This window comes from Solea senegalensis, linkage group LG1 (genome assembly GCF_019176455.1).
Source record: "Solea senegalensis isolate Sse05_10M linkage group LG1, IFAPA_SoseM_1, whole genome shotgun sequence".
NCBI classification, from domain to species: domain Eukaryota; kingdom Metazoa; phylum Chordata; class Actinopteri; order Pleuronectiformes; family Soleidae; genus Solea; species Solea senegalensis.
In genome coordinates, this window is record NC_058021.1 from 33,542,254 (window position 1) to 33,603,201 (window position 60,948).

Genomic DNA, 60,948 nt, shown 5'->3' on the forward strand with positions numbered 1-60,948 from the left:
TCCTTACGTCCAGACTTGTACCGCCACTTGATGGTGAAATGGGTTACTACAGGACCCTAACACATGAGTTGCACTAAAGTGCACGCAGCATATGAGCAGAAGTATACACAGGCTTTAGCTTGATTAAACTGTGCATGTAAGGGTACTAAGTGAACATCGCTAGTAATGATGACTCCACGTTTGTCATGCTTGGGCCAAGTCTACATACATCAAGCAATGCACAACATTAAACAGTAGGTGGCGTAGTCACAAACAAGGGTAATATTTACCTAAATATCACAAACTTTAAAAGGATTTATGGGAACCCCATTCATATCACAATGATGTCCGTCCCCGTGACCACCTGCTGCTTTTAACACATCCCTGCTCCACATGGACGATGCTACCATCAGTATGCAGCACACCCGCCTCACCCCCCTGCCCTGTCGCTTCTCACAAAGGATCCCTCGGGGCATTAGTGATGAACCTCTACCCACATGGGACCTGTTGGTCCCCCTGACACCTGTCTCCCTCAGGTTGACCCCAGTCACGCTACGGATCACGCTACGATGCCTCCGAGTCTGAAATCTGCCGCTGTGGCTCAGACGTTGACAGGCAGCTTCCACCGGCCGAACGCGGTGCAGGCAGTGGGGGCTTTGGTTTGGAAGAAAAAACAAAAAAAACAAAACACAAAAGGAAGCCTTCCAGGCACAGAATTAAAAAATATCGCCTCTAAGATCATTTTTATGCGAACAAGTCTGGTCACATTCACGGTCTGGTTGATTATTGATTGTCAAGTCCTTTAGCTGAGAGATACACTTAATGGGGGAAAAAAAGAAAAGGGTTTTCAGAATTGACTTGGAAAAGGCCATGACTGCACAGAGGGAGGGAAAAAAAACACAAGCAGAATTCTACTTCAGAACAAATCAATATCCATCACCATCTACACTGTATGACGTTGAAATCTTTATTTTCTCTTAAAGGACAATTTGGTTTTGTGTAATGTTCCTTTAGTGAATGGCTGCAAATCTACAGTCTGTATTCTTCACAAAACATGAAGACCCCCCCGCCCCCCCCGCGGAAATTCACTTACTACAGTACCAAAAAAGCTCCATAAAATATAGAATATTGGACCAGAAGTACCAAAAATGTTAGGTAAAGGTAAGAGAATGCAAAATAGTAATGGGACAAGCAATGAAATGAGAATATAGATAGTTTTATACAAACATATAGTAGTGAGAATGACCTGAATCTGCCGATATTTGGATGTTTAAGGGGTTGAAATCAGTTATACAATACAAAAATGGGAATATTTACATTTTTGTCCGGTATTGAGTCGGACAATCCCAACATACTCGAGTGTAGTATCCTTTAGTGTCCTTCTGTCCTTCCACATCTTTCACAGCTGCAACTTTTCTGCTGAGGAAACAAAACTGTTGACTTGTTCCACATAGCGAGCCATGAAAGTGACTGTGTGTTTTACATCCTTACTGCACATAGTAATTTACCAGACCGCGGCAGCAGCAGTGTTGGTGGTGGTGGCGGCAGCAGCCGCAAGGACCGCACAACAACTTGAAAGTTAGGACGAGTTGCTGTGCTTTTTCCTTTTTGACCAGTGATGCGTAGATTTAAGATTCAGGTAATCACCTCTGAAGGTTCCTCTGGAGGCAGGAATAACTCTCACAGCTCTCTCAGCGCTTTGAGGTTGACAAGTTGCTTGGTAAGCAACAGACACGGAGCAAAATGGCAATGAGTGAGTTTTCTCCATCAGTTAAAGTGATATTTCCTTTTTTTTTTGTAAGTGAGTTACTGACTGGTATAGTGTTCTATTGACTGGGTGAAATGGATTCATAAAACTACACCTGCTTAAGTAAGTACATCACTCTCTGCACCAAACTCCATAGATAAAATCAGCGTTTTTGGCTCACAGAGCTGTTGGTTATACTGCTATCTTTTTCTCTGACGTTTTTGACACTTGGGTGAATCCAAACAAAGGATTTCAAACACCGAAATCACAAAATAACACATTTGAATGTATTGATGACAGGCACAAGTGGATCAAGTGGTGCTGTGATGTAAAATTGATGATTTTCTCTGTGGAGATGGCGCAGCGGTGAGTGAACAATTTACAAAGCAACAAAAAAAGGCTGGATCACTGGATTTTATTAGTTGAGCTTTTCATTAAACTGAAACCTGATCTAATTCCCCCTGTTGCAGTAAGTCACCGTTAATTGCCCTCCTGAACAAAGGATTTTAATAAATGTGATTCGAGATCATTGTTGTTGCAGGTATTTGGATCAGAATCTCTATAGATTTTTCCTTTAGAGATGTTTGTGCAATTAAAATCTGCCTTTAGACTTTAAATATGGAAAAATACGTACATACTTCACTTTAAAAGGCCCTGCTTTGTATTATGTTCACTTTTTTTACTGTTTCTCGTTGGAAATACAGTAGAAAATCGACCTGCTCATGGCTGTGGTCAGTGTAGAGATATTTATTACAGATATCTGACACTGATATGGAGATTTTTTAGCACACAGTTTCAAGTAATTAACAGGAAATTAAGTTGTGTTTTGACTTCATGCGTCTCCCATATCTTTCGTCAGCCTCCAGATAACGATTGTCCTATGCATTTTTGTGAGGGAACTTTTCCCCCACGGGTCATTCATCAACGTCCTTGTCCTCTCGTGTACAGCGCGTCACGTCTCCTCTCTCCCTTTCCACCGCCACTGCAGCCTGGGATGTGATCTTGCCACGAGGACTCCCGTGTAAAGGCCATGGCGTTTGCTTGTCTCGCAACGCGCAGTCCTCTGGTGAAAAATGACACTCAATTTGTTTCCCATCATGCCACCTGGCCAGTCACGTAAGATCAACAGACTCGTGCCCAGTGAACCCCGACGCGGCAACATGGAGCCCCCACTCATGACTCACTCCACGTTTGGTAAACTTTGTAGAACCTCTGCATTTTTTTTTTTAAAAGTATGAACTCATATCAGTGTTTTTTAACGTGTAGCAAAAAACCCAACTTGTTTTCAAAGGCTTACAAATGTAAGGATTTGCTCTATTTGCAATGAAGCCTACTGGAGAGAACCTCTCTGATGTACTTTCACACTTTCAAGTGCCGCAGCTAAAACATACAGAATCTTAACCAGGTGATTCCTTTACTTTCATTTTCATTTTTTAACAATAAAATAAAAGGGAGCGTCACGCTTAGGGATATGTGGAAATAGGAGGTCTTAGGATATTAGATGCTATAATGAGTGTAAAGTAAGGCTGCACGGTAAATCGTTAAATTGCACTCTTCAGTGGAGGCGGAAGCCCGTCTGCAGTTGAGCGTTTACAAGGCAGTGGTTCGCATCGGCTCGCCGCTCGCTACCGCCAGCGTTTAGCAATGAGAATCGTGATCTCAATTCTTAGCAAGTGATTCACATTTTTTCCAGAGTTGTGCAGCCAGAAAATATAGAAAACCAGAAAATATAGGAAACTATATCTGCAGAAATAAAAGAAGCAAACTTTTCTTATAGTTATAAAAAAAAAGCATTATATGTTGGAGAACATATGAAAAGATACAACTGTGGAGTAAAGAATTTTGGATTTAAGAGTGAAGACAATCCTGAAAATGTTTCTTGAAAACACACAGAAAAAAAGCTCTGCCACTTTATTTGAAATGGCTAAAGATTTGTGGAAATGAAGTAGAGAAGAAAAACAGAAGAGAAGAGTGGACTCCTGCTGTGAGGCTGCAGTATCGCTGATAGAGAAAGGGGGCGACAGAGAGCATGACTGTCGCTAAACCAGCTCTCCGTTTGTGTACAGTTAACAGTCGTTAAACTGAGAACAAAATGGTGTTTATCAAACAAGTGGTTTGATATCTTCAGCACATCCATTGGTATTTTTATTTGAAATCCAAAATGAGCCAAGGGTTTTGTCTTCTGTAACGTTGTGCGTGAAATTCCACCAAATGTCTTCCCTTCTCTTTTCTTCCTAACGCCGTCATTTCTGCCACTTTCCTCCGCTTTCCTCCACGTTGGCGTCCAGGTAGATCAAACTAACCTCCTTCTCAATCTGACTGGATCTCTTCTTCTTATTCGTCTTCTCTTCTGATTGGTTAGCCCCGCCTTAATTTTCGCCATCTAGTTTTTGTTGAATCAACTTTTATATTCTGTACAAACACTTGCGTCACAACAACGTTAGTGGACAAACCAAATTTTAGGACTGTTTGTGGTTAGAAGAGATATTTTTATCACTGTACTGGGACCCTTACACTTGAACAATTGCTAAATCTCTTAAAACCTGGACTGGAAACGTAATTAATACTGTCCTATTTCATGTGGACAAAGACAAAAAGGTCTATTGGACACATGTATGTATGAGTATGAGTGTATGAGTTACAACTAATTGACAACTTGCAGGAGGTGGCCTTAGACTTTTTTATCACAGTCCTGCACGTAATGGATTTATTCTGCTTTTGATGGATTCACAAATGAAAAGGCAGACGGTAGAAGAGGGAGTGAGGAAGACGGGGGAATGAGGTGGAAGCTCCCACAGATGCAGGAAATGTCTTCTTGTTGGCCTTTAGGGAGGGGAAATTGGAGGCGACGACATGACAGTTTGGAGAGCCACGGGAGGGGGGGGAGATCTGTCTTCCACAGAGACCCCGTCTGAGAAAAGAAGATATGGTGGGGAGACGCTTTTATAGATGCACGGACAAAACGGGGCCACTCATAAACCCAAAAATTCCCCAAATGCAACTCCCTCCCTCACTTAATAAAAAAAAACCTTCACAGTGGGGACAAAAAAACTGTGAAGTTTAAGTTGCTTAGGGAGTAGAGGAAAATAGCTTTCTGTGCCACATGCTTTACTGAACATCTGTTTTTTTTCTCCCCAGTTTTGCACCATCAAAAGAACTTTTTTAAAGTTCTCCTTTCAAATTGTCGGGTGTTGAAAGTTTCATTTTGAAGGTTACTTCAGGTTAAAATTAAACTGCATTCTAAATTGTGGTTCCTTCAGGTTAAGTGGTTAAGGAAAAGATCATGTTTTTTTCTCTCTTCCATCTAATGTGGTTAAGTACTGCTTTGAGAAGTCCGTAATAACACACTGAAAGAAACGCCATTTCAAAACTGTAAGATCTTCATAGAACCACAACAATCCACAACAAATCACGAGTAACCTCCACTTACCGTAGCAAAAGGTGGATTTTCAAACAAAAATAGTATGGATGTTGCCTACTTCACTATTATTACTATAGAAAAAGGTTAGAAAAAGTTCTAACCAAGACTGCTAGCAATTAATCGTCAACTTTTTGGAATCAAAACGTTTTATTTTTTAAAAATAAAAACAAGTTCTCTGATCTACCGTCTGTGAATATGTGAAATGTGAATATGTTTTTGGTTTTCTTTGCTCGTCTATGACAATAAACCAAAATAAAACAACTTTATAGTTTTTGAGGACTTGAGAACAGTTGAAATTGTGGAAAGACACTTTGAGACACTACCGTACTCTTCTTCTGTATGTGTACTCCTGCTACGGACTTTCTAATTCAAAGGCTTTTCTAATGTTCCTTGTAATGTGTGGCTTCTATTTTATTCACGTACAATAAGGTAGCAGCCAAACAAACACTGTGGAACTCCAAAACATGTCTAAAAATGTTACTTCATATTTAGTTTTGCCATTTTCGCGCAGTTTTACTTTAATTTATGACATTGACAACAAAAATGTAAAATAAAAAAAATCTGTTTTTAAGGGTTACATATATACATATATATATATATATATATACATATATATATATATATATATATATATATATATATATATATATATATATATATATATATATATATATACATCCGCAGTCACCCTCACGGCATCAAAGTTCAAACCTAAACAACTTGTCTCACCTTCATTTTCCCCATCATTTCTTTTGCCGAGAAGAAGCGAGTTTTCCGTCGCCGGGTAGAAATAGTCATATAAGCCACGGGTGATGTCACTTTATCTGCAGGCGTCTGGCTCTTAATATAAAAACAAAGACGATATCCAACATTTATATGAGCACTTTAAATATGATATTGATTCTGCAGTATATATATCCAAGTGCCTGCCTATTTATTGCTTCTTGGGGGAAAAAAAGTCCCGTAGACTTGTTATGCTACAGATTAGAACGGATTGCTTTTAATATTACCTCCGGCGACCGGTCAACTTCCATTTGACGGGACATTTAAGCAAGAAGAGGCGAATTTTAAAGCACCGTGGTGCTGTACAGAGACAACACAGAGGCAAAGATTTAAAAGACGCTGATATGAAAGGGAAAATGTGTAATCAATAAATTGTTGAAGGAGCATTAAAGGGAATAATAGACGTTGTAGAAAGAGGTAAAAGGTGAAGATGGATGAGATTAAAGCCTTAAAATGCAAAGAGCAGGGTTCCCACGGGTCCTTGATATCCTGCTGCATGTGGTCGAGTTTGAAACCCTCTAGTCCAGCTGTCCCCGACATTTTTTTGCACCACGGTCTGGTTTCATGTAAGACGTTATTTTCATGGATCTATTAAGTCTAGCTTTCTTTTTCTTGGCAGTTGTAGGCTCTTCTTCAGGCTCATTATTGGGCTATTTGTCCTTTTGCAAAGTAGCTCTCCAAAGATGTTGAATTTATTTTTTGGTATAACATGACTGAAACGGGTACAGACGGATGTTATTGTAACAGAATTATTCATTCATTCATTTTCTACTTCTTCAGTCCTGTATTTTTTAGTAAATATACATCTCTGATAGTCAATAAGATCTAAATCAATTATTTATTCTTTCTGTGTGGCCTGACAATCGGTCCTTGGCCCAGTGGTTGAGGACCACTGCTCCAGTCTAAATACTCTGTCCTTCACTAAATGCCAGGATTCTTCAGTATGAAGCCACACATCTTTGTGATTTATTAACTCAAACAATGTGAGCATCAGGAAATGTCTGATGGCACATTAAGGCTTTTTTTTTCTCATTACTATGTTAAAATGTGTAATGTGCATTTTATTTAAAGGTCAGGTCGCCATACAAATAGACAAGTTTAAAAATCAATAAGGAGTAAAACATAACATGTCAAAATAATAAAACATAATAAATCTTATTAAAACAGCTTTAAAGTGCAAAGGTGAGGTCATTTCAGTCCCAGGTAGAAACTAAAGCGATTGTTTGTGTCGCGACTTTGTTCATTTTGTGACACAAGCACCGTATTATATTTATGTTCACCATCAACCAAAAGCATTGTTGCACTCTTTGTTGTGGAAACGAGAGTGCAGAGAAGAAACCGCCATTATGAGGAAATAACTTTTTATGTTAAGCCATGCTATTCCACAAAAGTCTCTCTATGCAAAATCTGTCAATGCATATCACAGAAAAAAATAAAAATGAATTTCTGTCCAGGATAGAAAATGGCACAATTTACCAAGAGATAAAGTTACGACGGAGTTTTAAGTCGTAGAATAAAGAGAATAAAGTTGTAATATTATATTACTATATTATATTATATACATATGTATGAGATTTATTTATTTTAATTTTCAAATTTAATTACTCGCAGCTGATTGTCTTTGCTTGATAAATAATTACTTTTTTCCTCGTAATATTATGTCTTTATTCTCATAATATTACAAATTTATTATTCTCGTAATATTATGACTTTATTATTCTCGTAATATTACAACTTTATTCTTCTCGTAATATTACGACTTTATTAATCTCGTAATATTACGACTTTATTCTCATAATATTACGACTTTATTATTCTCGTAATATTACGACTTTATTCTCATAATATTACGACTTTATTATTCTCATAATATAACAACTTTATTCTCATAATATTCTGACTTTATTATTCTCACAATATTACAACTTTATTTTCGTAATATTATGACTTTATTCTCATAAAAGTACGACTTAATTATTCTCATAATATTACAGCCTTATTATTCTTGTAATATTACAACTTTATTCTTGGAATATTACAACTTTATTCGCATAATATTACTATTTTTTTCTCAGAGGATTAAATAACTTTATTGATTTCAATTTGGCCCTAATACTCATTAAAGTAGATTGGAGAGATTAGATTAGATTACAGATGTCATTGAAAATTACAGAATTTGTACAATGAAATACATTTTGTCACCCAAATCCAAAGTGCAAATTAGTCTTTACGTTTATAGTCTGTAATAAATGAATAAAAAGAATAGTGCCGGTAAAGTACCTCAAGTATTCATTGTTGAACGTTGATAGTACAATTTAATCAAATTAAACTTGCCTGGTGAAGATGTGAGCGCTGAAACTTGGCAGCAAAAAAAAGTGTCAAAATTTGGACAGTGTGCTTTGTTTGTTTTTTTATTTATTTATTTATTTATTTATTTGTATTTATTTAGTTCTCTCTCAGCCCAGCGTGTCTCCTCCTGAGGCTAATCTGTGTGATGTTAAAGTTGAGTCACCACAGTCGGGCTTTGGCTGGTGAACACAGTTAAATTAACTCCAGTGAGTTTTCTGCTGGCCTCAGAAATACAAACACAATGTTTGTGTGTGTGTGTTCTCTTCTCTCTCCTCTGAAAGAAAACAACAGCGCCGCATTTATTTTTTTCCTTGTTAGTGACCTTCATACGTCCTTGGTTTCACGAAGACTGTTTGCCCCTCTTGTGCTACTTCTTCTCCTCTTGGCAAAAAAAAACATTTTCTCTGGTGTTCAGAATTAAAACGTGTCACGACAGCTGTTGCAGAACATCAATAAACTGTCAAGCGATGATAGAAAATAATAATAACAAAAAAAATAGAAAGAGGAGAAGAGGAGTGGGGCTTTAAGTGGGGGAATGAAAGAAATTGGCAGCGACTGGTAGAAAAGCAACAAATGTGTGGTGTGTGTGTGTGTGTCTGGCAGGATTTTATTTTATTTTTTTTGGGGGCAGAGAGCGTCGCGTGAAGTGGCTCTTGCAAAAACGATATTCTGTGTATGCGTCGCCGCAGACAAGTGGATAAACAATGGCGCACTTTTCAATTTGTGTCGAATCAGCCCCGCCGACATTGATTGCGACGCGTGTTTCATAAAAAAAATGTAATTGCCTCTTTTGATTCTGATCATTGATCTGAATCTGAGCGATTGTCTGCAGAGGGAGGGAGGGAGGGAGGGAGGAGGAGGGGAAAATAATTGTATTATCAGTGTCTGAAAATGTCGGCTTGATTTCCGTATCAATGTATATACAATATATATATATATATATATCACCTTGTTTGAAAAGTAGAACGTGGCCATGTTTACTGTCTCTAATTCCCACCCTTTTTCCCTTCGTCATTGTCACAATAGAATGGAATTAAAGTGTAATTTCATAGCATTTAATGTGACTTAAAATGTCCTCATAGAGGCTGGAGTGTGGGTTTTTTTTTATGTGGGAGGAGGGGAGTCGCCGACCTCCGTGACACGTCCTACATTTCTTAAATTGTGTGTGTGTGTGTGTGTGTGTGGAGGCAGCCAGGCGACATATCCATCCTTGACCAGTCTATGGAGACATTAGCTCACACTAATATTTGTAGTAACATTTTGACATGTTTTGGGGGAAGCGGTATACAGCATTTTCTCATTTTGTGGATGCATGGTATGGTAAAGGGCAGATAATTTGACCTCGGGAGAAAAGCGAGCAACATTTATTTTCCCCCACAGCTTAATAATGATACACATGCAGTTAAATATACATATTTATACATATAGAAAACAATTTATTGAGTGCTGTTGCAGCTGCTGTGTGTTTGCTTCCTTGATTCCATCATGAAGCGCAATACCAGAAGCAGATTGGAAAAAAAATATACACAACCACACAAATTTAAGAGTTCCAGTAAAAAAAAAAGAAGAAGCTACAAACTGTTTGACAAAAAATAAAAAAAAAGACAGTGAATTGTCAGAAATCAGAGGTATTTTTTGTCCTTTATACAAAAAAGTACAACAAAATAATATGCAGTCCCATTCAAGGTTATTATGGTCTTTCGTTTATTTTGTTCCTTTCATGAAAGTGTTCAAGAGCACAATACAGTACAATGTTACACAGATCCATAATTACTTTTCATGATTGGAAAGGAGCCGTGAGAAGAATATAATTATTTATGTCTACCCCAAAACATTTTTGTTAACTGAAATGAAAATAAAAGCTAGAGTTTAAAAATTGACTAACAAAATTACTAACTTTCTAAATCATCCTTTTACGTTTTTCTCTGCCTTGCAAATTTTGAAAGGTTGTATTTGAGAATCAATACCTTATTATTGATTAGTACCTGGCAAATACTCCATATTACAAAAAACTAACACTAAAACTAATTAGAACTAACTCTTTTTTTTTAAAAAAAAAAACAAAAAGTCAAAATATAAATAAATAAAAACTAAAACTAAACTATTAGAACCATGGTCCTATTCGGTGCAAACAGAGCAATCTAAGTCTTACCTAAACTTTACTTAAACTATGTAAAAGGAAAGGAAAATGATGTACAATCACTAACGACAATAACGTGAAGAGGAAATTATTGTTTGGTCTGGTGATAATGTTGACATTGTCTTTAATTTCCAACTTTTTTTTGACTATTGTTGGTGTATGGCAGCTCACACATGTGTATGGCAGCTCACACACGTGGGTTTGCCAAGGAGGTTTGTCCTTTAGACAAGTCTTTGTCTAAAGTCTCATACCATCATTAGCTGTGTTGTTTAAGCAGTGCATGTACACAGTAATGACCACACAGTAATAATTATTCTGGGACACATTGAGAAGATACAGGAAACATGCACGCATGTATTTTTTCCCGTATGACCTGACCTTACACTTGATTAATGACACAACCCCAACTTACACCTGGAGTGGAACCATAAGTAATGTAAAAACAGGTAATGTTGTGCACGGACGTTTTAGAGTGACGGACTGGAAGTCTCGGAGAGTCCGAGATTGTTCATACTGAATAATCTGATATAATAATTTAAATTTTTTATCTTTTAACTTCAATTTTTTTTTCATAATTTTGACTTTTTAATCTCATAATTTTGACTTTTTAATCTCATAATTATGCCTTTTTATCTCATAATTTATCTCATGACTTTTTATCAAGGCTAAGTTTTACCTCTTCTGGCAGAAATGGGCTTCCATAGCCTTAAGACTTTTGTGGAGTATTTTACGTCATACATAACAAGAGTTATTCTGCTTTTTAAATGAAAACGTGCTAAACCCGTTGCTAAACAGCCAGAATCTGCAGCGAAACTCTGCTCTTCAGGAATGTTCATTTGTCAATAAAATATGGCTGTTCATGCCTTAATGGATTCCTCAGCTGCTGCTTTTTCAGGGATATTCTTTGAAGAAGAAGACTGCAGCCCTGAAGGCCTTTTTTATGCACTTTCACTAAGAAACCCCCCCCCCCGTAGATATTTTGAAACAGGTGATGAGAGTGCACCTTCGACTGACTCTCGTTAAAGCCTCAATTATTCACGCTGCCCCGGATTAACTCGGAGAGTTCTGTCGCATATCAAACAAAAAGCATTTTTTTGACACAGCCCCAGACGAAGTGTCACCATCTTCCATGCGGCTTGGATCTGAGCCTGAGACAGGGGGGGAAAAAGCAAACAACAACGTCTTTGAATGAAAAAAAGGATGTACAGCCTTTCATTAGTTCCCCGGCACACAGAGACACGCGCGCTCATTAATCAGCCACAATACCAGTTTGATTCTTTGTGTATCTGTTTGTATAATCCTAATGAGTTATGCAAATAAAATAAAGTTTGAATTAATTTTAATGAGTGCGTAACAAAAGAGCCGCAGCCAATTAATGAAATTCCTTCTCTTTGAAAAAATGACCCCTTCCCCCTCACCATTCCCCACCCCCTTTGTGTTGGAATATAAAACAGAGGCATTAGAATATTCATTATTAGGATGAAAAATGTAAATATGTAACACTGAGCGTGATGTGACCATATGTTCCTCTGGTTGAAATGTATAGTTTAAGCTCCAAAGCACAATTCATTCTGATGCCTGTGGGGACTAAAGGGAGCATAAAGGCTTTATATTGTTATTATTATTCTAATAATATTTGCTCCTTATCTGTCACCAGTAATTTCCATTTTGAATTTTAAGTGCATTCTCTGTAGCATTTTAGCCACAACGGCACACGATGATGCATGTCATACGTCTTGAGAGTTGCCTTACCGCGTCACGTAAAAGTCATTAAAGCGACACACAAGCTCGGGATAAGGATCCCCACCCCCCCTAATGAATGCGAGGACACAGACAAGAGGGGAACCATTAACACTGTGAATAAGAGTCTTATAACAAAGGTGAGACCGGTGTCACGTTGTTAATAGCCACAATTATCCATCAACGAGCAAATGAGCCGTCGATGCTGCGTCGTGGCTCTCAATCACACAAATCAGCCGCCTGATTGTTGTGCCACTGCGGAACGAGCCGCCACCTTCAGACCCGCTCCGGGGCCACGTACCATTTCTCTCGTGCACCTGTTTGCCCCTCGTGCTCATTAAAGTCATATAAAAAAAAAAAAAACTCAACTTTTAATCATGTTCCTTAATTACCACACTTAGAGTGAAGGCTGTAGCATCAGTAATGTGGCCACGTTAAACAACCATATTAACAAGATGAAGGATCAAGTCAGTTGTGACATGAATGAAAGAAATGGACTTCCTTGGCCACTTTATTAGGTACACACAATGTGTTGTGCCTTTGTTGGATCATTCTCTATAGAATTCAGAGATGGTTGAAAATCCCAGTAAATCATCAGTTCATTTTACTTTTCTTGAGGAACCAGCAGTTTTATTTGTGTATGGGCACGTCTTTCTTTAGGTTATCTGTTCAATTCACCCTAAGTAATCATTTCTTATCATAAACAACGTGGCGTCCACCCGTTCTCGTGAGAGTATAGTGTGTGTCCAAGTGTTTTTTTACGTTAAGTTACATATTCACTGATTTCTTGTCACATTTGTGTTCTGGAGAACGGCGAAAATAACAGTATACAATTATAAACGTATAAAAGTCTATGCAGATGATGTGATTTTCGTGGGGAAAACCAAAGCTACTTTGACACATAGGTATTCTGATTTTCATAACATTCCCGTGACTTTGTTAACGAAGTGTTTCTCGGGCTCTTATTTGTCGTTAAACTTGTTTATATTTGACACAATCACAATGAGGTTTTTCAAAACCACTGCACTAATCAAACATGGCACTAATTTGATTAAAATGAGTTTGTGCATTTGTTAGTCTGACATCATAATCAAGACATTTTAACGTTTAGATTAAGAACATTCACATCTTATATATATATATATATATATATATACTGTATATACAGCAATGTCAGAAAGATTGCCTGTATTTGTAAAGAATAAATCAATATACTTCAGATTGAATTTTCTGCATTGTAAAGATTAAACAGTGAGCAAAGTGTGTAAAGTGTGGCTCTGTCCTTCAGTGGATATGACAGCTCGACTTCATTTGACTTTAAAGAAATTAGACTTGTGCAAACACGCTGCAGGAGGCTCCGTTTAAGCCCATTTTACATGCTGCCGCGAGGCAGTTGCCTTTATACGTCCTACAAGTAGCTGCACATCGCACTGGAGCTACAGCAGGAGTGTGTGTGTGTGTGCGTGTGTGTGTGTGTGACTGAGAGCAAGTTAAGAAAAAAATTATCTACAGCATGACTGTACACAAATGTGTGGAGAAACAAAACAAATCAAATGACTTAAGAAGAACATCTATGTAATTAAAACTCACACACACAAACACTTCACTCCACAGTCACACAGCGATGACTCTAAAGCCACAACAGTGTGTGACTGAGAGACTAGCAGCTATTAGGTGCGTGCTAATAAATGTACAAAGTAGGTCTTAAACAGATCCTTAATTGACACACACTGACTGACTGAGAACATCGTTTGCCAAAAGAGTCAAATTCCAGAGCAGCATGTTCTCTGCTGCTGCTGTGGTTCTGACAGAGGCGGAGGGAAAGTCATTCAAAAGATGCAACATGTAATTTTATAAAAATGCACGGGTGTTTCAAAATACAGCTGTTTTTTCTTATAGCTGACCTCAGTGAGTGACCTGAGATTCACCTGACCACAGCACAGTGTAAAAATAACAGTCACACAACAGTGACAAGCCCCGGCGTGCGCGTACAGTGCTTTTGTTCTAACCTGGATAATCACAGTGGTGGATCCGCCGTTTCTCCAAGTCTGGGTTGTTCCTCCGGCTGTAGCGTATGGAAACGGTGGTCTGGGCTGGGGTTGGGGTCGTGGTTATTTCGGGGGCTTGGGGAAGAACGGGCGCTTGACCTGAGACTGGTGCGAGACCTGAAGTGAGAGGCAGGGCTAAGCTGCTTGGTCCCGGGCCGGGTGCGTGTCCTGGGGTGCTGACTGCCAACTTGGAGGCAATGGTGGCTGCGTATGACGGAGGAGGAGACATGGTGTGGAGCAGCTCCTTCTGCCTGTCCGGGCTGCCGGGCTCCGAGCTGGGCGGAGACGGCGGCAGGTACGGCACCTGCTGCTGGAGATAATGTGGGTGTGCCTGCGGGTGGGGGTGTGTGTAGGCCTCCCCACCCAGGCTGCAGTAGGCAGGCTTGGCTGTCTCCTGCTGCGATGAAGAGGAAGCTACCGACAGATCATGGAAAGGTGCGTGGACTGTGGAAGTGTGGTGTAGCTGCTGCTGCTGATGCTGCTGCTGATGATGATGCTGCTGAGCCTCCATACTGTTGGTGTGTGGATGGTCCAAGCCAGAGTTTAGGAGCTGAAACAGCGAGCCGCTGTTGTCATGGTGGTGGAGAGCGTGCGGCTCAAACTGTGATGTCATTTCCTGTTTGACAAACACTTCTGGCACTGATTCGCCACCTTGGCTGCCTCCAGTTTGGCTGAAAACACTGGTGAAGTCCGGTAACCCTGTTAGTGTCATGTTTATGGCAGACGTTTCCATAGCAAGAGCGCCGGGGCCGTGCCCAGATGTGCTACAGCTATTTGAAGGTGAAGTGTTGGGGCAGTGCGGCTGTAGGTTGGGGGAAAAACAGGGGGAGGTGGACTCTGTTTTGATTTGAGTGAGACCCGTGTGGTTCTGGTGCTGTAGAGGCCGCGGCTGCTGACACAATCCCATTCTCAGGTAGGCGACTTCAGGGAGGTAAAGATTCATGTTTAGTGTGTAGGGGGCGCCGGTGTGATCATCAGTGAAGAAGTGATCCACCACAGATGCACCGTCTCTGTGTGACTTCTGGTGGTTGTCTGCGGGAGGGTGAAGGGAGAGAGGCTGCGGGGAGAGATATCTGTCCATCTCACATTTTGCCTGTCGGTAAAAAGAGAAAACACACAAAAAGAAAGAGATCATTTCTCTGGTCGGATTTATCCAGGTCAGACTTCAGCAAGTGCTTCTCATGAGCCATCGTGAAACTATTTGGAGGTGCTATTTTGAGAAGACAAAGGTTTGATAGCACAGTCATGGCTAAAACATTCATCAAGTAGTCATCAATAGGCGCTTGCCACATTCCCTCTGTGCCTGCAAGGCTGAACTCAGAAACACATCAGCTGCTGAGGGCAACAGTTGAGGAGCAGGAGACGGTCTGGAGGAAATGCGGAATTAGAAATGTTGCACATCTGTGATTATGATGTAGAGATGGCACCATATGACTTTCACGCCTGATAATACTTTCCCTCTTTAAACAACGTATCTGTTCAAGAAAAAGCAAAACGTCAGGAGCAAAAAAATACTTAAAACTAGTCTCAATATTAAGATTAATAACATTTTGTACTTTTGTCCCTGATGTTTTGTCCCTGTGTATAAATGTGAAGCTGAATAAATAAAGACGATACTTAAGTCAAGTGTTGAAAACACATTTACCAAACACCCATCTTCCACAGAATTGAACAGATAACTGGTTTCGTGCCTACTTTTAATCTGTAATGGCATCTCAATTATTTTGAACTTTCAAATATTGCCCATGGCTTTTTTTTACAAAGTCTTTTAGAAACCAGTTTGCAGAGTTTTCTTTAGATTGTTGTGACAGATCAGTGTAAGCGTGATAAAGCATTTTTAAATGATATTTAGGGTATCAGAGTGTGCTTTGTTCTTCTTATGATAGGTCACACGGTGGTGTGGCGGGTCAGCATAGTCCACTCAGCACAAGAAGGTCACCAGTTTGAATCCTGATTTAATAGATTTCTGCGTGCGTGGGTTGTCCCTGGGTATTCCAAAGACATGCACGTTGGAGTTAAGGTATTTTCAGACTCTAAATTGATCACAGGTGTACCCCGCCTTTTGTCCTACATGTCAACAAGGGCCAGTTCCAGCTTAGCGCATGAAAATGAATGAATTAACTTTTCTTAACACTATAATAATTACAGAAATAGTGCTCAGATCCTGGCTCATGTAAGTGATCTCAGGTGTTTTTTCCACCCCTTCTGTTAAACTTTTATGCATCAATAGAAAAGTAATAAGAGCAACACAGTTACTGAACAAGATATGTATGACTATTGGATTGTTGCACTGAACCGGAGCAGAGGAGGTGAGTAAAAAACAGCTGTGAGTGAGAGACGAGCAACGTTTATGTCCTTTTGCCGGCAGCCTTTACTCCACTTAACTGTTATTTTACTTCACTATTTAGCATTTCTGAACATATTATAAGGTTGAATTAATTAATTTGATTTAGTATAAAAGTGGAAAACCACCTCACACACAAAAAGTAATGCTTATTTAGATTGATTTAATTCATTCTATATTTAAAAATTTGTTTGAAAATCAAATGTTTGTGTCCACCAGGTGTTGGAAAAATAGGGATTTTTGAGACTGGACACATAATGTGTTATTTACTTTAGTTGTGAATATGTGTCCAATTGAGGTAAGTAAGCCAGAGGAAGCCACAGGGGAATTATTCACTCAGCATGCAGTGTTTTTTCACTTTTTTTTCATTTTTTTCCAGCACCTGTTTGTTTTTGTCTGTGCAGGGAGGGTTCTTTTCTCCTTCTTTTGGTCAATTAATTAATTTACTTTTTTTTTTACAGTCACATCATCCTGGTGGTTGCAGGTCTGATTTGAGTGGTATAAAAGTTGGAGAGAGAAGCCCAGCACAGGATAAAACAGCAACATGAAAGGGAATGGGGAAACACCCATGCCTCCCTGCAGCAGCAGCAGCAGCAGCACAGTAGTATCTGGGGATGGGCTACTGCTGCTGCTACTACTACTGCTATTTCTAGGCTCCTTATCCCACCAGCTGTTGTGCACAGACTTGTGTTCCCCCCTCTGCTGCTGCACAAGTTTCCTGCTTTACTGCGGTCCGAAGTTGCCGGGACCTTTTAAAAGTGTCCGGCGCTGGAGTCAGTTGTTGTCAGGCTGGGATGGTGGTGAGAGGAGGAGGTGGTGGAGCAGCAGGAGGAGGAGGAGGAGGAAGAAGAGGGGGAACCAACACAACAACTGGTGAGCAACTGGCGGAGGAGCAGGGCAAACATGCGGTGCACGCAGGCGGAGCAGCCTGTTTTGCCTATCACCGCAAATAGCGCACAACAAAAGTGCTGATGATGAGAGACACGCGCAGCGAGGTGGATTCACAATTTTAGAGGCCATTGAAAATAAATATACACAAATAAATAAATGCACGCACATACAGGGAGGGCGTCTGCCACGCCCATTCAATGAAATACATCACTATAATGGTGTAAAGCCGCTCGGGCTTACCTGTGTGTAGTCATCCTGTCCGGCTTTCTCCGAGAGCTTGCAGTCCAAGCCGAACAACGCCGACTCCTCCAGAGGGAACACAACCGGGAGAGTCGCCTTCTGCAGCGGGTAGAAGGGATCCTCCTGCCCGCCGCCGCTGCTCATGGTGAGTGTCGCGGCCATGGAGCTCCGGAGCAACCACCGCAGAGGATCAGTGAGCGAGCGCGGAGGACGAATGGATGGATAATGGATGGATGCTAGAGAGGAAATGGAGGCGACGCGAGTGTGTGTGCGTGTGCGTGTGTGAGAGAGAGCGTGGACTTGTTAGTGATACATCCTCTTCCACTTGTTTCATCCCTCCACCGGACCACGGACACTTTTCTATCTGCTGCCTTTAGGGCGGGGCCACGCACAGTAAATACAGCTCAGGCTCCGCCCACCACACGTTCAAATAGGCTTTGATCATTCATTCACCGGCGGCCACCGCCCTGCGCTCCGTCTGCACGCATACACGACTCAAAGCACACACACACACACACACACGACTCTAAGCACACACACAAGAACACATACACACCCACTACAGTAGAATAAATACCGGCCTTTTAGTATTAAGAACTTGTTTGTTTTTATTCTTCCTCTAAAATATTTATAAATAAACATGGAATAAAGAGTATTTGACTTTTTTTGTTTGTAATTTTTTTAAATTTCGAGTTGGGGTTTTTGTTTGTTTATCTTTAACCTAACGTGGTAAAATAACATATTTAACAAAACAACAATGGCAGTCGAATTGCTTTAAAATGAAAAAAAGATGAATAAAAAAACAGAAATGAAAGACAATTAACAACACATCAGAGGTCACAATGTCGCCCATCAGGTTTTTGCAGTCCAACATTTTGTTTATACTTTCTATAGTGCACATGAATTAATAAAATTGATCTTTATAATGAAAAAATATGACTATCATTATCATTAGGACTAAAAGTGTGTGCACACATTGAACAGACAGGACTCGTTCAGCTTCTGTGTCATAAAGAAACAGTAAATCTTTGATGTCAAAGGCACCGAGACTCCATAATCACATCAGCTCTGTCTGACAGAGAAAACTCTGGACTCTCTTATGTAACTTAACATACACAAACCCCTGCACCTCTGTACTCTATATATACTCGTTTTTCTTCGTATAGCTGTGATCTCCTTTACTTTACATGTATACTTCATCTATTGTAGTTTATATTTATGAGCTTGTGGTATCCTTAACTAGAATCATGACTAGCAATACTCATTTTCTATCAGTTATAAATGAAAATGTTAAACACTTCCCCGTCATGCAAGGTCACCAAATGCAACGATATTACCAAGCGATAAATGTGAGTTTTTAGAAGGAATTTAAAAGAAAAACATTTTCTTGCATTAGATCATCGACCAGTTACCAGCTCATTTTGTGCTCCAAATCTAATCTGGTTATCTGTCTCAGTCCCAATCACAACTCTTAACAGTAGCATTCAGGATGACTTCTCTCTCTAACATTATATAATGTTGTTTTCCTTCGTTTATTTAAGGTCTAGTGTTGTTTACAAGTTGTTGAGTACAATAAAGTATCATCCATCTATCTTGTACATTTTAACACCAAAATATAAACAAGTACTAAAAAAACTTAAAATAAAACATACATTATATAGACCATTAATACTGCATTTAAGTTGAAATGTATGTGTTACAGTATATGTTGGGTATCTATACCTATATCTATATTATATCTATATATATTCATTATAAACAGTTAAAGCTACCATCAGACAAATGTCTATTTTGACACATATAACCGTTATAGGTCAGTTATTCCAAAGAATGGGTCGGGACCCACAGACAGGTGGTGGGGGATTTTTTTGGGGGATCCTTAGACAGAATGTTCCCCAACCTTTTAGTTCCATTTTTTTGTGTATGTTTGAAATAACATGCATAAAATGGAGTTGTATTTCATTTACCAAAAATGTCAACAAGTGCAACAGATATAGCAAATTTTCCCCAATCATAATTTATTTTGTGATTTGGGTCACAATAGTTTGCAGTCTTTAAAAAAAAATGGGTAAAAAATGGGCTTGTAAGAAGTTTGGGAAACACTGGTGTGGTTTTCTCATGTTGTTTTCATACATGAACTGTGTGGGTTTGCCACTTACGTATAACGACAGCAGCAGGACGTTGTCTGGTTGAGACGTGTTCACAACAGCAGGAGGATGTGGGGGCTTGAGCTTGGACGAAGCAGGACACTTGCACTTTCACTCGCTGTGGATTCTTCTGAGTTTTCCCTGCTGTGTTCTCACTCACGAGAAGCTGGCAGAAGAATCTCCAGAGCGACTTCAGCGGACATTTGTGTTCACACATTCAGTCTCTCTGGAGAATCCCAAGAGTTCCGCACGTGTCTGGAGGCAGCATATTTCTCGGAAAGGCATACGACAAAATAAGAATAGCCACAATCAACGCAGCAGAAGCAGTGATATTTAATATCCTAACAATTCAAATAAGTATTACCTCCCACCGAGATTGCGGAGTGCTCTTTTATTAAAACGATTTTAAAATAAGAGAACCCTTTTGTTTAGGACGCACAGTCACACATTTTCACACCTTGTGCTCTATTATGGAAAATACATTGAGCTATTGAAATTTAGAGATAAAGGGGGCCTGCAGATATCCAACACATTGTGCAATGTGTACATAAATCGATAAGACATACAAGTGACAGGCACGCTTTAAGTTCTGATGTGATGTTTGCTCTAGTTATCAAGTATAACAAGATAATCAGGCGGTGTATTGTGCCGTACTACAGGGTCGATTTAGAAAAGGCACTCCGATGGGGAAAAGTGACAAACGCAGCAGTCATCTGGCCATGTTTAATATGACACCGATAAGAACATGGTCTGAAATGATAAAAGGTATGCCTGCTATGTCTATATTTAAAGCCAAAGGAGCCTCAGCTTGGGCAAATCAAGGGCTAAGCTTCCTTCAAATGCTGTTTGTGGCCACCAGTATCTGCAAACCTGGAAAAGATGAAGAAATAATGATAGACAGACCTAATAAAACCGAGTGCTGCCAAGAAAGAGAAATTCTTGGGCAGTCAGTTAGTTAGGAATGTGTACCCCGTGGAAGGTACTACCTCTGGTTTTGGACCAGTACGTGGAGAATTTATCCTCTCTGAATAATCTGTTACCAAGGTGGAGAACAAAACATGGACAACAACAGGTTTCTGCGTTTTTGTATAAAAGTGTAATTCACAGGTTTTAAATACAAACATTTTTGACAAATTGAAAGACAGTTTGACCTGAGTGCTCGACAATTAACATCAGCAGTAAAATAAACGGCTGTTTATTTGTGCCTCTGCTTCGGCTTTTGGTACCAGTCCGGAACTTGTTTATTGGTCTGTAAATGAGTTGGGGAGACAAAGAGAAAGGGGTAAGAAAAGGTAAGGTCAGAAAAGTCTTCGATGTGTGACAACAAATGGCTGCTGACTCTTTTATGATCCAAAGGAAATATGGTATTCTACGGCATATCTTTACTCGGGTGATTACACTGAAAACATTGAATGAAAACCAAGTGTCAAAAGCAATTTGTCATTTCGAGAGAAACTTTAGTGCCCCTTTGTGTGAACGTCTGTCTGGACAGGTTCAGGTGGTGTGACTCATACAAGGGTGTTACCAATATTAGTCACTTACAAATACAATGGGTTTGGGTTTGTTTGGCGACTCCTCCACTGCGGCCTTGTTGATACGCTTGGTCTGCTGTTTTCCTGCACCAAAGGTCGTGACGCTAGGTTTGGCTGTGTCCAGCAGGTCCAGAGAGTCTCCCTCTCCGGACTGCATTCTGATCAGGACCTGCTTCATCACGGCTAACTCCTGCACAACAACACCGCACGTACAATCTGAGATAAGCACAACAATAACTCAAACTCAAAGAAAAATAAATGGGTGAAAGTTTGGTAAACATGGCAACACATGGCAACACATGGCAATATATATATATATATATATATATATATATATATATGTACATACATATGTATATGTATACATACATATGCATGCACGCACACACACGCACACACACACGACAGAGGTTATGGGCTATGACATGATAATTTTCCCAAATGTGAGTATTGGTTGTATGTGTGTAATTCTAATTGAATTTTTTAAAATCAAAAGAAAACATATACATCTGGTGAAATGTCTGTCCGATGCCACAGTTGAACTCTTCCAAGACCAACTGAGGGAAAATTTGCAATAAGCTCGACAAGCCCAAGGGTCCGCAGTGGTGGTAGCAGGGCAGAGTTGGAGGACTCCGGGCCATTTCACGGTTCTATTTATCACTCCTGAGGACATGAGCCCCGGCATGTCACACACGCACGAGCACACACACGCACCCTGGTGGCATCCCAAACAGCCAGGCTAAGGAACAGCTGTCTGTGACAGGGCACATACTTCATACAGCAAACGGCTGGTTTAAGAGGGGGGGGTGTAGACTCCCACGTGTGTGCACATACGGGCACACGCAATCTTGGAGGAAACAGTGTAACACAGTGCAATAAAAAGCCTGTTTGTTTAAAGGTTTAAAAAAAAAAAGAAAAAAAAGAAAAGAAATTGCAACAATGCATCATCGGCCTCAAGGCGGTCTCAACCCAGCTCTCTTTCCTGTTAGTGGGTGAAGAGTCCAACTACAAATTCACTCTGATTATTTGTCATTATACAAGTAAGTACACAAAATATTTGTTGAGAATAAAATGTTGTAAAATGTATTTTTCAGGTTGTGGATAAAACAAAACAAGACAGATAAATACTGTCTGCGAGTTAAAGGAAACTGCACGGCCATTTGAAAGATAAGGTAAGCTAAGACGAAGATAGGATAACCTACAGTAAGATGAAATGAGATAAGATCAGATAAGATTAAGGAAAAGTAGTAAGGCACATAAGTAAATATTTTTTTATACACAATGACAGAATATATGGTATATAGATATTGTAAAGATACAGAAACAGTTGTTTTATATTTCATACACCACTTCAATGGAAAATAGTCTTTGGTTGCAGCTACAATGAAAATATTGTTGTTGTATTTTACTAAAATGGAGAACAGGGAAAAAAGTGACTGAAGCTTCTCCCAGATTCACAGGTTAGTGTTACGTTTTGTAATATTTTTTTCCAAACTAAATCTTGATTAACACAGAGGTATTTCTTACTAATATAGTAACTGAATATAGCTTTTACAGCTCCATAACATCACAGTGGATAATATCACATGTTAAAAGTAGGGTCACACCAGTTCATTGATTATTAATCACTGAACTTAAATCACTTAAAACAAATAAATAATAACTGTGACTTGATTTTTTTTGTTGTTAGATGTGATTAATCTGTAGTTAATTTGCTACTCTTTGGTTTGTAGACAAATCAAGACATTTAAGGATGTTTTTATGATTTTATGTCCCAATTTACAGATCATCACGTGTACCTCTTGATGGTTAAGGAGTCGCTCCAGATCGGCGGCCATGTTGTTCTTCACCTGCTGCAGACCATTCCGCTCTTTCCTCAGAGAACTGTGGTTCACACCAAAAAGATACAATGTGGAGGGTGTGGGAGTTTACAGAAGAAATATTACTGTTCTTATTGCAGGTTATAATGACTACGTTGTGATATTCTGAGTGAGTCTAGGGTAACTCACTGAACAAGTCAGTCCTGTCATATGCCACCTGCTTATGTAATTCCGTAAGGCAGGGTTTTGTGAAGGTTGTATAATTAGTGTAATGTATATTCTGTACAGTAAATGCCAATTGGCTTTTAGAATGAGTTCTGCCTTAAATGAGGGTCAGGTCTGGGTCAACTCAGCAGGTATGAATGTGTGGCATTCACACATAGGTGTCATGTAAAGGCACACGACTTAGACGTGTGTGTAATATATCTTACATACACACCCTCTGTTACTGTTATGTCTTTTTGTTGTTTTTTTTAAGTTGTATTATACAGAAATAAACTAGTAATCAATGCATTGGAATTCTTGGTTTGTGTCTCTATCCGGTGGAAAAACAATCCATGTAGAAAACAAAATAAAAAATGGATAAACTGAAAATTATGGACAGAAAATGACCTGAAACTAATATTTGAAATATTTTCAAATGGTTTTTGAGTGTAATTGCTGTATTACATAAGAAACTCAGTGATATGCACTGTTAAACACAACCACAGAAGAAATTTCAATGTCACTGTCAATCATGTGACGCATGAGAAGATAGTGTCAGGAGTGTTTTGTTATTTTTCTTCTTATTTTTTCTTTTTTTGCACTCCTACTTGCCCCAGGTGAGCGCTCGCTAGTTGTGAAGCAGCAAGAGAAAACCTGCAGTCTGTGCGTTTGCATATTACCCAGGTCAAAATGCAGATTGGGGACTAGCGACGATTTAGGTCAGAGCCAGGTCGCTCTACTGTACATGCATGTGCTCATGTCAAAAACGATCACTTCTTGTGCATAAACAAATGCGTGCAGGTTTGCACAACGGCAGAATGAGTAAGGTGTGTGATAAGGAGAGAGAGAGAAAGAGAGAGAGAGAGGATTACAAAAGTAAACAGGGCTGAAAAAACAGCAATGGGTGGGGAGGTATGGCCTGCTGCCAGGATGATTAACTTACAAGATACAGTATATAACCACAAAACAAAAGACTTAATGGTCTTCAATCAAGTAAAAGCTTGTGCGTTGATATTCTTTTATGTTCATGTGCTGAATAGAGACATGTGAGAATGTGCACTTCTGTTCATGTACCTCACGTCGTCCTCAAGCGACGAGACGCGTTCCTTCAGCGCGCCGATCTGTGCCTCCTTTTGTCGGGCGGTCTCGATCAGGTAGCTATAGGGCTGCTGCGTCTGCTCCAACAGACGATTGGCTGCCGACAACTGACAAAAGAAAAAAAAATGCATTTGCATGGCTGAGTCATTATAGGAACTATAACTTCCCCTGCACCACCCCTCACTCCCTCCCCCCCTCCTCCTCCAACACACACATTTAATAACACATCTCATGACTACATAGTTATTCACAGAGAAAACAGACAAAGACAAAGGTATTCTCATATAAATACTTAAGGCTTATGGAGGATCACTTGTTAACCTGAAAAAAACATACTGAACATGACAAAGCAGAGAATCCACTTTCCTCCGCGAACTTCAATCTTTTGGGACAAAGTAAGGATGGCACGATACCACTTCTTTGTGTCAATACCAATATCACAAACTCCAGTATCTGCCGATACCGATACCAGTCCGATTCAGTCATTTTAGACTATGAAGCTGTTAACAACATGTTTGTGCTGTTGCATGTTCCACCTGCAGCCGTTATTCACCAACTGTGTCACAAATATTCTTCTTCCATAAAGGAAAGAAATAAACAGCCCACAACATGACTCAGATCAAATGCTTCAGCTCATTTTTCTTTACATTTTATGTGCATAGTGAAGCATGCAACAGTTTTTTTCTGCTCTTTGCAACACTGTAATATGACATGGTACAAGTGTTTGTCCACTCCTCAACAGTCCAAAACTGTTCAGAGACTTTAAGCCAACCCCTGGAGGAACTCTTTGCATGGACATGTTAAGGCTAGTTAATAATATTGTCTCCGACACTAATCGTGCCCTGAACGGAGAATACAGATTGGAGACACATGGTTGCAACATTTACTAGGATCAGACTGACTCACTCGTGTGCATCGGTGAATCCTAAAATTAAACACCAATCCCAAGCTCAAGGGGAAACCTAACTGTTTTGTTTGATGTGATTTGGTTGTCTATTTTGCCGATATCTGTCGTAATTGTTCTGCAAATCTAATTATACAAGTCAAATTTCAGATTTAAATGCCTAATAATAAAGTATATTAAACATTTAGTCAATTAAAAATAACAGCAGTGAGACGTCAACATGAAAGTCGCCAATTCTAATATATCTTAGATCGGTGCTGAACCTTGCGTTCATTTGGAGCCGCATTGACAAAGACACAATTTTGCAAGAGCCACTAACGAAAAGCATCCCTTTCCTAATGGTGATATATTTTTACAGGATGAAAAAACATGATGTATAATGCAATACCTAAAAAACATATGTAAGTAAATATGTATGCAAATCTGAAACCTAACATTAGTCTGTTATCACTTTAGTTATTTTGTAGTTTTTTTAATGTAAACAAATTAAGCTTACATTTTTTACAGTATGTTGTCATGTGTCGTGTTGACATTTTGACGTTTGCTTTTATGTTAATTTTTAATAATTAAATACATATATTACTGCATGGAAAATGCCACTTTTCAAGAACCTGGAGGGTTTCAGACACGTCTCCAAATTGCAAACATAAAAAGGAAGAAATAAAGAAGAAAATGCAACACAAATTCAAAAACTTAACAACCTCCTCCTTGCCTTTGATGACATAAAAGCCCATTTACAGTGTTGTAACGATCCCTTACAAGAGTGCATGTTCTGTACCTGTATCTTGGTTAAACGTCTGTGAAACAATAGATAATGTTTGGGTGTTACACATTAAACCACTTTTACAGCCAGCAGTGAGCAGAACTGGCTGGGAGGGTAAGGAGAATAGTTAGTCAGGGAACCGGTGTGGGTGGTTAAGTGGTTAACACCCTTGCCCGTGCCAGTGAATGGGATGTATAATTGTTCACCCTTTCCTTTCATACTCGATGAATCATGAGGTGTTCAACATGAGTAGCAGTCAGTCATAGATGACAGTTGAATGGCCTATGGCTCATTAGGTCAAAGTCTGCCCAGCCTTCTCTCTCCTGTCTGCTCTCAGTGAGACTACAACAACAATAACAATAATAATAATAATACTATTAAAAAAAACAAAAAACAAGCACTAAACACACAAGCTCACGAGCTGAGGTGTCATTCTTAGAAGTAAAACTCACGTTGGATGATTTTTACAATCTTAGCACGAGTGTTAGACACGTGATGAAACATAGACACACACCTAAAATTAAAGTCTTAGTTGTTGCACATGCACACAGCGTGCAAATGCAACAAAAGCCTCAGTGATCGTTGCAGTCGGTGTGTTGTTGGTGGGGCGAGTGAAGAGCATGGCCGTCACAGTTTTTTGGCTCTGCTGACAAGTATGACAAGTGTGAAGACTTAAGATTTTCACTTTTCACATGCTGGGTCTGAGTTCTTAAACAAACTGTCAGTTTACTGACACGAGTTAAAAAGGCGGAAACTCAGCGTTGCCATTGTTAAAGACCTTTAGAAAAGTTTAGAATAGATCGCAGTATGTGGCACTCAACCGCACAAGCTGCTGAATTAGAATAAAATTGTCATTTTGTGGCCAATGTCTTCCTTTCAGAGAAATAAAAAAGCAACTCTCAGTCGTGTCATGACTGAGTCTCTCTTTGAGAACAATTACGTGTACTTTTGCTACTGACTCAGAAGAGCAGCTGTGTGTGAGAAAAGAAACGGAGAACGATCAAAGACGAGCTCCAGAGCTTAGCTCTGTGATAATAACTGTTATGTCATTAGAGAGAAGCAAAAGCCAGAAGAAATAAATCATTGTAACCTTTGATCGCAGTCACTATGATTTGAATGGCTACCTTTTTTGCTTTTGGTTTTACATTCACACTTACATTCACGTTGGTATGGGTTAGTTTACCTCCTCGGATATCCGTCCCGACTGTGACTCGTGTCTCTCCAGCTCTCTCCTCAGTGTCGTGTTCTGCCGCTCGAGCTGTAACACCCTGCGGGCCAGGTGAACGCTGCATGACAGCCACACAAACACAGTCGTGAAAATTCCAAAACATGATAACACAAACAAGTTTACACTAGCGTGTAATTTCCATGATGTTTGTGTAGTCATAGCAGAGGTTTATGGCTGCACACGCAGTACATGCTTTGAATCAAAGATTTGTGTGCGGAAAATATTAGAGGATTCTTCAACATGTCGATTCCTAATGAGAGTATAAAAAGACAATGAGGGTGACAGTGGAGCCACAACAATTATTATAGGGCTGCAACTTGCGATTATTTTCATAATCGTTTCAGATTAATCGATTATTTACATAAGAGATTAATAATCGATTAATCTCTCAATTATTTTCTTGATGAATCAAATAGTTTTGTCCATAAAATACTGATCAGTGTTTCTCAAACCTAGAAAGGATGATGTTCTCAAATGTCTTGTTTTGTCCAAAATCTATTCTAAACTATAAATTATTTGTTATATGGAGCACAGAAATCAGAAAATATTCACATTTAAGCTGTTTGTTTTAATTCCTTAAAAACACTCATACCGTTTTATCGATTACTAAATCGATTAATTTATTAATCTATTAAAAATCGATTAATCGAATAATTGTTTCAGCCCTAAAACAATGACTGGTTTTTTTCACAAGTTTAGGGGCCAATCAACAAATCAATTCAGCCAGAAAATAATACACGGATAACATACAGCATGCCATAATAATACAATGTGAAAGGTAGAAGAGAAAGCACTCAAGAGAGTGCAAACGTCCACTAAGGCTGCTCAGTTATTGCACAAAGTAAACAAGTCTTGTTTTTGTTTTTCTTCAAAATCCAATCATTTCTTCCTTGGGCCATAATTTACATCAAGAATATTTGATAAAAATCCATCCTTTTATTTTATTTTGTGAGTTCTGCTGCTCACTGACACACAAACAAACAGACAAACACGGATAAAAACAAAACCTAAGGAGAGACAGCAGAAGAATTAAAGCCGACATGAATTTTGTTGAGAAAAATCCATGTGTAAAATATTAACACAACATGCTGTGTCTATAGCAAACCAATTCCAATTCTCTTTTTTTTTTTTTACAGACCCCGCAGACTATTATTAAGGCACACAGTTTTCCTACCTGCTCATTAAACATACAGTACATGGTGCAGGGCAGACGAAGAATGGGAGTGAAAGAGGCTCCATTCACCCTATCACAAGTTTTTGAAGCTGCTATTTTAAGTTATAAGTGTTGCATTAAAAATATACAAGAAACCATGCAAATTAAATGACTGAAAGGTTGATTTGTTTAGCTTACAAAAAATAAAACATTCTTCTTTTTATGACATCTCCCGTTGCATGATCTCATATTTGAAATAAATCATGTGCTGTACCTCTGCTTTAGTCTTCTTTTGGCCGTTGTGGGAACATTGGCTCCATAGCCATATGAGAACAAAACTCTCTCTGCCTCCTCTTCGTCCTCAACTGGAGACAAACAAACGTAAACAACAAGTCTTTATATAACTCCATGACCAATTTGATAACCATATTCTGTTCTTTCAGAATTTTTGAAGGGATCACCAAGTAAAAACTAGTCTAAAACTACACATTAACATTGTCATCTCATATGTTGCTCTCTGTTGAAACTGCAGAGAGCAACAAACAGAGGGGACTCCTCTTATTCCATTCTTTCCTAAGCACATCATCAACATGAAAGTTATAAACACTGCTGCAGAAACATGACAGCACAAGATGGTGGCATCTATAAAGCAAGCCAATGCTTAAAGTAGACAGGGCTTATTCTAAGGCTATGAAAATCAAACAAATGATTTTTAAAAATGATTATACATATATGCAAACATACTTATGGGTTGTATGTTCAATGTATGCCAATTACCCCACCTGAATATCACACACAAGACATTTTAGACTTTAAAAATGAAAGAAAAGTCCTGTTCCATCAAATTTCTCAAGGTCCCTTGATCACACTTTCAAAGCAACAAATGATTTTCCTTACATCTCGACTTGTATCACACACGTTTTTAAAGCCCTGGTGATGTCCATGACATGTGTACAGTATCTGTTTTCCTTGTTTGTTTGTTGTTCTATTGTAACGTCATGGGCTTGAGCAAGGTAGCATTACATGCTTACTCTCAGCAGCCTGCATTGTGACTTGATCTAACTCCTGCTCCAGTTTTTCGTATGTCTCCAGGCGAGAAGCCTGCTCGGCATTCCGAGCTTGCAGCTCCGCGACCCGCTTGTCTGATGACGTCTGCAGCCTGTAAAACTCCTGAGTGAGGAGCTGAGAGAGGGAGAGGGAGAGAGGGAGAGAGAGATACAAGAAGAAGAAGAGTAGCTTTTCAACTTGAACAAAATATTCTCCAGGGAAATAAAGTTACTGTCAGTTATTGCACTGTATTATTGTAGTACAGTTCTGTATAGGGCTGCAGCGATAATTTTAATAGTTGTTTAATTGGTTGAGTACTTCTTTTTTTTTATTAATAATAAGCTCTCTGATCATTCAGCTTCTCAAATGTGAATATTTCCTGGTATTCTTTGTTCTATAGAACGATCAAATCAGTGAAACTGAATAATTCTGGTTTGTGGGGAAAAAACATGACATTTGAAATAATTTCATTTCAAGGTTTGGGAAACATTAATTTATTTTGGACCTAATAACTGAGGATTAATCAAGAAAATATTCAATGAACATAATCGTTACTTGCGGTCCTAGTACCAGCACATTCTGTCTTTTCTAATGAAATGATGGATAAAAGATTATAATCTAATCTGTATCTGTATAGATCTGAAACAATTACTCAATTACAATTACTTAGCAAATTAATCAATAACTAAAGTAATCGTCAACTATTTTGATAATCGATTCATTGGTTTGAAGCTTTTTTCATGATTAAAACCAGATTTCTGGTTGTTTCAGCTTCTTAAATGTGAATATTTTCCACGTAATAAAGAAATAATTTAAACTGAATCATTTTGGTTCGTGACAAAACAAGACATTTGAGAACATCATAATTTCCAGGTTTGACAAACACTGATCAACGTTTTCTGATATTTTATGGACCAGGCGATTAATCGAGAAAATAATCAACAGATGAATCGATTATTTCATTCAAGTGTCATTTATCAACTAAAACCAAATTGTTGGTTTTTTTTTTTTACGATTTGTCCTCCAGAGTAACTGTTATGGTAAATATAGAAATGTTTTCCTACAAAGCATTTTGCGATTCACTGTTTCTCATTTTCCCACACTGACAAAGACAGAGAAGCTAAAAAAAGAAGAAGAAAAAGTCCATGAAAGGAAGAACTGGAACAAAATGAAAGCTGAGCAACAAACTAAGATGCCAACAGTTGAACTGTTCACTTGCTTGTAAGGAACGAAAAATGCGCAAGTGTGTGCAACGCATCACTGAATCACGTACATAGTGTTTGTCGCTCAGTTAAGCAGGACAGGGTTCAATAAAGGTGAGGAAATGGACCTGATCTTGGTTCATTAATACATCAATAATAATGTGTAGGTTTGGGACTAAGGACAGAGACAGTAATGGAGCCACAGTACAGAAAGAAAGAGCAAAAAAGACATAATTCTAAGCAAAACAAATCTTTAAAGGCTATGAGTTTTGATTTGGTTGCTTTCATTCATGTGATATTTGCAGCAAGTATTTTACTTACTGCCGATTCTGGCTTTCATAATGTTGGTGAAGAGTACAACAGAACATCAAGACTGAGATTTATGAAACATTCTAGAAACAACAACCCGTCAATGCAAGCATAAGAATGAGGAATGAACGAATGTGTAACACATGACACAGGACTTTAAGCCTGATTACAAACAGTTGACGGAGAATAGGTGACTATAATCATTAATACAATTTGTCCTTTAGGGCTACAAATACCTTTATTTTCATATACTTTCTTGTTGAATCAGTCCGTTGTTAGGGCCATAAAATGATCATCTGTGTTTCCCCAACTCTCTAAATAGTGAAGATCTAAAACGTCTCTTTTCGTCCACAAAGTAAAATTATTATTTTTTGATTCTTTTTTCTTCAAATATTCACATTTATGAAGCTGAAAAACCAGAGAGCCTGTTTTAATTAGTCTAAAAACATACAAACTAACTAAACTGCACCTGGACAACAGGATTGAAGAGTTTGCTTTTGTAAACGTTTTCATGTCATTATCATCATAATACGTTTTACTGTAATTTATTTGATAATGTGGCAAAAGGAGGATTTGTATTTGGCATATCTGCTAATCCTTCTACATTAGTGCTTCTGCTTCCCAAACAAGGGGTCGGCATTAAAGAGCTGATTATGACAGATTAGTGACAGTATCAGTTGCAGCAGTTTATTCTGCAGCACCACAGGACACTTTACAAATCAGTATCCTTTGTTGTACTCAATCAGCTCCAGGGATAACGGGAGTTGCAACAGTCTGTCGCTGTTATTTCAGTGGGTCTTTGAAATCCCTCGTTCACCTCCATCATTATTTATTCCAAATTAATTGGAAACTGGGCAGGACTTGTAACTGGGTATATGCAACAATCCTTTTTTTGGTTTATTTTAGGAGTACCTCCAGTTTCTTCTGCTGTTTCTCACACTCCACCTGACACTGTGCCAGAGACTTCGCCGTCTCCTCCTTGACCATCTGAGCACGTTCGGCTTCGAAGGAGTGCAGCTTGGCCTGGTTTGAGAGCTCGGCTACCCGGCTGTCAGTTCCCAGCTGGAGATGACGGTACCTGCGTGGACGGAGACACAAACACAGGCACATTACACACCTCGGTGAATGTGAATGCTAGTCAGTTCCTTGAAAAGACAAAAAAAAGAAATGAGTAAGTGTGAGCTCATTTGTTTTGGTGCAGACAGAGATGTGGACAGTAAACTCCTGGCTAAGCTCAGACATGTACCTGGCACATGATGCAACGTTGTCCTTCATAGGAATATAATCGCATTCTAGTGATAATCTACACAATGACATGTTTGTTTTGACAGTGTTCTGCCTTGCGCAATAATCATTTGGGGGGAAGTTTGCATGTTTGCTAAGTGCTAAGAGGCTCGATATCTACAGCATGACACCAAATCACACAAGAGCTACGCCAGGCCTTAAATCATCTGGTGACAGAAGAATATTTGTCAATGTTGCTCGCAGCAAAGTTTGGTCTCATTTGATCATCCATGATTCTACCTGGCAGCTGGAGGAAGATGTTTCTTATTAAGTGGGTAGCAACTCTCAGATGATACAGATGATACTGTCAAAGCCTCGTCACAAAAATGCGTGCGAGTGAGAAAGCTCACACAAAACATGACACGGAGACAGTTTGCCAAGAGCACAACAATATAATAGGCTTATAATTTTGATTAGAGATAGTTTTATGATAATTTACTGCTTGCCTCATATTAAATTGAGGATATTTGGGGTTTCAACGGTTGGTTGGATGTTAGCAAAGCAACATGAAAACCTTTTAAAGACATTTTATAGAGTAAAAATTAACTTAATCAGTATAATTGTGTGAGCCGTGTGTGCTTCTTCAGGCAGAGTTCAAACACAAACACACACAGAGGCTCTGTCCCACTGTAGATGTTCTCTGGATAATATTAATAACTCTCGATTACAGCTGACCTGATAGAATTTCATCATCCATAGAGCGCAGGCCTTAGCTGTGTGCTCACAGTGACAGACGTGTACACATGGCCGGCATATTACGCCTTCGTTCATGAATGGCCACCGCAATCTAGATTCAAAGAGGCAAAACGTCCCTAAGAGAGTGAAAATGTTTTTTTCTCTCCTCTTAAATAGCAATTTTAGTTCCCAGTAGAAATTCCATGGGGACATGTTTTTGTCCACGACAAAGTTGAACATGGAAAACTGTATTCAATACTTTGTTGAGGAGATGATTGCCATAACTGGCATTCTGAAACGGAGCACTGAGATTCAAGCCGGTTCTCTACGCTATGATCATCTGACGCCATTTCAAGCTTGTCTGCTTCATTCTTTGCCCCAAAAATAGGGACGTGCGTGGGGTTAGGTGTTAAGGGCTTGTGGCTAGCATCTGTCGTTGCTGGCCTGTGATGCGACGCAGCGAGGCAACGTGATCGCTGCAAAGAGACGGGGAGAGAGAGAGAGAGAGAGAGAGAGAGAGAGAGAGAGAGAGAGGGAGAGTGACGTGCATGTGTGTGTTTGTCTGCATGTGTGGAAATTCCAACAGCTGGTGGTTTGGATCTGGAGAAATGACTGGCATGTAGTAGTAACGCAGGACAGGGACACTACGACTACTACTACTGCGGCTGCTGTTGCTGCATGTCTACATGTGTGAGTGTGTGTGTGTGTGTGCACATTCGTTACCTCTTCAGGAGCTTTTCTGCACTGAGCTAGTCAGGACCAGTATAGTCCCCTGTGGAGACCAACATCTGGTCCTTGGTTAGGTTTAAGGCTACGATTTGAATTTTGGGCTTTAGATTAATTTTAGATTAGGCTGTTTAACTTAATGGAACTCAAAACAATTACTCGTTGAATCGACTATTAATCAATTACTAAATGGATCGTCAACTATAGTGACAATCAATTCATCGGTTTGAGTGTTTTTTGAAGAATTAAAACAATTTTTCAGCTTCGTAGATGTCAAAATGTCCTGGTTTATTTTCTCCACATATTAAAGAAATCAAAGAAAATATTGTTTATGAAAATAATCATTAGTTGCAGCCCCAATCAAATCTATTTATCATAAATCGATAGTCACTGATTTGTGTGTGTGTGTGCGCGCGTTTGCCTAACACACATAACTTGATACATACCAGCATGTATGCAGGAGAAATACAGTACAAAAACAGTGTTTACCATATATTCCATTTGTGTACATAGTGTTTATATTCACAATATGCATTTATATGTATTTATATTCTGATTCTATTCCATTTGTATTTATTCATTTCCCTTTTATTACTGATAAACCTCATTAAAAACGTACTTAGGTATGTGATGATCATATGTGAAAAACTTACTTAGGTATGTGATGATCACATAATATTGTCAAGCTCATTTCTAAGTTAAATGCGAGTATGATAGCTGAATCTGTCTGTTTTCGTATAGCATTGTTTGCAGAAGAGATGTATGTGTGATATTTGCATGTGTGTTTCTGTGTAAGTCACAGTTTATGTGCAAAATTTGAAACTTTCTACATGACCATGACCCAGAGGCACCAAGAGGACATGAATAAATAAATAAATGCAACAACAAAAAAATACACAAGGTCTTACTATGGAATTGCAACTCATTTCACTTTAAACTGTCAGCCTGAGTTCAATAAGAACCTCTCCTTTGCATTCTACTTTCACTGAAAGTATTTTACTCCCACCAAGTAGGCCAGTAAGACCAGCTCGTACTAAACTGACCTCTGACTTATAATATGTAACCTTTGGACGGCTCTTAAAAACATGTCCATGTGCTCTTAAGTAAGAGCTGGTAAACAACAACTACAACAGTCCCACTGCACCCAGTGACAGCCTGCGACGGGCTCACACATCAGCAAGAGGCATTTCTGCTGACGGTAAGTGAGCGTGATCTTACGTGACCCATAAATCTAATTGTACGTTTAAAAATGTTGTCACTAATGAGTGCGGTGATTATGTTCAATTTATGCGGTGCGCTATTTTGGCTCAGGACAAACGCAAAAAGTGCTTCCAATTGATGTTTGGCCAACAAAGACAAGGGATTGATTGAAAATAATGGGATGATATACAGGTAAAATCTGTTCCAGTTGGCTCGTGACAGTTTAACCGTTGGTCACCTCAGGTGAACTCCGTTTACTTTCCACTGTAAATGAGTATTAACAGTGACTCGCCAAGAGTCGTGTAAATGCAGAGTTCGCTCACTTCTCCCTTTCCCTTAAACTTAAGTGGGCCTCGTACACCAGAAAGACTGATGTTCTCGGAACATTTGAGCAGTGACTTTCATTTCAAAATGCACAATCTGTTGTGTTTTCCCAGTAGGTGAGTCTTTACTTGGGTGTGTTTTCCAATAAATGACTTATTCTAAGGCTCCAAAAAATGCAAAGAAAATTATACACCGAGTGTGATTCACGGTCTGGGACCTATCTATGCAGAGTTTGCATGTTCTCCCACATGTCTGCGTGGGTTTTCCTCCGGGCTCAGATCAACTCCTCCATTTGACCTCGCAAATTTCAGTTGTATAATGACAATATCCTTTCATTGGATCTTTAAGTGCAGCAGATGTATGTGGGGGGGGGGGCTTACACTTGGGAGTGTTTAACTCCCTGAGGACCACCAGTGCTGCTGAACACAGTGTTTGCTTTAATGCTACATCGCCAGTGGTCATGCTCCACTGATGACACAATCCTGCTTGATGATTCAAACACTATTGTATCCAAGAGCTTTGGGCTCAAGGTGGACTTAACGTTGACTGAACGTGCTTGTTATTAAAAACAGTAGCTTTTAGTGGTGTTGTTTCCTGTTGTTACATGTTTTATACATTACACTGCATTTATCTGACAAGTTACTGACTAGATGCTTTGCCACTTCAGATTAATGTAAGACACGCTCCCAAGCCATGTATTATGTACTGCTTTAAGTGCTTGTTAAAACAAATATCCAAATCAGCCAATCACAGAGCAGCAACTTCAGTGCATTTAGGTTGATACCAGATGGGCTGGTCTGAGTATTTAATAAACTGCTGATCTACGGGGATTTTCACACACAACCATCTCTAGAGACAAAAGGTCGGAAAAAAGACTAAAAAATATCCAGTGGGCTGCAGTTCTCTGGGCCAAATGCCTTGCTGTGATGCCAGATCTTAGAGGAAAACAGCGAGACTGGTGCAGGTTGTTGGATGCAACCATAAGTCAAAGAAGCACTCATTACAAGCCAGGTGTGCAGATGATGGGCTACAGTGCAGGAAGACCACATCGGCTGTCACATTAGTAGGTGGCCAGTGTACCTAATAAAGTGGCATTTAAGCGAATTATCTGCAATAAACAGTGATACTGCTGCACTACTCAGCAGTACTGCATAATGAGGTAAAACAACTTCATCAGAAGCAGCAATTAAGGGAATATTAAAGATCACAATAAAACGATCTAATTATATAACTTTGGCCTTGGTATGTTAAGCACTTTGTACTGTAATTTATGAAAAATGCCATACATGTAATGTTCGATTGTTTGATTGGATTTCGGTCACTGTCTCAATAAAGTACAATGAAGTTTAGCAGCCATAAAGGAAAAAGCATAAAAGAAAGAAGAAAAGAGGAATAAATAAACTATGGACTGGACACCTGTATCGAGTTATACCATGTGTGTGATGGATGGTAAAACTCACTGTTCCAGCAGCTGATCGTATCTGGACTGAGTCTCTCTCTCAGCTGCCACAGCTCTGTCTTTCTCCAGCACTGCATCGTCTCTGGCCTCACGCAGATTCCTGGTAAAACAAAAACGCACGCAGACCGTTAAAAGGATGCTCTCAACACTTGTGCAGAGGGTTCTGCTTGTGTTGTGCTGTAAATATAAAACACATCTTTGTTGTTTTAAGGTTATGTCGGTATTTGCCTTTATTTTGGTGATACTGGAAAGATTACTTGATTAATCGATAAATAAATTAATCGCCAAAGATCTTGATAATCAATTAATTAATCGGTTTTAATGTTTTTTCAATAATTACTCCAACTTTGCAGCTTCTTAAATGTTTTGGTTTGTGGACAAAAGCAGACATTTGAGAAAGTCATCATTTTGAGGTTTGGGAAACATGGAATCAAATAATCGACAGATTAACCGATCATGAAAATAATAATTTATTTATACAGTAATTATTTAAGATGTACTGTATTTTTACTACTTGCTAAATCCTCTTGCATGTAAAATATTACCTCATGATTTCAGACAAGCAAACAAATAAAGACATTTTAATACACATCATTAATAAAATTGGCCTATTCCTTTGGTTTAAATAGCCCTGATATTTACACGTGTTTCTTCAGTCAGATTTAAATGGTGAAGGTACCTGTTCTCTCTCTCGTACATCTCCCTGGAGGTTCTCTGCAGGTTGTCAATCTCCTGATGGGTTTTCAGCCTGATGTTCTCCAACTCCTCTCTTAACTTGTTCTCATACTCCATCTTATAGTGGTCTCTGTAGCAGAAAGAAGGAGAGTTAATTAAATGAAGTGCCTTGTACAATTTCTTGTTACAAGTCAGATCGTTTTGCTGGCAGATGAAATCACTTATACCAAAAGTGGGTGATTTTCTACAGAAGTTAGAGCTTATAAAGATTAGATGAGAACAATGAGTGAAGAGCCTGACCTGGATGCTACATATTTTTCATAGGTGTCCTCCCTGGCCCTCTTGGTGTCTTCTAATTGCACCTGTGACATAGAGACAGGAAGTGAAAGTTACGTTAGAGGCCTTCATCCTATTACTTTGGAGTTAGATGATCCTCCAAGCTGATCTTTGAGGACCTGAAGTCTTTCTAGGCGGTCCTCTTCATGTGCACAGCGGACATTTAGCTCCATGTTCTGCCTATGGAGGTAGTCCTTGTCTTTCTCTAGTAAAGTCACTGTCTGCTGCAATGTTGCCACCTGGTGGAAAAGTATGGGACAAATTAAAGAAATGATGACAGCACACAGCAAACATGAATTCAGTGAGAATCCTGAAGATGAAACATGTTGTCAGTGTGTGCTCGAGACTTGTGAAGCACCTCTTTACTGAGTGAGTCCCTTTCTCTGGTCACTGCAGTGTGAGTCAGGTCCAGTGTTTCAAATCTCCTCTTTAACTCCCTCAGCTCTCGTTCAAAGCTGTCACAATCTCTGTAAATAGCAGAGAGAAAGGGGTTAAGTCACAACTTAAATATCCACATCATGAACATGGAGGAGTAATAGAATTCATTAATCTACTGAGTGAGTTTCATCCATTTACAGTATCCAGAATTTATTCTTCAGTGCTTTGACATTCTGATAACTGTTGCTTGACAAAACTTAAAGAGCCACAAAAGGGTCCACATGTCTCCATGGAAACCATAAACCTTCAGCCAGTTCTGTTCCTTGTTTATTTTAAGGCCTTGATATCAAGATCAGTATCCTTCTGTAAGCTTGTTTATTGTATGTTCTCACTACGTTTAGTCAATTTAGGAGAAAGAAGGTTTTAAAACTTTAAAACTACTGAGAGGAACAAGAAAGGGAGGTGGTCCATTTCAGCGTCCGCTGAAACAAACAGGGAGATTTATTTTTTTCCTTTTTTATGACTGTGTTCATGACCTAAGAAAATCCAACAGGTGCAAGACATGAGAGGAAAATGTTGAGCAACAGGTTTGTCAATCGAAAAGAAGAAATCTATATATCTCTGGTTCTCTCATACTATCACACATGCACCGTTTGATGTTCGGGTAGTTGACGAGGCGGTAGTCTCCTTCCTGGATCTGCTGCTTGGTATCAGCCAGTTCCAGTGTCAGTCTCTGGCTCCTCAACTCCAGCTCAGCACGCAGTCGCCGCTCCTCCTCGTAGCTCTGCAGATACGCATACACGTTTACAGACTTCATATGACAGGGACACTGCGCCAATTTCAAGCTGGCTTTTAATGAAAATTATGCTTTTATATCTTCGAATGTGACGACTTGTGATTTTAACGGTAAAGCATCTTCGGACTCTTCAAAATCTTATTTTTTATTAATACCATACTTGTTTAAAACACTTCCAGGAGCATTGTAGCTTGTAGTGTCATACAGATGCAGCAGACACTCTCCTTGCAAACATCTCATCGTTGTCCTGAAATGACCTTGAGTTAATGACTAAATTGCATGCTCAGTGGTATCAGGAAACAAGCATCTGTTCAGTAACAACTTCAAAATGAAGTGTTATGGCATTGTTACTTGTCACTTGTTTGGTCTTGTACCACAAACACATTCCTTATATGTCAGTACACCTACACACAGCAGCCCGGGGCTGGTTACAGGCTACATTTGCCAGATTCTGACCCTGCCTCCAGATGAATCATCATTCATTGTCTCATTTCATCACAGACTCCTCTGATCTGTAACCAACTTACACAGACACTAAATAATGAATATTGACAGGATGGAAGACAATGATGCACAGGTGGCGCAATCAGTGTTAAAAGTAACAGTCTATGAATTTTAACCTCATAAATAAAAATGACAGCGGTTGACACCGAGTATTAGAGGTGTGAAAAGAAATCAATTAATGTAATAATTGTGATGCTTATCCTCAAGATTTTAAATCAATTAGACCCCATGGTTCTCAAATTCTGGCATGTGTACCACCAGTGGTACGTGAGCTCCCTCTGGTGGTACTTGGAGGAAAAATCACAAATACTGTTCTATGTGATCAAAGTGGAACTGATGATTTTGACTGGAATTCATTGAAAATTAAACAAAATAATAATACTAATAATGATAATAATTTGAAATTATAATAAGAGTCACCTTATCTCTCGCTCCATCTCCATCTAATTTTACTATACCAGTATGTGAAGTATTAGTGAGGAAGAGGAGGATGATGAGAGATCTTATCGGGAATAAATCTGCCTCCTGTGAAAAGTCTGTAGCTGACTTTGCTCGGCCTATTTACACCACTGTATTTTAACGTTGGTGATAATGGTGTTACTTCAAGACGTCAATATTTTCTCAGGTGGTACTTGACATAAAAATTTGAGAACCACTGGATTAGAAGCTTCCAAAAATCAATTTTATTTATTTTTTAATAAAAATTCTCCAGTAGTAATTAGGTTAGAGTAAGTCACCAGGAAATTAATGTAAGTAATTGCAATGTCCTCTGGAGTCATGGAAACCAGTGTGTGTGTATGTGTGGGTGTGTGTGTTTGGTACCTCCATCAAAGCCTTCATCTGACTTCTGTGTGTGACCAGCTCTTCAGACAAACTGCCCTTCTTAACACTGAGCTCTGCCAGCTGAGCCCGGAGAGGAGTCACCACCTCATAGAAACGCATCTAGAGACACATATTACACAAAAAAGAAAATTCACCATGCTCCCTGAGCACTGAGCTTTCTGGTTACAATCAGGAAGAGAATCACCACACTTACAGCTACGTATTCCTGTATGGAGATAGTGTCTTCAGGGAGGTCACGGAGCTCCTGGTACTTGTCCTGGGAGATTTCCAGATCCCTGAGAGACTTCCGCAGCTCTCCAGCCTTTTCACACAGCTGTCGGTTTGTCTCCTCCAGCTGCTGCTGCTTGAGCAGAAGGGTCTCCATCTCCTGCTTCCGCAGAGCCTGCTCCCTTCTATAGAAGACAGGCCTTTTATTTTATTTTTCAGTTTCTTAAATGTGAATAAGGTTGTTTTGTTCCATATAACAAAGTCATCATTAAAACTGAATCACTAGGCATTTGAGAATGTCATAATTTCTCCACCGTCCACCTTTCTTACTGTACCTGCTTTCTTCCTGAGCGAGTTTCAGCTGGCTGTCCAGTCTCAGGGCCAACACTTGTTTCTGATGTATGGTGTCATTCAGCTTCTCCTCCATCTCATCAATCTGAAACAGACATGCAACGATCACAGACACAGACAAATTACTGCTGTAATAATAACTCTGCCACACAAGCCTGTGATTCCTTCAAGGATAATGAAAGTCACAGGTTAATAATTTTGTCACATAACTCTTATCAGATCTTCTGTTTACTTTGTACATCTATTATTATATTCTAGTTCACTCGTATCCATTCGTATATCTTCTTATTAGTTTTATTCATTTACTGAATTACCATTATTTCTTTTATTATCAATACTCACATCATCTATAGTTGCCGTTTGTAATGTTGCATTTTTCAACATTTTCTGACAGTATAGGGACCAAACAAGTGCTTGATTAATCAAGATAATAATCGTTAGTTGCAGCCCTATCTATATTATTATTCCTCTGGGTCAGACTGAATATCCCCCTCACCTTGGACATGTGGTCGGCCTTCATGTTGTCTATGGTGAGATTTTTCTGAGACAGCTCGATCTTCAGTAGCTGGACGCTGTACAGCAGCTCTTTCCTCTCCAACAGCTGACGGGTCGGCTTCTGGGAGCCGCCCCGCTGCTCGTCGGACGAGGACACATCCTCGGTGGTGGGCACGGTCGTCTCCAGGCTGATGTCCTCAGACTCGGGCTCCAGCGAGGTGGAAGCATTGGCCGCTGCCGTCTTCAGCTGATACTTCTTGGGAGGCATTCTTGACGCTATACCTCCTGTTTCTGTCGCTAACGTTTAGCTACACACACATGCAGCGGTTTGTTGGCAGAGAAACGCCAACAAACCACTAACCACTATGTATGCCTCTTTCGTTTAAAAACAAAACCTTTTTACTTTATTAAAAAGGGGGATAGGTAAAATACTCTTTAAACAGCATACCCGCTACTTACGGGGAGCTGATAACCGCACACACGGGGAATTGTTTTCGTTTTCAAGGGTCCCGCTCCGAGCCGCCTGCTAACCGCCACTGTTTCAAGTATTGGTGCTTTTAGCTACAGCGCCCTCTGTAGAAAATGACGTGTAACACCACCAACGTCCACTCCACTGTCAATAGAAGGCAACGTCAAGTGCCTGCGTGTCTCCACCACAACCGCAAGGGCCGCTATACAATTACTTACTTCTTAAGTAAACCGGAACCACCAGCTCTTATTCCGCCTTCCTTTACTGTTGTTTTCATTGAACAAGAATTAGATGGCCGACCAAAATTAACCACGGTGTTTTAAATAGTTAAACAGAAACACTGAACCTTGAACTTCCAACCTAAAACGCGTGTAAGTTTGTAATAGTGTCTATATAGAGTATGTATATACACGAATGTAGACGAGCATGTGATAAAAACCACAACATCGCGAGTTGCTCTATCTCCGGGAAAGTTTTGTCGGCCCACTGAGTTAGTTTACACATGGGCAGCTAGGTGTCTTTAACTCGCTGCCTCAGTCCTAAACATCTTCTTTTCCCTGACTTTTAACAGAATTTTCGTCACAATGTTGAAGTCTAAAACGTTCGTCAAGAAGACCCGCTCGGGTGGAGTGATGAAAATAGTGCGTGAGCATTATTTGAGAGACGATATTTGGTGCGGGAGTGAAGCATGCACTGAGTGCAAGCAGGAGTCCACGGAGTTGCTAAAAGACGCGTGCATTGAGAGCAACCTGTGCTCTTTTCCTCATTATCTGGTCCCTGACACGAACGTGGTTCTACATCAGGTAAAAACAAAACATCAAAGTCATTGCACATCATTTTTTAAAACACACTCGTAACGCGAGTTTGTTCCTCTCATTCATTTCCTCATAACACACAAGATCCACGAACTGAGGATAACCAGACCTTATGATATGAGATTTATAATTAAATGTATAGTCTTGGTTTTAAAACTGTGGTATGTGTACTTGGAGGAAAATCAGAAATACTGCACTACTGTTTATACCAGCTCCACCGATAAAAAAAATAAATCTATTGTATAGCAATAGATATAAACAATTATTGGATAAAAATAACTATACTTTAGCTTATCATTTTGGTTAAAGACCGTCTACATACTGGTGTATTAACCATTACAATTATTTTAACAGTTAATTTAGGGCAAAATAAAGCTTACATTGGGTGGTGGTCTAATAAATTTGTTAAGCACTATATATAAAAGCTTAACTTTATTTTCATGTTATATATACTGTGGATTTTGTGTGTGACCATTTCCTGTACTCCGCAGATTGACGTGTTGGAGGATCCTGTGATTCGTAATGTGATTATCCTGCAGACTGTGCTGCAGGAAGTTCGCCACCGCAGTGCGCCAGTCTATAAACGCCTGAAGGACATCATACACGAGAAAGAGAAGCACTTCTACACCTTTACCAATGAGCACCACAGGTACAGGGACACCACTTACTTTTGTCCTGCAACAACTTGACTGCACAGTAGTAATATTTGAATTGTGTATGAAAATAATCAGTTGTGCAAAGGTACAACTCATATTCTACTCTACTTTACATTTGTAAATTGTGTTAATCCAGAGACACGTTTATTGAACGTGAACCAGGGGAGACTGCCAACGATCGTAATGACCGGGCAATCCGCGTTGCAGCCAAGTGGTACAGCCAACACTTGAAGAAGTTTGAGGCCGACACAGACGGTCTGTGTGTGGTTCTTCTTACCAATGACCAAGGGAACAAGCAGAAGGCAGAGGAGAGCGGTCTGCTGGTGTACAGATGTAATTAATTTCACAGCTTTGCATATGAAGAAAAATAGCAACAAAATAACACAACTCTCAAAGGGTTATCATTCATACTGTATTACACATACAGCATTACTTTGTCAAAAGCTTCTTCCTCTTTGTCTCACTTACCTTCTAGTTGAGGAGTACATCAAGAGTCTGATTGCAAACCCTGAGCTTGTGGATCGTCTGGCATTGTCCAATAATGACAAGGTAAAATGTCTGCAATTTTAAGCAATTGAACTGTAGAGAGTAAAGCTACTTCTAATTTTAGGTTTTTATCCATCTCTCCAGTTAATGACATTTTACCTTTAGACCCAAACTCTTTTCTCTTTCCATTTCTGTTCCTTTCCTCCCACAGAATGAAATCACCAGTAGTAAGGTGTTGGTTTGGATCATGGTCATAATGTAATTTTTTCTTCATCCCGACCTTCTACACATGTGTACCGATTTTCGTGCATGTGCGATAATTGTGTTGTTCATGGTGAATTTTGACAGGTCGCTTCGCACGTTTTGGCCCCTCCCACATTAAATTTTTGACACACATTCCCCGAACCTTTTTCAGACGTAAATTTACACCACGATTGATGCGGTCACAAAAATCTGTGAGTTTTGGGGTATGGGAAAGGCCTCAAAAAGGCAATTCATTTGGGGGAATAATAAGAATAAAAAAATAACTAGTACCGCGCGCGGTTCTGAACGGGTTCGAGCCGACCTGCGCGAGTCGCCGTGTGCCACGGCTCCCCGCGCGCCTCGCGCTCTCACCCGTTCATTCACCGCGCGCGGTACTAGTTATTTTCAGTACTAGTTATTTTTAGTACTAGTTATTATCAGTGGCGTCCCCGCACATGTCGATCCAAATTTCGGGGGGGATCGGCAACGTATGGCAAAGTTATAGGGCACTTCGTGTTTAAAATGGCCGACTTCCTGTGCGGTCAAATGCGCGTCCGTAAACGTGTTCAGGGAAGTTCCCTTGTCTTACATATCAAGTTTTGTGCAGATCGGACAATCTTAGAGTTTACTTCCTGTTTCGGGCATTCCACTTCCTGTTGGGAGGTCATCTTTTGCAGACATGCTCAGGACAGGTCCCTGGTGTGACATATAAGGTTTCGTGCAAATTGGACAACGTACGGCAAAGTTAGCGGGCACTTCCTGTTTAAAATGGCCAACTTCCTGTTCGTCTCCGGAAACATGTTCAGGGAAGATCCCGTAACTCACATATCTAGTTTTGTGTCAATCGGACAATGTAAGACTTTACTTCCTGTTTCGGGCGTTCCACTTCCTGTAGGGAGGTGACCTTTTACAGACATGCTCAGGACAGGTCCCTGGTGTCACATATAAGGTTTTGTGCAGATCGGACAATGTACTGAAAAGTTAGAGGGCACTTCCTGTTTAAAATGGCCGACTTCCTGTTCGGTCAACGGCATCTCCGTAAACATGTTCAGGGAAGGTCCCGTAACTCACATATCTAGTTTCGTGTTAATCGGAAAATGTAAGTTTTTACTTCCTGTTTCGGGCGTTCCACTTCCTGTAGGGAGGTGACCTTTTACGGACATGTTGAGGAAGGGTCTGGGGTCCCACATACTAAGTTTCAAGTGTATACAACAATCCCTGTTGGAGCAGCATCAAAAACTATAAATGTAATTCTGTCTGCTGTCACCAGGGGGCGCTGTATTTGAAAATTAATATTTTCATATAGACGTGTTCAGGGCCGGACTGTCATCAATCCTTGCAAGTTTGGTTCAGATTGGACCAGGATTGGCAAAGTTGTAACAGTTTGTTTTTTTAGAATTTTCTACCACCACCAGGAGGCGCTGTTTTCAAAATGTACCGTTTCAGCAACACAGTCGTCTTCAGCAACTAACCATCATCAACTATAGCAAGTTTGGTTGGGATCAGACCTTCCATCGCAAAGTTATAAGAGTTTCATTGTCTGCTGTGAAAAATTATTATTATCTCCAACTTTGGCGCCCCCTATCTCCTACGCCATACAATATTTTAAAAAGCTTTTGATAACTTTTGATGCTCAACTCGTCCACATTGATCTCACCAAGTTTGAAGGTGATCGCACAAAAGCTCTAGGAGGAGATAATTGAAATAAAAGCTGTCATACTGTCTGCTGTCAACAGGGGGCGCTGTTTTCGAAATTGAATATTTTCATATAGACGTCTTTAGGGCCGGACTGTCATCAATCCTAGCAAGTTTGGTTCAGATCGGACCAGGATTGGCGAAGTTGTAGCAGTTTGATTTTTTGTCCCAAAAATCCGACTTTGCGTCGTTGCCATGGCAACACCGTTAAATGATTCGTCGTCATATTGATCACACATCATCTACCATGTGTTTTGACTGTTGTCACCAATTTTGAGTGCGGTACGATTATCTGTGTAAAAGTTATTCCCGAAATCGTAAAAAAACTTTTTTTTGGTGTATTTTCTTTCACCACAAGGAGGCGCTGTTTTGAAACTTCACCGTTTATTCATAGACGTCATCAGCCATGGCCCATCATCAATCATAGCAAGTTTGGTTTGGATCGGACCTTCCATCGCAAAGTTATAAGAGTTTTGTTTTTCTGATGCGAAACATCAGAATCATCACGAACTTTGCCGCCCCCTATCTCTCGCGCCATGCGACATTTGAAAAAACTTTTGATACCGTGAGCTCCTCAACTGGTCCACAGGGACCTCACCAAGTTTGAAGGTGATCGCACGAAAACTCTAGGAGGAGTTAGTTCAAATACCATTGATGCGAATTCGCCAAAATCGCCAAAAAATCGCCAATCAACCCAAGATGGCGGATTTCCTGTTGGGTTTGGATCATGGTCATAATGTAATTTTTTTCTTCATCCTGACCCACTACACATGTGTACCGAATTTCGTGCATGTGCGATATTTGTGTTGGTCATGGTGAATTTGGACAGGTGGCGCCGCACTTATTGGCCCCTCCCACATTCAATTTTCGACGCACATTCCCCGAACCTTTTTCAGACGTAAATTTACACCACGATTGATGCGGTCACAAAAATCTGTGAGTTTTGGGGTATGGGAAAGGCCTCAAAAATGCGATTCATTTGGGGGAATAATAAGAATAATAATAATAATAATAATAATAATCCTTCCAGTTTCAAGAGGGTTCTTGCAACCTTGTTGCTCGAACCCTAATAATAATAATAATAATAATCCTTCCAGTTTCAATAGGGTTCTTGCAACCTTGTTGCTCGAACCCTAATAATAACTAGTACCGCAAGCGGTAATCAACGGGTTCGAGCTTGACGGCTCGCGGGTCTCCCTGCGCCCACCTCGCCGTGCGAGACGTCTAGCTCATCTTCCGTTCATTCACCGCTTGCGGCAGTAGTAATTTTCAGCTTAGACTATTTTCAGCGTCCATGTGCTAAGTTAGATGGCACTTCCTGTTTAAAATGGCCGACTTCCTGTTTGGTGAAAGGTGTGTCCGTAAACGTGTTCAGGGACGTTCCTCACATATCAAGTTTTGTGAAGATTGGAAAATGTTAGACTTGACTTCCTGTTTCGGGAGTTCTACTTCCTGTAGGGAGGTTATCCTTTACAGCACATATGTCAGAATCAAGGCCCGTGAATGAGTTATGTCTGGCCCGCGGGATGATTTTTAATTACTATTAAAACCGGCTTGCACTATTATGTGCCCTCAGCACCATAATACTACAAATCCCAAGATGCACTGCGAGTGCGATCCCGTGTCATCCTTCATGAACAGCATCACAGTCACAGTGGAGGACTAAACATTGCTGTCATTTTTCATCTCCCTCTCCCCCAAATAGACAAATAGAAAAGTAGACGGTGAAAACAGGGTTTTCAAGACAGGTGGGAGGCAGAATAATGTTCACCGAAGTAAAAGGAAAGCCTGTGTGTCTTGTGTGTGGAGACAGTGTGTCGTTATGAAAGAATATAACTTAAGAAGGCACTATGAAACATGCAACTGTTTTGCACTTTTCAAGTTTGCACTAACTTCTAATTTTATTATAAAAGACAGACATTGGTGAGGATCAGAGCAGCACACTGATTTGTTTTGTAACATGCTGTTTCATTTTTGCATTTATCTTGCCATTGAGCTTTGAAGGAAAATAACATTTTGCTGTTTACCTGTTAAAAAGAAGACGGAAAAACGTTTTCAATTTGTTACTGAAAGAGCCTTGAGAAAATATTGCAACTGATTTTATTTATATTTTGCTTAATTTAATTTAATTTAATTTAATTTAATTTAATTTAATTTAATTTAATTTAATTTAATGATTGAGTGCAATATAGGCTGTGGTATTGGTATTGGTTCAATATGTGCAGTAATTGCAAGTTTTAATAAATATTTAATCCTCCACCTGTACCATTTTTTTTATTTTGGCCCCCCGTGTATTTGACTTTGGCATTACTGCTTTACAGACATGTTCCGGACGGGTCTGAGGTCTCACGTATCAAGTTTCAAGTGGATACAACAATCCCAATTAGAGCAGCATGAGAAACTGTAAATGTTAGATTTGATAGATTTGTAGGCAAATGCCTCCATCATGTGGCGAACAATGGTTACTGCATGAACAAACCACTCAGTTGAGGGAATCCTTTGCATTTTTGCCAGGCAACACCATTTAACGATTTGTTATCATATTCAGCAAGCATCATCTACCATGTGTTTTACATGTTTTCATTCATTTTGAGTATGATACAATGAAATTTGTTAAAGTTATAAAGGAAATTGTGAAATTGTATTTTCTGTTACCACCAGAAGGCGCTGTTTTCAAAATGTACAGTTTTTGCATAAGCATCTTCAGCAAGATCCCATCATCGATCGTCACAAGTTTGGTTAAGATCTGACCTTCCATCGCAAAGTTATAAGAGTTTGTTGTTGTAGCGAAATACCAGACGTCATATTGTCTGCCGTCAACAGGGGGCACTGTTTTTGAAAGTGAATATTTTCATATAGGCATCTTCAGGAATTAAATATCATCAATCCTAGCAAGTTTGATTCAGATTGGAATAGTATTAGCAAAGTGGTAGCTGTTTGTTTTTTGTCGCAAATATCTGACTTTGCAGTTTTGTCATGGCAACACTGTTGAACAATTTGTTATCATATTAGGCACGCATCATCTACCATGTGTTTTGAATGTTTTCCCAAATTTTGAGTTTGATACAAGGAAATTTGTTAAAGTTATAAGGGAAATTGTGAACTTGTACTTTCTGTTACCACCAGGTGGCGCTGTTTCCAAAATTTACAGTTTTTGCATAGGCATCTTCAGCAAAAGCCCATCATTGATCATCACAAGTTTGGTTAAGATCTGACCTTCAATCGCAAAGTTATAAGAGTTTGTTGTGTGTTGCGAAATACCAGACTTCCTAGTGTTTGCCACCACCAGGAGGCGATGTTTTCAAAATGTACAGTTTTTGCATAGACATCTTTAGCAAGGGCCCATCATCGATTGTCACTTGTTTGGTTAATATCTGACCTTCCATGGCAAAGTTATAAGAGATTGTTGTGTGTTGCGAGGAATCGTGATTTTCGCCAACTTTCCTGACCTTCTTCTTGTTCGCCGTGATACTTAATGAAAAGATTTTGATACCTTTGGATCCTCAACTTGTTCACAGTGACCTCACAAAGTTTCAAGGTGATCCCATGAAAGCTCTATGACAAGTGCGTTCACATACCATTGGTGCGAAATGGCCAAAATCTGCAAAAAATGTACTTTCAATCCAAGATGGCGGCTTTCCCGTTCATTTTAGAGCATAGGCTGCTTTGAATTTTTTGACCGTCCTGACCTAAGGAACGCGTGAGTACCAAGTTTAGTGCATGTACATTAAACGTGCTCCTCAGGAGGACAAGTTTTACGGGTTGTAAGAGTTTCGCCTTTTGTTGTGAAAAATATGAATGAACGCCAACTTTGGCGCCCCCTATCTCAAAAACCATGTGACATTTTAAAAAACTTTTAATAACTTTAGATCCTCAACTTATTCACAGTGACCTCACCCAGATTGAAGGTGATCCCTTTAAAGCTCTATGACAAGTGCGTTCACATACCATTGGTGCGAAATGGCCAAAATCTGCAAAAAATGTACTTTCAATCCAAAATGGCGGCTTTCCTGTTCGTTTTAGAGGTTCGGCTACGCTGACTTTTTTGACCGTCTGGACCTAACGAACGCGTGAGTACCAAGTTTCGTGCATGTACATTCAACGTGCTCCTCAGGAGGACAAGTTTTACGGGTTGTAAGAGTTTTGCCTTTTGTTGTGAAAAATATGAATGAACACCAACTTTGGCGCCCCCTATCTCGTTCACCGAGCGACATTTTAAAAAGCTTTCAGTAACTTATGCTCGGCAACTTGTTCACAGTGACCTCACTAATTTTCAAGGTGATCGCACAAAAACTCTAGGACAAGTTCATTCAAATATCAGGTGTCATAGTGGCTGCTGTCACAAGGGGGCGCTGTTTTTGTAAGTGAATATTTTCATATAGGTGTCTTCGGGGCAGGACTATCATCAATCCTAGCAAGTTTGGTTCAGATTAGACTCAGTTTCGCAAAGTTGTAGCAGTTTGTTTTTTTGTCACAAATATCTGACTTTGCAGTGTTGCTATGGCAACACCGTTGAACCATTTGTTATCATAATAAGCACGCATCATCTTTCATGTGTTTTAAATGTTGTCACAAATTTTGAGTTTGATACGATTAAATATGTAAAAGTTATTACCGAAATTGTGTATTTGTTGTATTTTCTGTTACCACAAGGAGGCGCTGTGCTAAAAATGTACAGTTTTTCCACAGACTTCTTCAGCAATGGTCCATCATCAACCCTAGGTAATTTGGTTGGGAAGTGACCTTCTATCGCAAAGTTATAAGAGTTTTGTTGCCTGTGGCGAAAAATAAAAATTTTCACCAACTTTGCCGGCCCCTTTCTCGTACGCCATGATACTTATTAAAAAGTTTTTAGCAACTTTAGATCCTCAACTTGTCCAAAGTGACCTCACCAAGTTTGAACGTGATCCCATGTAAGCTCTAGGACAAGTTCGTTCAAATACCGATGGTGCGATATGGCCAAAATCGGCAAAAAATGAATTTTCAATCCAAGATGGCGGCTTTCCTGTTCGTTTTAGAGCATAGGCTACGCTGACTTTTTTGACCGTCCCGACCTAAGGAACGCGTGTACCAAGTTTCGTGCATGTACATTAAACGTGCTCCTCAGGCCCACAAGTTTTAGGGGGTGGAGCAGTTATTTGCCCCGCCCACTTTCATTTTTTAACGCACATTCCCCGAAACAGTAATAAACGTAAATTTACACCAGGTCTGATGCGCTTGCAAAAATTGGTGAGTTTTGGGGCATGTTCAGGTTCTCTAAAACGCGATTTACTTTGGTGAAGAGGAAGAAGAAGAAGAAGAAGAATAATCTTTACAGTTTCAATAGGGTTCTTGCAACCAAGTTGCTCGAACCCTAATAACTCTTACGATTACAATAGGGTTCTTGCAACCTTGTTGCTCGAACCCTAATAATAATAATCCTTCCAGTTTCAATAGGGTTCTTGCAACCTTGTTGCTCGAACCCTAAATATATAAGAAAAACAAATGTAACCTGAAGACATTACAAATGTTACAAAAGAAATAAGATGTTTTATCTTTTTATTCTTGTTTAATATGAATGTGCAGCATGCTGTTGTGGTTTTTACATTTGCTTTATAAACAATTAGACAATTAGACTGGGATGAAATATAATTTGCATAAAAACATAATCAGTATAATCAAAGAAATATTAGTAAAAACTAAAGGATTCACTTATGTACTGTTCAAATTATTATTAGAGTGTGTGTGTGTGTGTGTGTGTGTGTGTGTGTGTCTCTCACTCTCTTTATTCTCCTCAGACTAAAACCAGGCGGGAGCTGCAGAGGAAGAGGAGGAGGAAGAGGAGGAGGAGGAACAGAGAGGACGAGAGACGCAGCAAACACAGACACACAGAGGAGGAGCAGGTTCACCCGGAGAACCAGGACCAGGTTCAGGACCGGGACCAGGAGCAGCAGCAGGTGCGGGGCCGCAGTTCCGGATGTAGGTGTTGTTTCAGCGCAGTTGTTGCGGGAATGTGCGGCGGTTGGTGAGTGTTTGCGACTGAGGAGGAGGAAGAAGAGGAGGAGGATGGGAGGAGGAAGCCTCGCGCTTTGCCTCGCTCTGCACATCCGTGAGTTTCTCACCTTTATTTATATCTTCACGTTTTCATCACTTTCATCCTTTCACAGCAGCAGACACGGAGAAAACACGCGTGATTATTATTTCATGTTTTTATTTGATTTTGTTTCTGTCAAAAAAATCTTGATTTTCTTTAAATAAATCTTGTTTTTTCGTATTTGCTGCGGATTTTTTTTAAAGGAATTAATTGTATTTTTAAAATAATTTAAAAGAGAAAAACTCGCAGATTCTTCTGCTTTCATTTAGGAGCGGTTTTCGTTTGATGTCATTTCTCTGTTTTCATAATTAAATTCGTTTTTCTCTGAAAATGAATTAATTATGAAGCGGTTTTTTAATGATTTATATGTATTTGTTTATTTATTTATTTATTCATTTACTGATATTTCAATGACGCTGAACACTGAAGGTACGCGAGCTCTGCGCTTCACACCGGAGACTGTGTGTATGTGCGTGTGCGTGTGCTAAGGGGAAGCCCCCCTCACCCCGTCATCAGCCTCACCCTCTCACTCACTACAGCTCAAACATGTTCACACCTGCAGAAAAAACAGCATAATTGAAACCAAAAACAATAACAAAATATTTTTCGTTTCACGTTTATTCATAAATGACGTCAATGTGTGTTCAGTAAAAACGTGATAAAAAAAACAGCGGCTAAAACGAGCCAGAATCACGCGGCACCGGCTCCGGTTCTGATAAGTAAATAAATAAATAAATAAATAAATGAAAAAAAGACATGAAAAGGATTTTAATTGTGTTTTTATTTTTATTCGTTTTATTTCATTTGTTCAAACACAAAAAGAAGCACGTGAAATCCTGCGTGTTTAATTCCGGTGCACGCGCGTGCATGACGGGTGCAAAAATAGATCCTGCACAATTTTTTAAATTTCATTATTTATTTTTTCATTTATTTATTTATTTATTTATGAAAACGTTAAATAATTCAACAAAAAGATTTTTAAAAATCGACAAAAAACTAAATTCAATCTAATTAATATCATTTAATGTTAAACAGAAAAAACAACAACATTTTTTTACAAATAAAAAGATCATTTGTCCTCGTGCTGTTGCATAACGAGGCTGTGGAGGAGGTGTGCGTGTGTGCGCGTGCGTGTGTGATGAATTATTCAGACGCAGGATCCTCAGTTACTGCTTTTGTTACAGAAACTGCTGTTAATATTTTAAACTATTTTTTAATTATATTTTAAATTAAATTTTAACTTATATTTATATATATGTATGTGATCTATTTTAACATAAAGTACAATCAAATAAAAAACGTATGAACAATGTTCCATAGAAATCATTCATATTAATAATTAATAACTGGTCAAATATAATCAAAGATACTTTTATATTTCCATCTTTCTTTATCTTTTTTATTTTATTTATTTTGTAATAAATTGCTGCTCTGTGATTGGCTGCTGCCCGCGGAGGTTTGGCGTTTTTGGCGCGCGCTGCTGCACCACATCACCACGTGACTCTCTTCCAGGGTTTTTAAAGTGTTCACGTGATAAGTCCAGGTTTCATGTGTTCATCATTATTGTTTCTCATGTAAATAAAAGTGCTTTTAGTTCGAATTCGTTTAGTTAGTTTTTCAGGGTTTTTTTATCATAAAAGAGAGAAAATTACGTGCGTAAAATGTCCTCGTGTGTCGGAGGTGGGTGTGTCTGTGGAGGTGGGGTGAATGGGTGCGCGCGTGCCTGACAGAATGGGGAGGCGTGAACTGCCAAAGGCGTGTGCGCGTGCTCGCTGCTGCTGCTGAAACTCTCCTTATTTTAAATTAAATTAATTTTTTTTTTATATATAATGATAATAAAATATAAACATGAACAAAAGCGACGGATGTGGAGCGAAAATCTTACAAAATAAAAGCAGAGAGAAAATAAAAGAAGAGAAGAAAAACAAAAAACAACTGGAAAATAAAGAAAATGTTTAAATAAAAGAAACAAATAGAATCATTTTCCAAAATGTCTTTATGAATAATTAATAACCTTTGAATTATTTAAGATCGACTTAAGTGAATGAGAGATTCTGGGTCAGTGCGTGTGTGCGATGGGGGTGTCCCGCTTCATACGTGTGTGAGTGAGACCGTGGTCGACGCTGATTGGTCCGTTTTTTTCTCGTTTTTTGAAAAAGAAAAAAATAATGATGTCATGTAAGTGGTGCAGAGAGAGAGAGGGAGAGAGAGAGAGAAAGAGAGAGAGAGGGAGAATTAGTTAGAGATGATGTAATGCCTCAAACATACAACTGACATCCACAGAAACAATAGAGAGAGAAAGTCTAATATTATTTTTGTTGTTGTCATTTAAACTAGTATTAGTATGAGTCAAATAATCAGATTTATATTTCACGTTAAAAGACGATAATAACATGCAGTAAAATACACAATAAGACCATTAAAACATTATTATTATTATTATTACCATTATTATTATTATCATTATTATTAATAATAATAATAATAATAATAATACTGTTATAATAATAATAATAATAATAATAATAATAATAATCACTGTTATAAACTGAATTACTCTCCCACACCAAAGCCCAAAGTGGTCACTTTGTGTCACTGAGGTAAATCTGAGCAAAGGATTTAAAACCCAAATTTGAAAAAAATAAGACATTGTAACTTATGGAGGCAGCAGTGGATCAACAACTCCTGTGTGTGTGATGTTAAAGTCACCGATTTTCTCTATGAGGTTTGGTGTGGGAGAGTGAGTGGTTTTCCTGGCTGGGAGAGAAACCTGTGTGGACATAAGATGTAATAAGAATCTTAAATATCTCAGTTTTGCCGTCTTCATGTGTTATTGATCAGTTTACTGCTTATGTTTGGACATTTTTATGCATCAATACACTGATATAGAAATGGATATAAGAAGAAAGTCCACTCTGATTCTGTCACATTGTCCCTGTGTAATTTATCCACACACACACACCTCTGTAACAGCCGTGTCTCGTTCTACACGTCATGCTGTGTTAGTCCACAGTTTGATCGAGTGGAACGGGACAGCAGGCGTGTTATTATCCAAACCAATCAATCAGCCTGATCCCTACCTAACGAACCATACACACACACACACACACACTGAGTTAACAGAGGTCATGTAAAGTGGCGTGTGTGCGCGTGTCATGTTAATGCTTATGTGACTGGCTGAGGGGGATAGAGGCGTGTCAGACCTGGCAACCTGTGCCTGTTTTATAGATGAATTTTTCTCTCTTAATAAGGGCCTGATGACAGACAGACACACACACGCTCCCTGTTTTAAACCACTGCCTGACTATCAATGACACACAGCCAGTCACAGAAATCAATCAGATGTGTTGATTAGAAGAGTGTGTGTGTGTGTTCGAAGGCTTCATGCAAGGAAATGTCTCCCACACCAAACCCCATAGAGAAAAATTTTCAAAAGCTGAATTAACAAAATAAGACATTTGAACTTAGTGATGGAGGCAGCAGTGGATCAACAACTCCTGTGTGTGTGATGTTAAAATCACTGATTTTCTCTATGGGCTTTGGTGTGGGAGAGTGACATTCGCAACTTTAGTTTTACAAAAGGAAACACAGATTTTAGCCACTAATCAAAGAATTTATCAAATAAAGTCTACGTCAGTTTAAGCCTACGACATGTTTAAGAACATGATCATGTCTTTATCTCACTGTGAGACAGACTTTTCCAACAGGAAACTGAAGTTTGTAAACCACTCTCTCTCCCACACCAAAGCAGCTCCTGTGTCCCCGCAGCTAAAATCACTGATTTTCTCTGTGGTGTACAAACTTCAGTGCTACACAGCTAATGTCGAGCTCACTGTTTGAGATGAACAGCGCCTCTTAGCATCATAACACTGACGTCACTAAAGTTGCATTTTTTATGTCAAACTTCACTTGGAGTTTCTTGGACATTTGTGGTAGAAACACGCTCGACTGAATCATATGATATTAAACACTTTTTTGTCTGTGAACTGACCTCTGACCCCTGTCCTCTGTCCTCAGTGTCTGTGCTGCAGACGGTGCTGGTCAGTGCTGGTCAGTGTGACTCAGTGTTTAAAGGATTCTCAGACTGCCTGCTGCAGCTGGGAGACAACATGGCCAACTATCCCCAAGACCTGGATGACAGGGAGAGTCTGCACAAGATCTGCAAGTATGTACACACACACATACGCACACATGTGCACACACACACACACACACACACAGATGTTTTTAGACATGTGGTAATATGAGGAAAATATGGCTGTTAGAACAGATTTTAGTGTCTTCACAAAAGACTCACTCTCCCACAGCAAACCTCATAGAGAAAAAAAAACGTGATTTTAGCTGCGGGGACACAGGAGCTGCTGGTCCTTTGCTGCCTCGTGTGGTCACAACTCCTGTGTGTGTGTCAATCACCGATTTTCTCTATGATGTAATAAGAATCTTAAATATCTCAGTGTCGGCGTCTTCATGTGTTATTGATCAGTTTACTGCTTATGTTTGGACACTTTTATGCATCAATACACTGATATAGAAACGGATATATGAAGAAAGTCCCATGTAATTTATCCACACACACACACACACACACACACAATGTGCATGTGATTGACTTTAACCACAGAATAATAAATAATATGAGTGATTTAAACAGAGATCCTGGGATACACCAGCTGACACCCCCACACACACACACACACACACCACACACACACACACACACACACGTTCATCCCACCATGCAGACCGGGTGGGCACCAGATGGCACACTGCAGCAAGAAGCCCCTCCCCTGAACACACACACACACACACACACATGATTTTTTTAATGCAGTGACAGCTCCATCACAGCGGTGTTGAGTCGTGGCAGGTGGGGCGCGTTAATACGCCACCAACCCCCACACACACACACACACACACGTTAATTGCTCCGAGATGTCGCATCGACACGATTCGGTTCAAGAGGTCAACATCAATAAGAGCAGACTAGAAGATTGGATTAGATACGGTATGTGTTTGTGTGTGTGGGGTGTCATTTTCACATTCACTGGGTGAAGAAAGGACAAAAACAGGACGCACGAGAAGTGAAAATGAGCGAGAGAAGGAAGAATAAAAAGACGGATAAATAAAATAATAGAGAATGGAAAAGAAGGGGATGTGAAAAGAGGAGGGGGAGAAAAATGGGGGCAAAAGAGGAGAAACAGAGGAGGATATGAATAAAACATCAAAGAGAAAAATGGAGGAGGGAAGGAAACGAGCGAGGAAAGAAGGATTTTGGATAAAAACGGAAGGAAAAGACAGAGATTGAAGGACAAAAGGATGGAGGGAGGAAAGGAAACAAGGGAGGAGGAAATTATGGGAGGGCGGGGGAGGGGAAGTGAGTGAAGATGAGGAAAAAAGAAAGATTTAACAGATGTGAAAATAATAACAATAATAATAATAATAATAAATAAATAAAAATGATGTCATGTGACTGTAAAAATTTTCTTTTAGTCGAATAAAGACGTGAAGTGAAGCTGATCCCGATAAACACGTGATTTATGATCATCAAGTATTATGTTCACGTCATTCTCTCACTGTGACAGAATCTCTGAAAGTTTGTAAACCACTCACTCTCCCACACCAAAGCCCATAGAGAAAATCAGTGATTTAACATCACACACACAGGAGCTGTTGTTCCACTGCTGCCTCCATCACTAAGTTCAAATGTCTTATTTTGTTCATTCGGCTTTAAAATCCTACATTTGGATTGACTTCAGTGACACAAAGTGACCACACGAGGCAGCAGAGGACCAGCAGCTCCTGTGTCCCCGCCAGCTAAAATCACTGATTTTCTCTATGGGCTTTGGTGTGGGAGAGTGAGTGGTTTATAAACATCTGTCTAACACTGAGATAAAGATGTGAACATGTTCTTAAAGACATCGTAGACTTAAACTGACATAGATTTTATGAGTTAAAACACTTGAAAGCCTCACAGATTGTTTCATATTTGTTTTTAAAGGATATCAAACGCCCTGCTGTGCTTCAGTTTGTCCTCAGAAGCTTTATTTGCTCAATTTGTTTTGCATGCTGCCACATTCTGGGACAACTTCCACTCTTGGCTCGGTGTCCTGAGTGGCTGTTGCCTCCCACTGAAGTCGTGGGGCCCGTGGTGTTAACGCTCACTGTGTTTTCTCCCGACAGTTACTGGGATAACTTCCACTCCTGTGCCTCCACGGCGCTGGCCGACTGTCAGGAGGGAGCCACGGATCTGTGGGAGAAACTGAAAAAGGAGTCGCGCAACCTGGACTTCCGTGGGAGTCTGTTTGAACTCTGTGGCAGCGGAAACGCCGCCACCAGATCTGCCGACGCCAGGGGCTTCCTCGCCGTGGTCCTCAGCGCGATGCCCACTGTACTGACTTGGCTGGCGTTTTAACAGAAACACGAGGAGGAAAAGAATCCAAACACAAAGAAGAAGAAGAAGAAAAAAAAAAGAAAGGGAAAAAGAAGAGAAAAAAGAAAACATTCATCAAACTTCACCTAAAAAATCAAACGGATGGATTTGTATTGTGACGTCACTCTGCGACTGTGTCGGGACGCCTGCTGGCCACGCCCCTGCGCCGCCTCCTTGTCCAATCACACGCCGCCCTGACCCCGCCTCTCCTCCACAACATATTCAACACAGGCTGAAACGACGACAGAAATGAAAGAGCGATGTATTTGCTCGTTTAACACTTGTGGAATTACATGACTCATGAACTATTCATGTTCCGTCCGCTCGACGCCTCAGGCTCGAGTTTAACTCTGACCAAATCAATAAGTTTAGTTTAATCACTTTCATCTGTTTCGTTCTTTCTTTGAATGCTGGTGGAGACGTCGGCTCCACAGCGCCCCCGTGTGTGAATGGACTGAAGTGACTTTTGTGTTCTTTGTGTCGTCACAGTAGGTGCTTTAGGTTCTACAGGTAAAACCGGGTGACCTTTGACCCCTGCATGTCTTTACATTTATAGCCTTTGACCTGAGTTTGTCGAGCGCTAACGGCGCCTGTGTCTTAGTTAAAGTTTAAAATCCAGTTTAGACTGAAGTTTAAAAACCTGCATGAAGTCACTTCAAAGGAAAATGTTTCAGGACGTGAGCACAAACACAAACAAACAAACAAACACATACAAACAAACACAAATAAACAAACACAAACAAACACAGGAGAACATGTTCACTAATGCTAATATTTTGGTAATGATGTCATAGAAAAGGTCAAACGCAGCTAAATTTGACAGCTACCGGTAATAATGTCGAGCTAGCTAAATCTCAGTCACTAGCTAAGGTTAGCTCGTAGCTTAGCAGCAGACGAACGGTGTAAAGTAGCTAACGTGTTGTTTGTTCATGAACAGATCTAGCTCAAGGTTCAGTTCAGCCTTTCGTTAGCTAAACGTCTTTTTTATTGAGCTGATTGTGTCCTTTAGCTAACAGGGTAGCTTGGCTAGCGGTTAGCTTAAAGAGACAGAGACAACATTGGTTTGTTTACAAGCAGAACAGAGTGAACAAGCTGATTTTGTCCTTTAGCTAACAGGTTAGCATGGCTAACAGTTGAGTTATAGATGGTGTGGGTGTGGTTTAGTGGATAAACCAGAACAGACCGGGTTATAAAAGATGAACACACGCTAGTTCACGTTTATCGCTAAAATAAAGACAGTCACTAGCTAAACTACATGATGCTAGGTTAGCTGAGGTTACTGTAGCAGAGATTTGATGACAGCATCTGGCTAACGTAGTGGACAGAGTTTAGATGTACTTATGAACATTTTTATTCAGTATTTTTCTGTGGTTTGTGCTAATTTCCTGAAACCTCGTCTTTGTCGTGACACGAGAAAAAAAACACGTTCTTTTCCGCCATTTTGTCTCTGAAGAAAGCGACTGACGGTCGAGACGTTTGACAGCAATACAACAGCGACTTCACGGCCAGTGTAGCTGAAACAATAATATAATAATAATGATAACAATAATAATAATAATAATAACAATAACACAACCGTGGCTGAAGAGCGAGACGACTGTTGCCATTTAGCACATCCCCCCTTTTCATGTGCCGCTGATTCACAGTAGACGTGGAATCTTTTAGGTTTGTGTGTTTAGATAAAAAAAAACATCATTAACATGGAAAATACAATCAATCAATGAACGTTTGTTTCCACTGCCTCTGAAAGATGTGTACTTCTCTTTGTTTGTTTGTTTGTTTGTTTATGGGGATGTTGCGTAATAACAAAAAAGAACTAAATCTAAATAATAACCAGAGAACATGTATATCAAAGGAACAGAAATTAAATTTAAGAGAGAGAGAGACCGATTATAGATAGTTTATTGCACACAGTTTTAACATGAGAGTAATAATTTACAAAAGATTTAAAATCTACGGAGATATTTAACAAAAAAGAGAGAGAGATAAAAAGAAAAGATTGCTAAGATGAAAAAGAGCAAATAAATAAAATAATGTTTGAAAATGAGCGTTCTGTTGTTTTGATCTCACACACACACTCACTGAGGTTTGCTGTGTATTCATTATTAATGAGGGAGCATCCCTGAGCTGCTGCCACATCTCAGCTCTCAGCGAGTATCGATCGAGACTCAGAGGAGGAGGAAGGTGAACTCAACTCATGTAGCAGATGTGTGTTTAGTCTTCATAATATTTTGATGATGTCATGCCATGAAAACCAAATATATCCATAATATTCATGCATCATTTTAAAGACAAATGATAAGCTAATGACACATTGTGAGGAAATGTGTAGGTTTTACATTTATAGTTCAATAAAATCTATGTCACTTTAAGTCTATGACGTCTTAAGAACAAGTTTTACGTCTGTATCTCACTGTTACACAGACTTTTCACACAAGAAACTGAAGTTTGTAAACCACTCACTCTCCCACACCAAAGTCCATAAAATCAGTGATTTTAACTGGTGGGGACACAGAAGCTGTTGGTCTACTGCTGCCTCGTGTGGTCACTTTGTGTCACTGTGCTAAATCTGAACAAAGGATTGCCGAATTAACAAAATAAGACATTTGAACTTAGTGATGGAGGCAGAAGTGGATCAACAACTCCTGTGTGTGTGATGTTAAAATCACTGATTTTCTCTATGAGGTTTGGTGTGGGAGAGTGAGTGGTTTATAAAGTCTGTGTAATAGTGAGATAAAG

The 60,948-nt window shown here is 39.5% G+C and overlaps 4 protein-coding genes across 4 annotated transcripts; 2 read left to right on the forward strand and 2 right to left on the reverse strand.

Moving 5' to 3' along the window:
- Positions 1–14,163: 14,163 nt before the first annotated feature.
- On the reverse strand, positions 14,164–18,037 carry LOC122766027 (Krueppel-like factor 5). Its single transcript, XM_044020610.1, has 2 exons — positions 17,683–18,037; positions 14,164–15,300 (listed from the first exon to the last, which is right to left on the reverse strand). Exons 1-2 carry the CDS (start codon positions 17,842–17,844, stop codon positions 14,164–14,166), a joined length of 1,299 nt encoding a protein of 432 aa, XP_043876545.1. The 5' UTR covers positions 17,845–18,037.
- Positions 18,038–20,902: 2,865 nt separating this feature from the next.
- Positions 20,903–41,910, reverse strand: LOC122779541 (progesterone-induced-blocking factor 1-like). Its single transcript, XM_044042011.1, has 18 exons — positions 41,344–41,910; positions 40,832–40,932; positions 40,483–40,681; positions 40,269–40,388; positions 38,797–38,930; positions 38,127–38,235; positions 37,888–38,007; positions 37,733–37,794; positions 37,437–37,562; positions 36,759–36,857; positions 32,002–32,167; positions 29,563–29,713; positions 28,806–28,896; positions 27,334–27,436; positions 24,460–24,590; positions 23,161–23,245; positions 21,372–21,551; positions 20,903–21,078 (listed from the first exon to the last, which is right to left on the reverse strand). Exons 1-18 carry the CDS (start codon positions 41,608–41,610, stop codon positions 21,025–21,027), a joined length of 2,298 nt encoding a protein of 765 aa, XP_043897946.1. The 5' UTR covers positions 41,611–41,910; the 3' UTR covers positions 20,903–21,024.
- Positions 41,911–41,963: 53 nt separating this feature from the next.
- LOC122779760 (exosome complex exonuclease RRP44-like) lies at positions 41,964–51,714 on the forward strand. The gene is made up of 6 exons (XM_044042395.1): positions 41,964–42,614; positions 43,118–43,275; positions 43,419–43,615; positions 43,758–43,831; positions 43,980–44,006; positions 51,484–51,714. Exons 1-6 carry the CDS (start codon positions 42,396–42,398, stop codon positions 51,712–51,714), a joined length of 906 nt encoding a protein of 301 aa, XP_043898330.1. The 5' UTR covers positions 41,964–42,395.
- On the forward strand, positions 51,475–59,689 carry nrn1a (neuritin 1a). The gene is made up of 3 exons (XM_044019191.1): positions 51,475–51,794; positions 55,797–55,944; positions 57,960–59,689. Exons 1-3 carry the CDS (start codon positions 51,752–51,754, stop codon positions 58,189–58,191), a joined length of 423 nt encoding a protein of 140 aa, XP_043875126.1. The 5' UTR covers positions 51,475–51,751; the 3' UTR covers positions 58,192–59,689.
- Positions 59,690–60,948: the final 1,259 nt, after the last annotated feature.

What these genes read in the sequence shown, in the direction of transcription:
- nrn1a (XM_044019191.1), top strand. Translation starts at nt 51,752, where the DNA reads ATGGGAGGAGGAAGCCTCGCGCTTTGCCTCGCTCTGCACATCC. An exon ending in TTGCCTCGCTCTGCACATCC is followed by an intron (nt 51,795 to 55,796) that starts GTGAGTTTCTCA and finishes CTCTGTCCTCAG; the next exon opens with TGTCTGTGCTGCAGACGGTG. An exon ending in AGTCTGCACAAGATCTGCAA is followed by an intron (nt 55,945 to 57,959) that starts GTATGTACACAC and finishes TTCTCCCGACAG; the next exon opens with TTACTGGGATAACTTCCACT.
- LOC122766027 (XM_044020610.1), bottom strand. Translation starts at nt 17,844, where the DNA reads ATGGCCGCGACACTCACCATGAGCAGCGGCGGCGGGCAGGAGGATCCC. An exon ending in GACAGGATGACTACACACAG is followed by an intron (nt 15,301 to 17,682) that starts GTAAGCCCGAGC and finishes TTTTACCGACAG; the next exon opens with GCAAAATGTGAGATGGACAG.
- LOC122779541 (XM_044042011.1), bottom strand. Translation starts at nt 41,610, where the DNA reads ATGCCTCCCAAGAAGTATCAGCTGAAGACGGCAGCGGCCAATGCTTCC. An exon ending in AGGCCGACCACATGTCCAAG is followed by an intron (nt 40,933 to 41,343) that starts GTGAGGGGGATA and finishes TGTCTGTTTCAG; the next exon opens with ATTGATGAGATGGAGGAGAA. An exon ending in GACTCCTTAACCATCAAGAG is followed by an intron (nt 21,552 to 23,160) that starts GTACACGTGATG and finishes GTTGTTGTGCAG; the next exon opens with GAGTTAGCCGTGATGAAGCA.
- LOC122779760 (XM_044042395.1), top strand. Translation starts at nt 42,396, where the DNA reads ATGTTGAAGTCTAAAACGTTCGTCAAGAAGACCCGCTCGGGTGGAGTG. An exon ending in CGGTCTGCTGGTGTACAGAT is followed by an intron (nt 43,616 to 43,757) that starts GTAATTAATTTC and finishes CTTACCTTCTAG; the next exon opens with TTGAGGAGTACATCAAGAGT. An exon ending in CATTGTCCAATAATGACAAG is followed by an intron (nt 43,832 to 43,979) that starts GTAAAATGTCTG and finishes TTCCTCCCACAG; the next exon opens with AATGAAATCACCAGTAGTAA.